The following is a 72,089-nucleotide window of genomic DNA, read 5'->3' as shown; positions in this document are numbered from 1 at the left end:
AAGCAGTGAAAATACACAATCTTATGAGTATTGTATTGTCAGGCAGTGAAAATACACAATCTTATGAGTATTGTATTGTAAAGCAGTGAAAATACACAATCTTATGAGTATTGTATTGTAAAGCAGTGAAAATACACAATCTTATGAGTATTGTATTGTAAAGCAGTGAAAATACACAATCTTATGAGTATTGTATTGTAATGCAGTGAAAATACACAATCTTATGAGTATTGTATTGTATTGTAAGGCAGTGAAAATACACAATCTTATGAATATTGTATTGTCAGGCAGTGTATATACACAATCTTATGAGTATTGTATTGTAAGGCAGTGAAAATACACAATCGTATGAGTATTGTATTGTAAGGCAGTGAAAATACACAATAGTATGAGTATTGTATTGTAAGACAGTGTATATACACAATCTTATGAGTATTGTATTGTCAGGCAGTGAAAATACACAATCTTATGAGTATTGTAATGTAAAGCAGTGAAAATACACAACCTTATGAGTATTGTATTTTAAGGCAGTGAAAATACACAATCTTATGAGGATTGTATTGTCAGGCAGTGAAAATACATAATCTTATGAGTATTGTAAAGTAAGACAATGAAAATGCAAATTCTTATGAGTATTGTATTGTAAGACAGTGAAAAAACACAATCTTATGAGTATTGTATTGTCAGGCAGTGAAAATACACAATCTTATGAGTATTGTATTGTCAGGCAGTGAAAATACACAATCTTATGAGTATTGGATTGTCAGGCAGTGAAAATACACAATCTTATGAGTATTGTATTGTTAGACAGTGAAAATACACAATCTTATGAGTATTGTATTGTCAGGGAGTGAAAATACACAATCTTGTGAGTATTGTATTGTAAGGCAGTGAAAATACACAATCTTAAGAGTATTCTATTGTAAGACAGTGAAAATACACAATCTTATGAGTATTGTATTGTCAGGGAGTGAAAATACACAATCTTATGAGTATTGTATTGTAAAGCAGTGAAAATACACAATCGTATGAGTATTGTATTGTAAAGCAGTGAAAATACACAATGTTATGAGTATTGTATTGTAATGCAGTGAAAATACACAATCTTATGAGTATTGTATTGTATTGTAAGGCAGTGAAAATACACAATCGTATGAGTATTGTATTGTAAGACAGTGTATATACACAATCTTATGTGTATTGTATTGTAAAGCAGTGAAAATACACAATCTTATGAGTATTGTATTGTAAGACAGTGAAAATACACAATCTTATGAGTATAGTATTGTAAAGCAGTGAAAATACACAATCTTATGAGTATAGTATTGCCAGGCAGTGAAAATACACAATCTTATGAGTATTGTATTGTCAGGCGGTGGATACACAGGGGATGCTTACTCCTCCTAGGCACCTGCTCCCACCTCTGGTGTGTCCAGGGGTCCGTGTTTGCCCAATTATCTATTGTGTATTGCTTGTAGGAGTTATGAGATTGATCACTGTTCGTTATCTTCGCCTTTCATTGTAAGGCAGTGGATACACACAATCTTATGAGTATTGTATTGTCAGGCAGGGATATAAACAAACTCCTGGGTATTATATTATCAGGCAGTGGATATAAACAAACTCCTGGATATTATATTGTCAGGCAGTGAATATAAACAAACTCCTAGATATTACATTGTCAGGCAGTGGATATAAACAAACTCCTGGATATTTTATTGTCAGGCAGTGGATATACACAAACTCCTAGATATTATATTTTCAGGCAGTGGATATAAACAAACTCCTAGATATTACATTGTCAGGCAGTGGATATAAACAAACTCCTGGATATTTTATTGTCAGGCAATGGATATACACAAACTCCTAGATATTATATTTTCAGGCAGGGGTATAAACAAACTCCTGGATATTATATTTTCAGGCAGGGATATAAACAAACTCCTGGATATTACATTGTCAGGCAGTGGATATAAACAAACTCCTGAATATTATATTTTCAGGCAGGGATATAAACAAACTCCTGGATATTTTATTTTCAGGCAGGGATATAAATAAACTCCTGGATGTTTTATTTTCAGGCAGGAGATATAAACAAACTCCTGGATATTTTATTTTCAGGCAGGAGATATACACAAACTCCTGGATGTTTTATTTTCAGGCAGGATATATACACAAACTCCTGGGTGTTTTACTTTCAGGCAGGGATATAAACAAACTTATGAATATTGCCACAGCTTGATATTCAGGATAGCGTATATCCCAATCGGAGTATATTCATATTTCATATATGACTTGCTCTGAATTTGTACCAAACAACTGCATTTCCTTCCCGTCGTGCCTGACTACAACGCTTAATTCTTAATCAATCTTAGTACAATTTAAGGAATAAAAAGCATTAACATTTCATTGTTTTCTTTATAGCTGCAATAATGTAACCCTCTCCTTTTTTTATTCTGACGTTTTCGGGAGAGGGTTAAATACGCAATTTCCGATATATCAGCTCTTTTGTGATGGAGGTAAGTTTAATATTTTGTTGAACGCTTGGATGGGAACAAGCTGTATACATATAGTATAGACTGCCTATGTAAATAAGGATAAAAGTCATGAAAGTGTAAATTTTGTTTATATCTACTGTTGCTAATACATTAATCTGACCATATCAAGATTAATTTGTTTGAATTAGGCCATTTAATTAAATATGAAATTATTAATTATTTCCTCTTCTACACGAATGCTTTAATCAAAGAAAGATGGTGATCAAGCTATTTCATTATCAAAAGCTCAAACTTACTAAATCTGTGCAGTTCGGGTGGTTGTATGCATGACGTCGGGTAATCATCCTTTAGGCAATATATCAACGCAGCGATAAGCATTTGTACCCAACGCGTGAATGCGCCAGCATATTTTGCGTTTCACTGTGCGTAAGAGTCCAGCAAAGGGAAATAACTATTGGGCAACTCGAAAATAGCGTTTTCCATAGGTTCTTTGTAATTGTGCTAAATATATTTTAAGAATAACCTGTAACAAGCTCCGTGTTTTTTCCTCCAATGTTGTTTACACTAAAAAGAGTACCAACTTTGCGCTTGGGTATGTCTAATAAAGGTGATTTTCATTAGATATCATATACAACATGCAGCTCCGCCATGCTTGTTATCGCTAGATCTCATCGGTGGATCTACTGAAAAACCTAAACATTGGGTGTCCGGGTAGCGTAGTGGTTTACACACTCGCTTCTCACTGCTACGACCCAAGTTCGATCCCCGTGATCGGCAGTGGGTTGTATGTAAGATGGTATGGTGGTCGACCACTTGGACACGTGGGTTTCCTACAGGTACTCCGGTTTTCTCCCACTAAAAGACCCCCTAGTAGCACAAACATCCACGCAAGTCGGTAAATAGCTAGTATATACATGTAGTTAATGTTCATTGTTGATTATGTATGTCCGACTTTAAAAATAAAGATTAATATTATGATTAATGAGAATCAGCGTGAAAAAGTAGTTATTCAAGTCACTCCAACAAAGAAAGGAAATCATATGGTGGCAGAAACTTTTTACACTAAACCTTTCCAATGCCGGAGAAATCGTTTTCTCCTCCATACTTGTCCATTGATTGAACACTACCTTATCTTGGCATAATTATGCAAATAACTTGGCAATCAAACATGGTGTACAAATTAATAGGAATCGAAAAATTGGAATATATCGAAATGGTTAAAAACGGTAGAATAGAGCCTCACAAATCGTAAGTTACAGGTTGTAAATATAAGAACTCCCATGGTTTGTGGCTGGATATAAGTATTATCCAATGAGTGTTTTCTATCCCTGAGCCTTGGGTTGTAATAAGAAAAATTACATCTTTGTCTCCTCTCAGATTAAGTAAGGTCGGGTCCGTGGAATGTATTTCATAACATAACATTTTACGTTCATCCTCAACTTTTTTGTTGAGTCATACACAAGCTAACAGATCAACTCAACACTCCCCACCCAAATATCGGTTTGAGGGTTTTTATTTTTTCTTTCTTGTTTTTGCATGGCAAGATAATTGGTGTTGAGAAGAGAAGATAACTTTCATTTTTTTCCTGCCAATTGTCCTAAAAAAATTATGATGCAATACATTTGTACTTGCATATCATGGTTGAGTTGATGCGAGGTCGTGTTTTCCGACATTTTTTCCTTAACAGATGCATGTACATCATTGAAATTTGTTCACAATATCTTACTCAAGAAGCGTAACAGTGAGTTTGTATTTCAGATGGACTGGTGCACCATGACCTACTTTAGAGCTAAAAGTACATGAAGGTAAACAATTTTTATGACCCCCTTCAAAGAAGAGGGGCATATTGCTTTGTACCTGTAGGTTGGTAGACCACATGTTGTCCGCTCAACATAATGAAAATCATTTGCTTGATCGTAATTATATTCATTAATTATGTGTAAAAGAGGACTCCTGTTGATTTTCAGGTCAAAAGGTCATGGGTCAGTCCAATCTGGACATACTGTCCTCTCAATATCTTGAGAACTCTTTACTTGACAGACATCAAACTTGGTGCACTGGTATATCCAAGAAATAAATTACCCCCTTTGATTTTGAAGTCGCGTGGTCAAAGGTCTAAAGTCAATTTGAACAGAAATATACTGTCTGCTCGATATCTTGAGAACTCTTTGCTTGACACACATCAAACTTAGTACAATTGTGCATCAAAAGAAGTAGATGACCTTACTTAATTTTAAGGTCACGTGGCGGAAGGTCAAGGGTCCAACTGAGCATAAGAATATACTATTCGTTTAATATCTCGAGAAACCCTGGCTTGACAGACATCAAACTTGGCACACTGGTACATCCTAAGGAGTTGATGTCCTTGATTTTATGAATATATTGTGTGCTCAATATCTTGAAAATCATTTGCTTGAAAGACATCAAACTTAGTACACTGGTACTTCATAAGTATTAGATGATCCGCTAATAATTTTAGGCAACGTGGTCGAAGTTCAAGGGTCAAAATGGGCATAGGAATATACTATCCGTTCAATATCTCGAGAACCCTTTGCTTGACAGACAGCAAACTTGGTATACTGGTATATCCTAAGGAGTAGATGATCCTATTGATTTTGATGTCACATAGTCAAGGGTCATTCTAAGGAGTAAATAACCCTTATTGACCTTTTTGTCACAAAGGAAAAGGTCAAGGGTCAAACTGAACATGGGAAGATACTTTCTCAATATCTTGAGAACGCTTTGCTTGACAGGCATCAAATGTGGTACTCTGGTGCATCTCTAGGAGTAGATGAACCTATTGATTTTAAGGTCACATGGTCAAGGGCCATCCTAAGGAGTAAATGACCCCTATTCATCTTGATGTCACAGGGGGAAAAGTCAAGGGTCAAACTGGACTTGGCAAAATACTTTCTCCTAATATATGAGAACCCTTTACCTGGCAGACATCAAACTTGGTACACTGGTACATTCAAGGAGTAGATGACCCCTATTATTTTTTGGGTTCACATGGTCAAAGGCCAATAGTGAAACTGGACATAGTAATATTTTTAGAAGTATTTGCTTTATTGACACCAAACTTGGTACACTGGTACATCCTAAAGAGTACTAGTAGATGACCCCTATTGGTTTTTAGGCCAAGAATCACTCTACTCTGGACATGGGAAGATATCGTCTGCTCAATATCTTGATATTTTTATTTGGGGGGGGGGGGGCGCTTTCAATTAAATGATGTATGTATAAAACCTTTTCAATTTTGCATCACGGGGGGCATATATGTTTTACAAACATTTCTTGTCTGGACTTTTTTCTCGTTACGGAAACATATATTACCCTGACATTTAGTCACAAGCTTCCTCTTGGAGGACTACAACTTCAGTTTGCATTTCAGCTGGACTGATCATTCCGTCCGTGTGTTCACCCGAGGTAATGCATGTAAGGCGTTGAAATGTGGTCACAATTTTCCCCTCAAGAATTGTAAGTGAGTTTGTATCTCAGCCGGATTGATGGACCGTGACCTACTTTACCATTAAAAGTAGGTCAAACATTTTCCCGGACTTTTTCGTCACTGACACAAATTTTGCCCTGAAAATTAATTACAAACTTCCTCTCGCAGAAATACAACTTCAGTTTGCATTTCAGCTGGATTGGTGCATCGTAAACTACCTTAGAGCTAAAATTAGGTCAAACAGTGTTGTAGATTTTCTTTTGCTATGGATACAGATATTGCCCTGAAATTTCGTCACAACCTCCCTCTCAGAGAAATAAGTAACAGGTTCACATTTCAACTTAATTGGTACTAATATAGGGCTAAAAATCAATCAAATTGTTTCCTGAACTTTTTCTCATCATGGATATAGATATTGCAATAACATTCTCTCTCTCTCTCTCTCTCTCTCTCTCTCTCTCTCTCTCTCTCTCTCTCTCTCGCCCTCGCTCTCTCTCTCTCAGAGAAATATATTATCAAATTCACTTGTCAGCTGGATTACTGCACCATGACCTACTTTAAGGCTTTTCTATTCAGAATGTGTGTGACATCGATTCAGAGTGCATAGTGTGCTTACAGGTTGGATTTCGCTGTCCGATGGGCTTATGATGTACCGTTTGCGGTACTCTTGCTCAAATTGTGATATTTGATGTGCACAGAAATGTACGACTAAGTGCGTCCTCAATAACAAACTGTGTGATGAATGCGACACATGACACAATTAAAATACCATTCAAGATTTATTTCATTTCCTTATCTAGTGATGACTGTATGTTTTAAGTGTGGTGCCTGCGCACATGCTTTGGACCGCTGTTGAATAAATACTCATATCAGCCAAATCTCCAAAATGAGTATGAGCACTGAGTAGGTGGTGGTATTTTGCCTGAAATAAAATCATTATTCCTATAAAATATTAAAGCAGCACTCTACTTTAGGTTCACTTTTCATTTCTGTGAATTACAAAAAATCCGTCACGCTATCACACAACACTCCATCACATTATCACACAACACTCCGTCACGCTATCACACAACACTTCGTCACGCTATCACACAACAATCCGTCATATTATCACACAACACTCCGTCACGCTATCACACAACACTCCGTCACTCTATCACACAACACTCCGTCACGCTATCACACAACACTCCGTCACACTATCACACAACACTCCGTCACGTTATCACACAACACTCCGTTACTCTATCACACAACACTCCGTCACGCTATCACAGAACACCTCGTCACTCTATCACAACACTCCCTCACATTATTACACAACACTCCGTCACGCTATCACACAACACTGTCACGCTATCACACAACACTCCGTCACGGTATCACACAACATTCCGTCACGCTAACACACAACACTCCGTCACTCTATCACACAACACTCCGTCACGCTATCACACAACACTCCGTCACACTATCACACAACACTCCGTCACGTTATCACACAACACTCCGTTACTCTATCACACAACACTCCGTCACGCTATCACAGAACACCTCGTCACTCTATCACAACACTCCCTCACATTATTACACAACACTCCGTCACGCTATCACACAACACTGTCACGCTATCACACAACACTCCGTCACGGTATCACACAACACTCCGTCACGCTAACACACAACACACCATCACATTATCACACAACACTCCGTCACGCTATCACACAACATTCCGTCACGCTATCACACAACACTCCGTCACGCTATCACACAACACCTCGTCACTCTATCACAACACTCCCTCACATTATTACACAACACTCCGTCACACTATCACACAACACTGTCTCGCTATCACACAACACTCCGTCACGCTATCACACAACACTCCGTCACTCTATCAAACAACAATATCACACAACAATCTGTCACTCTATCAAACAACACTCCGTCACTCTATCAAACAACACTCCGTCACTCTAACACGCAACACTCCTTCACACTATCAGACAACAGTCCGACACGTTATCACACAACATCCGTCACGCTATCACACAACACTTCGTCACTCTAACACACAACACTCCGTCACGGTATCACACAATATCACACAACAATCTGTCACGCTATCACACAACACTCCGTCACGCTATCACACAACACTCCGTCACTTTATCGCACAACACTCCGTCATATCACACAGCACTACATCACTCTAACACACAACACTCCGTCATATCACACAGCACTCCGTCACTCTATCAAACAACACTTCGTCACTCTAACACACAACACTCCGTCACGCTATCACACAACATCCGCCACGCCACCACACAACACTCCCTCACGCTATCACACAACAGTCCGACACGTTATCACACAACACTTTGTCACGTTATCACTCAACACTCCGTCACGCTATCACACAACACTCCCTCACGGTATCACACAACACTTCGTCACTCTAACACACAACACTTCGTCACGCTATCACACAACAATCCGTCACGCTATCACACAACACTTCGTCACTCTATCACACAACACTCCGTCACGCTAACAAACAACACTCCTTCACGCTATCACACAACACTTCGTCACTCTAACACACAACACTCCGTCATGTTATCACTCAACACTCCGTCACGCTATCACACAACACTCCGTCACGCTATCACGCAACACTTCGTCACGGTATCACACATTAATCCGTCACGCTATCACACAACACTCCGACACATTATCACACAACACTCCGTCACACAACACTCCGTCACGCTATCACAAGCACTCCGTCACGCTATCACACAACACTGTCACGCTATCACACAACATTCTGTCACGCTATCACAAAACACTCCGTCACGCTATCACACAACAATCTGTCACGCTATCACACAACACTCCGTCACGCTATCACAAAACACTCCGTCACGCTATCACACAAAACACATATGATATCGTGACCGCGTATTTTGTGATAGCGCGACGGAGTGTTGTGTCATTTGCGTATAATCGCGGCGGCTTGTTTTGTGATAGAATCCAGTGGGGTTTTTAGCGTTAAAGTGAGTTCTAAGAAACGCGGTAAACAAGCGCTTTTGTACATGACCCAATAGGAACACCATGCGAATAAATGTTTATTATATATCTAGATATAAATAATTCAAATTATTAAAACTGGCTACTAGAACTCACCAAATAACAGTATAGATACCTATTTTTAGATCGAATTTGATGTTACTATAATTTAACAATTGTTACCATTTCATGATAGAAGGCACACGTAATTTACAACTATAGGGCAGGGGCGAATCATTGAACGATCTATAGGTAATATAATCAATATCAGGATTTAGCCCAATGTTGGAGAAATCAAATGTTATATTCACTTCGAATCAGGTGAACATACGAGGTTCTATTTTTTTTTCTTGATCGTTGAATCTCAGCCAATCAAAAAGCTTGAAATCATTCCAAGATATGATAAAGCCTTAGCTGTATATCTTAGCTGTAAAACAAACGTACATGCTAGAGAATTGGCATCCATTTCATTGACACAAGAGGCATTCTCTCACTTTACCTCTATTTCGTAAATCCCTGTAGGGCTTTGAACAGATTCAAGCTCATGCTTGTTTAACCTCCAGAAGTAACAAGTGGTCCCCTGTTTCAAGACGACCGTATCCTGAAATGGATCATATATATATATACATATGAAGAAATCGGTCCTGTCAATAATTATAAGCGTCAAATAAAGACACATTTCCTATTAGATTGTCAACGTTTTTACTCTGTACCTGGTTTAGGTCCAGTTCGAAATTATCCGCCGCCACCATGGCCACAATAACTGTAAGCTGTGAAAAGAAGTTCGATTGTAGCGCTTTTAGTCATTACTGTCATTGGGTTATGTGTAAAGATACGATTGTACGGCTTTTGATGTTTTTATTCATTTACTTGAAAGTTTAGGATGTCACCAGCTTTAAGTGCAATAAATAACATATACAGGATTCTTACGGTCGTCAAACAATGAGGGTTCTATAGTATGGCCCCTTCGTTTTTATATGTTTTCTTCTTGTCGCCTGGATTTTGGTGACTTTTCGTTTTGTCGTCTTTTCGTTTTCTCGTTATTTCGAGGCGAAAAGTAGCCAATTAATGACAAAACGTAAAATGAAAAGACGACAAAATAAGTCGCTAATTTACTGGTTTTGTTTGTCGTCTTTTCACATGTATTTTGTCGTCTTTTCTACTTTTTGTTCTGTCGTCTGTTCCTTATTGCGGGGCGAAAAGTCGCTAATTTTCGTTTTGTCGTCTTTTCTCCTCGAAATAACGAAAAAACGGCAAATTGTTAAATGGCACAATTTATCCACCATATAAACGCCTTAGGTTTAATGCAGCGCCTGGACAGAGAAGGAACAACCACTACCTATGTGAAAAATCTTAGGTTTGATGCGACGCTGGGGTCGAGAAGCGAGCGTCGTCACCACGAGATTACAGCGCGTCGTCACCACGAGATTACATCGCGTCGTCACCACGAGATTATAGCGCGTCGTCACCACGAGATTACATCGCGTCGTCACCACGAGATTATAACGCATCGTCACCACGAGATTACAGTGCGTCGTCATCACGAGATTACAGCGCGTCGTCACCACGAGATTACAGCGAGTCGTCACCACGATATTACAGCACGTCGTCACCACGAGATTACAGAGCGTCGTCACCACGAGATCATAGAGATCAGTAGCATTTGCTGTAGAGTGTGTTATCTATTACGAACTTCTCGATAACCTTGATGATTTGGTCATTGCGTACCAGCGGTCACATGACTTAATGTGTATTCTTATCTTTGAGTTGAATACGATACGTAGAGTACATGTACTTACATATCTAAATGAATATGTATACATCCGGGGGTTTTATGAGACACGTCCTAATACCTGGTTTCTCCCTTGCTTTGTGTTCGTATAACACTTACTACAGTATCACCTCTCAATCACGTGACATGTCTAAAGACTACAGACAGTGTACAGACACGATACATGTAACTACATACTTGAAAAGTTAAAGACGGGAGAAATACAAATCTGTACATCAATTACGGGAAAAATAGAAATTCAAATTAATGTGCGAAATGAAGAAATATAGATAACAAATTTACATGTATCATTCATATACCCAATAACAAAATACAAAGCATTTAGTTTATATATCCCCCTCCCCCTCATGTTGAGAAGTTATCGCGGACAACTCAGATCAGTTTTATCTATTGATGAGTGTCGTGATCAGTTTTGATTTGTGACATATTTCTCAGAAAGGCTACAGAATTAATGGAAACTCTGAATTTCTATTTTATTGGGGGGTTGGGGGGGGCAAACGTAGACAAATTTGAAACATATGTTGCTTTAGGGAATATATAGTTATATACTAATATATCTCTCAAACTTACATATTTTGCATATCTGTAAAAGCTGCAACCTTAATTCTAAAATGGTACATGGTGATTGCGTATTTTTACTGAGGTTTTCTTAAGGCAATATCTTGAAATATTTTGTTACTAGGTTTCACTGTTTTAAGTTTATTTTGAAATTCCAAGTGATTCACCATCTACCTTGTCTTTTATGTACCCAATGACGGGATAAGTACAACTTAAATAGGATTTGTACATATTTATATACCCAATGACAGGTACAATTTATATATTACAGGAAATGTACATATCTGTTTGCCCAATGACAGGATAAGTACAACTTATCTATTACAGGAAATGTACATATCTATTTACAATTAAATATGGGTTTTATTAAATACTCACGCAAAGTAGAACTCTCATAATTGCTCTACGATTCGTTGGAATCAAAAGTAATTTTCCTCTTCTTATCAGTATGATTATATAGCGCCGTCAAAAGGTTATCCTAATATTCTGTCATCTGTTCTGCGCATGTACCGGTCATGATCACTGTCGTGACGTTTCAAGAACGAATTCACAAAAATAAAGTTAGAATTTCACAATACCAGAATTGGGTTCCAGGACGGAATTACGGAATCGGTGATATCTAGACCCTACTTTTAACTTCCGCTGGTGTTAGATGTAGTTCCCGGTCAGTATTTCTTTCCTACATGTTATAGGACAAAGAGAGTACATGGATATATCGAGATTAAAGATTATTTTTCTTTGATGTTATTCATACTGAAATGAAACTAAATGGAATCTAAAAGGAGCAAGTTGCCCTTTACCAAAATTGTAAAATCTCATGATCTCATGGTTTTGGGGGCTAAGGACCAGGTGGGGCCAAAATGGTCGGTGAATGTGTGTCAGCCATTGGAGATTTTTAACTTCTTGATAACTACCATTCCATTTCTTTTCAAATTTGGTATGAAACATTTTTGGGACAAAGGGGGGGGGGGCATAATTTGGAAAATTCGTGACTCCTGCACCCCGGGAGTGGGGCAAAAAAAAACCTGTCAAAATTGACCAGTTTTCAAAAACTTTCTATACAACCACACAGAAACTAAATGCATAGTCTTCTAGAGCAAGAAGGCCTCTACCAAAATTGTTAATTTCATGATCCCCACGGTAGAGCTTCTGACTTCTGAGCTTTATTTCTAAACCATTTAGATAACATCTTCTTTATCTAAAATGATATCTATCTAGAAGGAGCAGGTAGCCGAGGTATACCTAAATTGTATATTTCATTATATCCCAGGGGTAGGAAGCAAAATTATGATAGTAATTAAATTGACATTATCATTTGAAAGACTTTCTTTAATTTTGTTGATACTCTATAAAAATGTCCTTTTTGATATATTTCACTTTTACAAATCAAATCTGCAACATGAGTAGGGAAAATAGTCATGTTGCAGATTTATTTGTAATCAAAGTTCTGAAAGTACTGAAAGACGGGGTCAAATTATTCATTGCCCAACTTTCAGAAATGGTGTAGTTATGCTAACATGACAATTCATATGAAAACTCTCCAGACAAATACTTGAATCAGACATAGGTCTTGAATTGCAGATTTACGTCCAACTTCATATTCATGTTTTTGATACAAGAAAAGAAGTGTTCAAAATCGAAATTTTCTTGAAGTCTGTTCCTTTTTTATGGTTTTGAGGCCAAAACGAATATCTAAAGGAATGCTTGTATTGTGACCTCCTAGTCTTGAGGCCAGTTTTGTTTAATCAATATGATCCAGAACTCGATATTCTTGGTTATCATTTCGCCGAGATACTTCTTTCCTTAATACCTCAATATTCTTGGTTTGTATCTTATAGTGAGGTAACCATTTTTAACTTGTGCACTTAGCTCTTCAGCTATTCATAGCTAAATCAGGTGCTGAACTCTTGTGAAAAAGCATGAATGCTATAATAAAGTAAATGAAAAGAAATATAGATAAAGGTATGGAAAAAAGTTTAATATGTCAACAGAACAGAAAGATAGCATGACAGGTTGACATATGACAGTATATGTTTAATAGCTTATTTTTATGGACCAACATAATGAAACCAAATGTTAAAGATAAAATTGATAATGGCATACCTTGGAATTGCACAATACAACCAGTCAATAACACATGAAAGGTTAAAATCAAGTGGATATGTAAACACTCCAATTCTTTCTTTAGTAAAGGAAATTTGCTAAACTAATAAAATTGTAAACAAGAACATGTAAATTGTAAACATTGTAACAAAATTGGTAACATAGAAATTTCAAATTTTTTGACACACATTTGGGCTAGAAGTGTCCTATGCGATGAAAAATATTTACATGTTACAGTCCAACATAAATAAACAAGTCCGCAAGCCAGACAACTGTCTTCTCAAGTGAAACAATATGGCATGAAGTGCTGCAAATTCAGGCATTTTAGAATATGCATATACCAGTATCTGGACAATTAACAATTGTAAAAGCATTACTGTTTAATAGTAATAACATCGATACAGAACAGTGAACTATGATTGTGTAAAGAATATAATACTGTTGCAATGTGAGATTTTGAGTTAATAATACAGACTGATGCCTGATCAGGGTTAAATAAATTGCAATGCTGGGTTTCCATCGCTATTTTTAATATCACAGAAAAGGTTATAATGAGATGGACATGTAAACACTCCAAACTTGTATAAAACAAGATGTGTTTGTGAAACACAAAATGCCCCCAAAAATGGCCAATTCCGAAGATGACCAAAGTCACAAAGACAAATATCTTGGTATCAGTAGGAAGATCTTGTCACAAGAAACGCTCAAGTGCAATATGAAAGCTCTAATATTTACCATTTAAAAGTTATGACCAATGTCAATCTTTTTAAAAGTAGGTTAAATGTCAAGGTCAAAAGATTTAGTACAAACGGAAAGGTCTTGTCACAAGGAATACTCATATGCAATATCAAAGCTCTAGGTCTTACTGTTCAAAAGTTATTGGCAAGGTTAAAGTTTTTTAAAAAGTAGGTAAAACTCCAAGGTCAAGGTCAAACATGTTGGTACCCACAAAAAGGTCTCGTCACAAGAAATACTCATATGCAATATCAAAGCTCTAGGTCTTACTGTTCAAAAGTTATTGGCAAGGTTAAAGTTTTTTAAAAAGTAGGTCAAACTCCAAGGTCAAGGTCACAGGGTCAAAAATGTTGATATCCACGGAAAGGTTGATTGATTAATTGATTGATGTTTTCCGCCACACTCAACAATTTTTCAGTTATATGGTGGCGCCCAGTTTTTTTTATTGGTGGAAGAGAGAACCCAGATACAATGTACCTGGGAAGAGACCACCGACCTTCCGAAAGTAAACTGGGAAACTTTCTCACTTACCGGCGCGAGCGGGATTCGAACCCCACGGAAAGGTCTTGTCATAAGGAATACTCATGTGAAATATCAAAGCTCTATCACTTACTGTTCAAAAGTTATTAGCAAGGTTAAATTTTCAGACAGAATTACAGAATGACAGACAGGACAAAAACAATATGCCCCCTGATCTTCGATCTTGGGGGCATAGAAATAGTTTTTAAATAACTAGAACTGTAAATATGTAAATGTAAATTGTTTACATTTTAACAAATTATTTACATGATTTCAAATCTTTTGACACACATTAGGACTAGAAGTTTCCTATGCAATGAAAGATATATACATGTGATAGTCAATCATAGATATACAAGTCCGCAAGCCTATACATATGATAGTCAATCATAGATATACAAGTCCACAAGCCAGACATCTTTTTTTAAATAATATAATATAAAGAGCTGTAAATTATATAATTTCAAAATATTATCCATCAAAGATGCGTATGGCCGAGTTGCAGTTTGGAAAATTATGCACGCTTGCATTCACGAAATAAAAACATGCACGTATTTTATATAGTTTATAAGTATGAAGCTTTGAATAGCCGTAATAGGTATTTAGCGTGATAATGACCTTGACCTTTGGCTTTGGATTTCAAAAGCAACATGAATATTGAATGTCATCAGGATTTAAAGTCTGATAAACATGCACCAGCAAGTACATGTATAAAAGTTAGAGGCAAGCTCAAATCTACAGTAGATAGTTGGGGGGGGGGGGGGGGGGGGGGAGGGGGAGAGACTTTGACCTTTGACCTCAAAATAAATAAGAAAAACGTCAAAAAAAAAACAAAAACCAACAACAAAAAAACCCTCGCCTGTACAGTTGTCGGGGGGTGATATTGTTGGCTTGCATTAAAACTATTGTTTTGCGTGCATAGAATAAATAACACGACAAACTCCGTATACATTCACATATTCTCGGTTTCTTCCGTAAAAAAGGCCGGATGTAAACAAAGTAAGAATATTTGCTCATGGAAACAACAATCGTTTCTGTTTGAAAGATAATTCAAATTCATCTAATAAATCAATGAAAAATAAAGTTTTTTTTTCAAAACATTGATCTTATATTTTTCAAATCTGTGTACAAAATAATTAGCGCAATTTATGGACTTTTTTCTTCCACGTAGATTCAATTCATGTGTTCTCCGTACGGCTTCCGTTTTGAGGCCTCCACTGACAGTAAACTAATAGACGGGGTGACCCCGTCTAAAAATGAAATACCGGTATGTCAGAAAGGACAGTTGTTGTTTAAAAATCTATTCAAAAATAGACAATAATGAACGATAAATAGACAATAATGATAATTAATGAATACACATTTGATATATATGTAGTTAGGTATATATTTTAAAAAAAACTACATGACTACCAGAAATATTCCTAAAAACTACAGTACAAGCAGCTATCTAATCTAAATGTGTATAATGAATTAATTTTGCTGAAAAAAATTAAAAAGTTTAGAAACATGCGATGCGTCCTTTAATGGGTATACAATTCATAAAATCGTAACGAAGAACTCGCCCACAAACTCATCATAAAATAGACATCCACAATCGCCTCTGTCCAGAACAATTGACAGATGTGTAAAATAATACATATCAAATTCACATCGATTATTGGTACACGTATCACAAATATGTCAGGTATAGAAAAATAACTATACAGCGTGACATGTCTGGGAGTAACAAATATAGAGTTTATGTCATATGTCAATCAAATCATAGGCAAAGGTGGATTCCAGCGCCCTGAAAGAGGGAAAACAAAACTAGAGTCAGCACCCTGAAAGAGGAAAAACAAAACAAGAGTCCAGCACCCGGGACGGGGAAAAACAAAACTGGAGTCCAGGACCCGGGAGGAGGGAAAACAAAACTAGAGTCAGCACCTGGGAGGAGGGAAAACAAAACTAGACTCCATCACCCGGAAGGAGGGAAAACAAAACTAGAGTCAGCACCTGGGAGGAGGGAAAACAAAACTAGACTCCATCACCCGGGAGGAGGGAAAACAAAACTAGACTCCATCACCCGGAAGGAGGGAAAACAAAACTAGACTCCATCACCCGGTAGGGGGAGAAACAAAACTAGACTCCATCATTCGGGAGGGGGGGGGGGGACAAACTAGACTCCATCACCCGGGAGAGGGGAAAACAAAACTAGAGTCCATCACCCGGGGGAGGGGGGGGGGGGGCAAAACTAGACTCCAACACCCGGGAGAAGGAAAAACAAAACTAGAGTCCATCACCCGGGAGAAGGGAAAACAATTTTTTTACGATCTTATTCTCTGAGTATTTCGACTTTTTACAGGAACAGATTTCACAGAAACGAACCAAGAATGGCTGAGCGTTTACAAGCGTGCATTCAGTATCAATGAAAACCATCGGTTACAATAGTTCAGTCGTCTGCATAAATCATTTATTACATAAATTGCATTTATAAGTGAAAATATTTTCTCTTGTATTAAAATTAAGCTTGAGGAATTACTTATATATTTCACTGTGATGATTAACTTTACTTGTCTAGAAAAGAGGAAAATTCTTTCAAATGTCAGAGTTTAATAATAAACGAGACTTTTGGTCCATTGTTATTTGTAGACAAAAGTGTAAATTGTTTGTGTTTGAGAAATTATAAACGTAATATCTAAGAATGGTAGATAATGCGACTGTATTAATAGAATTAATTAATTCGTAGTTGTGAGAATCAATGTGAATTTAGGTGATGTGTTGTTTGCATATTTCGTTGGGGGTTTCTTTTATCTTTTATAAGCCATTGTGTTAAACTTCGTCAATTAGTCTTTGTTAGGGGATTATCCCATTTAGTTTCCAGTCCGAGGCAACAGAGTGCCTGGAAAGGTCTCGAGTAGATAGTCACGTGATCAGTTTGTTAATATAGGCGAAGTTAGATTTTACCAAAAGATCCAGAACTTGATTGGTTAAAATTAATGCAAGGACGCGCGGGTCTCCATATAAAACTGCGTACCCTACCTGGGCCACTTTCAACGAAGACCCGAGAAAAGCAGTCCTTGTATTTTCACAGGTAAAATTTCGTTTTTTGTATATTTGATTCTATGTTTAATTATTTTAAAAGCTTTTGACATAAAATGTATTCAGTTTCAACTTGTTTTTAAAAAGAAATAAGTTAGAATTTTTCATATTACTTTCATACTTGTTAAATTATTAGTCCCTTACCGGTTTGTCTGTCTTCTGTCTGTCAGTCAGTATGTCCCATTTAGTTTTCTAAACTTTTTTTCGTTATTTTGGCGAGGATTCATTAAAAACTTACAGTGTAGTTTCAGAATGGCAAACAACAGATCAAGTTGGACTTTCATAACGTTTGATGGACAGGTGTGAAAGAAATTAGTTCTTACATTGTTACTTTTTATATTCATGGGATATCTTACATTATAATAACAGTGGCGTAGCTTCCATTGAGGCAACCGAGGCAGCTGCCTCGGTAAAAAAAAAAACCCACCTTTTACGTTGTTAAAATGTCGATAGCTTCTGGGGGGCGCAGCCCCCCAGACCCCCTGCCTCGGTAATATTCGAACCCAAGCTACGCCTATGAATACAAACAACATGTAGTCCTTTATCTAATGTTACTTACTCAAAGGCCTGGTTATGGGTTATTAGTGTGGGGCAATTCATAAGAGGCAAAATCCTTTCAACATCTACATGTACATGTAAATACTTATTTTTTTTATTTGTTTGCAAGAAGAAAAAAAAAAAAAAACCCATTAAACTACATGTAAACAAATAAAACATTAATAAGACATGGTCTTGATTATGCAGTTTCCTTTTTCGATGTATCATAGGTGTTGTGTTGTTATGAAACAATAAATCGTTTTACAAATAGTTATTAAATTTCCGTCTGGATTCCTTGATTATTTTTTCTTCTTCATTTATATAGCCACTATATTTTCTGCTAGATTGCCACAGTTTATCTTTTGATTTTTTTTAAAAATCTTTTCACCGCTTGTAAATTACTTTAGTGCAGGATTGATCAAAATATTCATGCTTAGACGTTTACAAGGATCAACATTTTTTTCCACAACAATTACATGTACATTGTGTCACTGGACAAGACGATATACTAAAAAGTGTGAATATTTTAAAGTGAAGGTGAAGTTATGTCCCTGTTTGGTTGTAAAAAGTTCGAGACTTAGAATTAGGAAAATCAATATATTCTATCAAATTGATGATAAGGAATCGTTTGGAAAGGCGATTTTGGACTCTGCAGTAGTATTTTAAAAAAAGAAAATAAAGTCCAATGATTTTTTTTTTAAAAAAATGTCTTTTTTATCATTAGTGGACGACACTGCATATTTTCCAGTTTCAAGTTTTATCCTTTTTATCATTCATAAAAGAAGTTTTTCATAGCGAACGATTTATCATTAATGGTTATGATGGTGCATCATTAATGATATGATTTTTTAATTTTTTTGTTTTTTTGTTTTTTTGTTTTTTGCATTAGCGAGCACAAATGCAATGGTAATGCATTTATCACTAATGGTTGCCTCACAGCACCGTCAACATATTACATTTCTGTCAATACATATTTTATATATGAATGATATGAACGTTATACATATACTAAATATAATACAGCTATGATTAGGAATTTGTATGCAATCTTGCTGTCATATGGACGTCGGCATTGGTTGGTTGATAATAGAATCCTAAACTTCTAGGAATTCCGTCCTGAAATGTGACCCGTCGTGTATGGACGCAATATATAAAAAGCTTTAAAAAATTCTAAAATTCTAAAAGTAGGAGCACCATAGCTGATAATGATAAAAAGTGAGTTAACTACAACCTGGTTAACATGGGATAAAATGATAAAAGTTAAAAGAATTGTAGATACTATAACAACATGAAAGGGGAAGGGATATAAATCAATGTTCACAGCGAGGACCTACAGATGTACACGAGGGCAACATGATGAGTAGTTATAGGTAGTCCAAAAACTGTCATACAGCAGTGTCAGTCGTGAGAGGGTTTTCTATCAGAGATGTAATCTAAGCACCAACAGTGGCAAGGAGAAAGGTGTTAAAGTTATCACCGGGTCTCCAGGAGGGAAGAGGGTGTTCTACCATGACTGCCTCAAATACATTTTTGTCAACCAAACTTCATTTCCTTAAATCGTAGATGGGGTGGATGGGTCTTTTTACCATAAATGCTCATACTTCGCTAAATAATTTTCATTCATAACTTTCAAACTTACTTTTATCTCATTCACTATTACGTACTGTCATAAAAAGTAGGGGGTTGGGGTTAGATACCCAATCTACCTTTTATTTGCATAACATTTTTTTAAAAGTGCCCCTCCCGATCCTACATGCAATTATAGTTTAACCATCGGCTACTGGAGGCAGTAGCAAGTGGCAGATTTAATGGGGGTGGGTGTAAAAGCCCCCTCCCTAAAAATTCTTTAAGGTAAATTATGTTCTCTTGTTTAGAAAAAAAATAAACAATAAAAGAAGCAATCTTTTTTTTTCCTTTCAGAGAAATAAAGGACAGGATCATTTGATTTAAAGTTACTTTTATTGAGAGAACTTATATTTTATTTATTTTTTTAAATCATAAAATCTTTGAATTTTCTTAAAATTTGTGTAAAATTCATATATTTCACCTCATTGGAATTTCTATAAACTCCATGAGGTTCCGGGAGGTTTGCCCTATGGGTCATCATCAGGGGCTTTACCCTGGACCCACTGGAGGTCTTAAGACAGCCCCAGACCCCCTGCCTCATAAAGTTGTACCTCCTAACTTCAATTCCAGGGGCCCCGGCCGTTTTACAAAGCAACTTACGACATTTCGCAAGTCTTACATGTAAATTGCACTACACAGTTATTACTTTGAATGAATGAAGTAAAACTTTTCTGAGGCTTACTTTTCAACATTTAAAAAAATTACTTTGCATTTGGAGTGAATGATCTTACAATAAACTGCAAAATTCCAGTATGTAAAGTTGGTCGTACAAGCGCGCCCCTGGATCCGCCCCTGTGTCTTGCACTCAGCCCACCATAACTACCTGAGGGTCAATAGAGAGGAAAAAGGGAGGTGAATTTTATCTTAGAAGGGCTCAAAATTCCGATTTTACTTCAGAAATGCCATACTTGTACAGTGTACCTAGTGAAACAAACCCTGAATATCCGGGATTTAAAGGGACTACCAAACATTCTTTAATATTTAGTTTCCATACGGAACTTCCTGTGAGAAAATCTAAACTTTTTTCGATTATTATTATTATTGCTTCAATTTTTAAGATCTCTTTATTCCGAAGTCTTGTCTAATATAAACTTGAGATATAGACTGATTATCTAAAAGAATAAACCCCGTTTAACTTCCGCTGATATGCGCTTTGTTTTTGTTTTTACAGATTCCGTCGTGACGTCATAATATAAACACCAACAATGCAGGACATTCAAGAACTGAAATAGATTTGTGTTGACAGTTTGGTCAGTATTTCACGAAAATGTCGCGAGATACTGAAGTATACTCGGAAAGCTATTCCCGTGAGACGGAGGAGATGTTTCGTGAATTGTTGAATCCAATTGAGCCGTTGATCATGAAAATGCAGTCGTTGTTGGTTTGGGAGAGACCAAATAAGAGCGCTGTGATGTTTTTGGCCATACATGTGATATTTTGGTAGGTTTTTTTCCAACTCATTAAAAAATGAAATAATATAGTGAACTCTGTTTTTGAGGAATTGTAGATGTTGAAATGGTGCAGCAGATCCATCAGGGGTGCGGACTGGGGGTGGGGACAAACATTTTACTAGCTACAAGTTACAGCTGGAATGATTTTTGCTACAGACCCTGAAGCATACTACTACACCTCCAAAGCATTTTGCTTCGTTCCATACAAACCGTTCACTGTTCTGGGCACACTGCATTCACCTTTCTGTGCAGACCGTTGAGCGTTCTGTGCAGACCTTGCAGTGTTTTGTGCAAGAATCAATCTGTACATAATCAAGCCACACCCATAGAAATGTACAGACCATTCAAACCACGCCCATAGAAACTTAAGACCATGCAAAATGTACAAGTCATTTCGGTATGGGATCTAGGACAGGTGGACATTGTTGAGAATTTGAGCATGCAGTTATCTCAAAATTTCTATATGACGGGTTTTCAACAGTAAAAAATCTGCATATAATCAAAGCAAAAGCATTATTCAATTGAGACAATGAGTTAATTTAAGAGACAATGAATTAATGTAAAGAGCATACCTGTGATATGTACAGACTGCACACAAAATTACACATTTTTTCAACCCCATTCAAGGGCCTCCGTGGCCGAGTGGTTAGAGCACCGTACTCAAAATCACACTGCCTCTCACCTCTGTCGGCGCGGGTTCGAATCCCACTCGCGCCGGTAAGTGAGAAAGTTTCCCAGTTTACTTTCAGAAGGTTGGTGGTCTCTTCCCAGGTACATTGTACATTCATAACCAATTACACTGATTCATAATATGTACTGTATCTGGTATATGCGGGGGAAAATATGCTCTTAGTGTACTAATAAATAACAGTGTCATTACATAGTTTCGTGGCACATTTAAGATATTTACCTAAATTACTCAGTTCTTTGATGTTATTTACACTCAGAAGCTTTTTTTCTTAATTCATTAAAAATAAGGCATCTTAGAATGAAGTGGAATTCGTCTTCAATATCATTTAAATTACAGTATTTACCAAGCAGAAATTATTACACGTTTGGGTAACGGTGTATACATACGCCACCACCACTTTCACAGATCGAGAGCGAAAAACAATAAGATATGTTTTACAGGATGCAACTTCACTTCGAGAGATCGAGAACTTCAAGAGATCGAACGCTCGAGAGATTGATAGGAAATTTGCTTAGTTATGTAGAAAGAAAAATCGGGACCATGATTTCACTTTGAGAGATAGAAGTTTGAACCATCGAGAGTCACCTGTATGTAGTTCAAATTAAAAAACCAGCTGTTTTTATATGCCCATCATAGACAAGTTGTATTGTGGTATGGTGTAGTGCATGTCTGTCAGCACTTTGTGGGCTGAATAGAAACAGCTTGAGTATACTTATAAGACAATTGTTTTTCAAGGTCTACCTTACATGGTAGGCACAAAACAAGATGGAACAGTAATAAGGGAGATTGTGGTAATTAGGACACTCACTTCACGGACAGGAGACCCTGGAGTGCTGTGTCAAACCTTACATTTAACATAGTGTCTGTTCCTTCACCAAGCACCCAGTATTAAAAGTGAAAGTCACAGATTGGTCTTTTAAATTGACATGTAAGCATGCAATCGGAACACCTCATTCTTTACTCCTTTACTTCGTGGAGTAAAGGGCGAGGGGTTCCGATTGATAAGTATGGTAATAGGTCTACAAGGACATGATCCACAATATCTAACTTTTGTACTGAAATTCAACATATTTTGCTATTAGATACCAATAGACAGCTCAGTTATTGATAAATCTTTCAAGACAAATAAACAAAATCCATCAGTGACCAGTGTCTATCTTTTCCAGGTTTATAGGGAGGAATGGCTGTCAGTTTTATTTTTGTATTAGTACAATAATGGCCATCATGTTTTTCATATACACTTGGAGAAAATGGATATGGCCTGAAATTAGAGGTAAGAGTATATTTTATCTTTTTATCACTGATAGTGAAGAGTAGATTTATCGTTAACTCTTCATGCAGATATTTAGGTTGTAAGTTATATTTATTTAAGTTTCTGTGCATCAAGATCGGAGTTAAGAGTATAGTGTTATCTATGTATTGAAATTAGGGGTAAGAGATTATATTTTCATGCCTTTGTATTCAGAGAATAGGTTTTGGTTTCTAGTTTTTGGTCTATCGGTCTGTCTGTTAGCCTGTTTGTCCTCAAATACCTTAACTTTGGCCATGACTTTTGAATGGATGGCAATAGAGCCTTCATGTTTCACATGTGTATTTCTTGTGACAAGACCTTTCTTTTGAAGGCAAAGGTTTTGACCCTTGTGAGCTTGGCCTTGATGTGTGTCCTACTTTTAAAATTTTTAACCTTGGCCATAACTTTTAAATGCTTAGTCAAAGGGCTTTTGTATGTTACACGTGTATTCCTTGTGACAAGACTCTTCTGTAGATGCCAGAATTACTTTGCTGCCATAGGGAGCGTTACATGTTTCAAAAAACACACCTTGCTCTTTTATGTACCAACATTAGAGTTTTTACCCATCCTCAGTCTAAATGCATTTATGAGATGAATTGATCATTTAGTATCCATTTCTCATTTTTTTTTAAGTTTATGATGCACTTGCAGAACTGTTAGTAATTTTTTTTTATCAGTATTATAACATGTTAATGTTGACCAAGTAAAGCCATATTTTATGTAAATTCACATGCTTATATCACTATTCAGAACTTTTGATTATTTCTAAAGAAATATTGTATAAATTGGCAGATTGATAAAAAGGATAGGACACCCATTGGGGCAAGTTTTCTAAAAGCTTTATCTCAATCCTGAGTGTATTGAGCTCACAGTCAGAGGAGCCTAAAGCTATTTCAGTTTTGAATTCTGCCACTGTTGAAACTCAGTTTTTTAAACCTGTCTATGATTTTTGTTTTTTCAGTTCCCCCACCAATACCAGAGGATCCAGACAGGTAAGCTTGTTATATTGTGGACTTTCTCATCACATTGTTGTAAATGATATGGACTTTCTCATCACATTGTTGTAAATGATGGGGACTTCCTCATCACATTGCTGTAAATGATATGGACTTCCTCATCACATTGTTGTAAATGATATGGGCTTTCTCATCACATTGCTGTAAATGATATGGACTTTCTCATCACATTGTTGTAAATGATAGGGACTTTCTCATCACATTGTTGTAAATGATAGAGACTTTCTCATCACATTGCTGTAAATGATATGGACTTTCTCATCACATTGTTGTAAATGATATGGACTTTCTCATCACATTGTTGTAAATGATAGAGACTTTCTCATCACATTGCTGTAAATGATATGGACTTTCTCATCACATTGTTGTAAATGATAGGGACTTTCTCATCACATTGCTGTAAATGATAGGGACTTCCTCATCACATTGTTGTAAATGATATGGGCTTTCTCATCACATTGCTGTAAATGATATGGACTTTCTCTTCACATTGTTGTAAATGATAGGGACTTTCTCATCACATTGTTGTAAATGATAGGGACTTTCTCATCACATTGCTGTAAATGATATGGAATTTCTCATCACATTACTGTAAATGACATGGTCTTTCTCATCACATTACTGTAAATTATATGGACTTTCTCATAACATTGCTGTAAATGATATGGACTCTCTCATCCACAAGGGATAAATAAGTGTGAATTTATTACATGTTTGATATAAGCATGGTTTGCTGTGCTGTAAACCAGCTCTTACTATTTGCTGCTACTTTTATTAGTATTTGAGAATTGCCAATTGTAAAAGCATAAAATTTGCTTCAAATCATATTGAATGAGTCTACAAACAATACCAAAATGACCGACTCGTGGTTACAAATATTTGTGGGAATGTTGACGACTATTGCAAATCTTTCTTGCATACAAATGAAAGACAGTTTTACCTTTTAAATGCAATTCTTATCAGACATATTTATCTTCAATGGAACAGCAATGTGTAGCTTTGAAATTTGTGTAGATGCCATAGGAAAGAAGTATAGAATATTTAATTTATTTGATTTGAAATTATTATGGAAAACTTAGCTTAAATGTAACTGAGTTACACTTTTCAATTTTTATTTAGAGGAACCGTGTACATCTTTTATATAATCTGACTAAAAGATAAGAAGCAAATAAATGCATAATATGATAGTGTAAAATATGACTGTAGTATGACCTCTCTCCTTTATTTGATTGGTTGAAGCATGACCCCTTTTGTTAATTTGATTGGTTGTAGTATGACTCCTTTCCTTGATTTGATTGGTTGAAGTATGACCCCCCTCCTTGATTTGATTGGTTGTGGTATGACCCCTCAGCTTGATTTGATTGGTTGTAGTATGACCCCTCTCCTCAATTTGATTCTGTGTAGTATGACTCCTCTCCTTGATTTAATTGGTTGAAGTATGATCCTCTCCTTAATTTGATTAGTTGTAGTCTGACCTCTCTCCTTGATTGGTTGAAGTATGACCCCTCTCCTTGATTTGATTGGTTGAAGTATGACCCCTCTCCTTAATTTGATTGGTTGTAGTATAACTCTTCTCCTTGATCTGATGTAGTATAACCCTGCACTTGTTTTGATTTGTTTTGGTACGACCCTGTCCTATGAATTGATAATGTGAGTGTTTTTATTGTTTGCAGTTGGACCCCTGTGCATGTTCGTCTATTGAGTGTACCAGAAATCTGCCAGCACATAGCACAGATCTGGATTTTCATGTCAAACAACATCAGCTGCTGGCTTGCTTTCAGGAAAGATCACCATTTCTTGGTTTGTATATTTCTTATCTTTTAACAGGAGACTTGAGCTCAGCTTTTTTTTTTTTTTTATCAATATTTGTCCATCTTCTGTCACTATTGTTGTAGATGTTAACTTGTCACATTTTCTACTTCTTCTGAATCCATGACTTCTACTCTAATGTTAGTGGATTCACATTTAGTACAAATGAAGTGAAATGGAAATAGTGAAAATAGGGTCGAGTATTTAAAATATCTTCTCAAGAACAACCTGACTAGGAAAGCTAAAACTTTGTGACCTCTGGAGCCTGTATAAGGTTTTTATTATACATGTACATTTTTTCAGGGACCACAATTTGTCAATCTATTAGATAAGCATCCTCATGTAGAGCAGAATCAAAGTTGTTCAAATCACGGCCCCTTTTGGGCCAGGTCAATACCACTATAGGGAATCAAAGCTTTATATAGGAATACATATGAAGTATGTTTTTGAGAGAGTAATTTTCAAGAATTAGTGAAAGTGGTATGCAAGCATCATATTGCAATGTAATTATAAATGTTTAAAGCTTTCCTAGAAGAATTTAAAGTTTTAGACAATATTTTCTCTCTCTTTCAAGTTGCAGGTGGCATCAGTGTCATTGTGATCTTCACTATTTCATCTTCTTCTCTTGAGCCATTGGTCTAATTTCAACCAAATTTGGCACTGATTATCCTTGGGGGAAGAAGATTCAAGTCTGTTGAAATGAAGGGTCTTCTCCCCTTTCAAGGGGAGAGATAAGAAAATGCAAAAAAAACTTCGAGAGGCCTAAAGTTTGAGAATGAATTTGTATAATTATATAGTGAAAAAAATCGAAAGATCTAAGTTCAAGCCACTGAGATCAGCTGTAGTAAAAAGTCTATAAAAATCTTCTCGTGACCTGCTAGGCTATGATTAGTTATGTTGATAGTCAAGCATCCTCAGGTAATGCAGGCTCCGGTTCAAGTTTATTTAAATCTTGGCCCTGGAGAGAAGGATGGGGACAGTCGGTGTGATTTAGAATACTAGAAGGATCATCTGGGATTAAAGTGTTGGGTTTTGATTGATTTGAACATATTTCATTGTATCACCTGATGAATAGAAAAACAGAAATCACTAATACTGAATTTAGAATCTGTTATGTTTACAGTTTACCTGCCTGAATGGCTCATTCTTGCTGCTGTTTGCTGCATTTGGACGGTTAATTTCCGGTTTGATGTTAACGTATATAATTGGTAAGTAAATGGAAAAATTGGAAGACATGACTTACCCACCTGGGCATGCAATCAATCAATCTAGTAAATATGTAAATGAAAATAGCTACATTCCAGGTTGTTCAAAATGTAGGTCCCAGAAGGGTTGTGAAGTTTTCCACTTCAGTGCCCAGTATGTATGAATTCTTTTTGTCTCATGTGAGCTTTATGTGTCATATATGATGTTTGAACTTTGACCTCTGTTTCAGTGATGTCACTGATGCTGTGGCCTTGTGTCCTGTACAACAACTTGTTTCAGAAAATCTACCTGAGCCTGGAGCCTGTGTTAATGAGACTGGATTACAGTCTGAAGATCAGGCCCTGGATCTGGAGGAGTAAGTAAAATATTGTTAACAAATGTATGAATTTCTTTTTCTTAACTCAGTGTTATTTCCCAATAGGCTGTGTATGTATAGTGAAACTGAGCTGCATATCTTATTGCTATTAAATTCATTAACATAATTAGGATTTTTAGCTCACCTGAGCAATGTGATTTTCTGATCAAATTAAACTTTGTTGTTGGCATGAACTTTTCACATGATTAACCTCTTCTCAGAAACTGCTGGGTCAATTTCAGACAAACTTGACACAAGTATACTTGGATGAAAAGAAATCAAGCTTGTTCAAATGTGGGATCACTCCTGCTTCAAAGGGGGAGATAATTTACAATTTTGAAAAGATAATTAGGAAATAGTGAAGATTACGGATTTTTGTGTCCTGCCTCCAGGGTCATAAAACTTAAACAAACTCATCTCAGACTCGCTGTTATAGAAGAAACATTATAATAAAAAAATTATCTCATCTCAGATTTGCTGTTATTAAAGGAACATTATAGTGAAAAAATGAGCTCATCTCAGACTCGCTGTTGTAGAAGGAACATTATATTAAAAAAAAAAGAGCTCATCTCGAACTCGCTGTTGTAGAAGGAACATTATAGTAAAAAAAAAAAGAGCTCATCTTGTACTCGCTGTTGTAGAAGGAACATTATAGTAAAAAAAAAAACAGCTCATCTTGGACTCGCTGTTGTAGAAGGAACATTATAGTAAAAAAAAAAGAGTTCATCTCGGACTCGCTGTTGTAGAAGGAACATTATATTAAAAAAAAAAGAGCTCATCTCGAACTCGCTGTTGTAGAAGGAACATTATAGTAAAAAAAAAAAGAGCTCATCTTGTACTCGCTGTTGTAGAAGGAACATTATAGTAAAAAAAAAAACAGCTCATCTTGGACTCGCTGTTGTAGAAGGAACATTATAGTAAAAAAAAAAGAGTTCATCTCGGACTCGCTGTTGTAGAAGGAACATTATAGTAAAAAAAAAAAAAAAGAGCTCATCTCAGACTCAGTTATAGACAGGAAGCTCACTTTTGATACCAGAATCAGTTATTGCAGGAGCATTGTAGTGAAAAAGTAAGCTCATCTCAGTTTTATGCATAATAATCAATTACAAAATTTGAAGCCCATTCTGTTCTCTGCGTTTGAAAGGTGCACTCATTACACCATCAATAAGCAACACTTTCAATGTACATTGTACATAATATTTTTTGTGTGATACTTAACCTAGTCAGGTGCAATCATGGCTCATGGTATAGTATGATGTTTGTACGAAAGTGATTAAGATGAAAATTGTTGCCATGGGTATCTTATTTAACTTTGGATTGATTACGAAATTCCATTTTGTAGACCGAGAAGCTCAGAAATCAGCAAACTTTGGCAGCATTGGTACAACAACGCAGGATTCGGACAGTGAGTCTGAGGAACTCATGCCAACACGGGACCCCAAGGTCACAGCAGCACTGGCTCGAGCTATCACAGACTCGGAGGATGAGGGCATGGTGATGTCCGACACCCCCACGTCCAGACTTTCAAAAGAATCTTCAAACAACCTGATTGATGAGCAGGAAGATTTTTGTAAGGAAAAAGATTTTTAAGATCTGTTCCTAATTATATATGTACATGTACCAGTAACTTGAACCCTAATATCCCAGGGGTTATGTTTAGGATTTTGGTCTCCCTACTGAAAAGGGGTAAGGGTGCAATTTTAGCATATTTAAGATTTGGCATAGTCAGCATATTCAAGATTTAGCATAGTCAGCATATTTAAGATTGGCATAGTCAATGTATTTAAGATTTGGCATAGTCAGCATATTCAAGATTTAGCATAGTCAGCATATTTAACATTTGGCATAGTCAACATATTTTTAATATGGCATAGTCAGTGTATTTAAGATTTGGCATAGTCAATGTATTTAAGATTTGGCATAGTCAGCATATTCAAGATTTAGCATAGTCAGCATATTTAACATTTGGCATAGTCAACATATTTTTAATATGGCATAGTCAGTGTATTTAAGATTTGGCATAGTCAATGTATTTAAGATTTGGCATAGTCAGCATATTTAAGATTTGGCATAGTCAGCATATTTAACATTTGGCATAGTCAACATATTTTTAATATGGCATAGTCAGTGTATTTAAGATTTGGCATAGTCAATGTATTTAAGATTTGGCATAGTCAGCATATTCAAGATTTAGCATAAGCAGCATATTTAAGATTTGGCATAGTCAGCATATTTAACATTTGACATAGGCAACATATTTTTAATATGGCATAGTCAGTGTATTTAAGATTTGGCATAGTCAGCATAATTTAAGTTTTGGCATAGTCAGTGTATATAAGATTTGATGTAGTCAGTGTATTCAAGATTTAGTGTAGTCAGCATATTTGAGATATGGCATAGTCAGCATATTTAAGATTTGGCATAATCAGCATACATGTATTTGAGATTTGGTATAGTCAGTGTATTTAAGATTTGGCATAGTCAGCATATTTGAGATATGGCATAGTAAGCGTATTTAAGATTTGACAAAGTCAGCATATTTAAGATTTGGCATAATCAACATATATAAGATTTGGCATAGTCAGCATATTTAAGATTTGGCATAGTCAGAGCTCAGGCATTATTTGGCATAAACTTGATTTAGTGCTTCTTTTCATGTTTTAATGCAACTATATATTAGTGCTCTTGCGTTACCGCTAAAATTGGAATCCCACTAAAGTAAATGCTGAGAAAAAGCCTCCTTCATCACTTTAGAGTCAATTGTTTCCCCAATGTCTCCATTGTTCTTCGATTCTTTTTTTTCTTTTTTAAAGTGGCCTTTTATCCAAGTAATTACTGTTTCATGGCCTTATTTTGGCTCAAGATGATGGTGGAAATGTCAAAAAGTGGCTTTTGAAAGTTAAAAGATGCAGAGAATTGGAAGTGATTCATGTCACTGTATTCCAAAAATCATTAACCCAAGAAGCTAATTGTTTCTGTTGTGAAATGAAATGCATGATTACATTCAGAGTTACTTCATTAGTGAAGTTCTTACCCACCCAATGAGCTCTGTTGTTCTTTTGACAACTTTTGTGACATATGAGATGTGTATGATTTTGTGTTTTCCTTGCAGCTGATAATTCTGACATTGAAGCCGAGTTTGCTAGAGGTTTGGGTAAGATGCCCTCCCTCGATGACCACTTGACAGATGATGAAATACCTGAGCCTACTTTACCACAAGAGAGAAATGACGAGATGAAGTTCGTATCGTCCCATTTTGGTGATTCAACAGATGATGAATTAGAAGATACAAAACTAGGTAGACACATGAAATTCCCTGATGTACTAGACCTTTCATTGGTTGAACCTTCAGCAGGAATTCGTGAAACAGCCAATCAAATTGTGTCTTCTGTGATGGGAAATGCTTTATCAGGAATCACAAATCTAGCTCAAAAGGCAATTGCAACTGAAACTAAAGGCCATGATGCAGATGTGGCTGATGGAAAAGAGGCTATGGGTCAAAGGTCATCGGTACATCAGTGTTCTACAGATTTAAGTGACATTGATATTGCAGAGGAGTTTGACTTTCTGGACGAATATGAAGATGAGCAGAGTTAATGGTAGATATCTGTGAGAGTGATACTGTAGCCCAAGGAATACTGGTGAATGATTTCAATTTCAGAGGGCCAACTTTTATGGATCTGATCACCAATTTTAGTTGATGGCTATCTCATGGATATGGTTCTTGCATATTTAGAAAATTATATTCAAAGTTTTATGTTTCAGTAAGGTATTGATTTCATGGAAAGAGGTATATGTAAAAAATAAAAAAAAAAAATGTAAAAATTGAGCCCTCCATGAAATATAACATTTGCACAGCTTTCACTTTCACTTTCTGCTAGTACTAGTCTTCTTTGTTACACACTGTTAAATATTACTTTGTTGATGATGTCACTTAAAAATACACTTCAAATGGTGCCCATGTCTTAAACAGTTTAATTATTGATAGAAATTTATTTTTTATTCCTGGGATATACCAATACCATTGATTGATTTGTTTAAGGGCTATGCTCTATGAGCAGGGTCCAAAATTCCCCCTTCACCTCCCTTCACACAGTGTATTACAATTATACATACGTGTTTCAAATTTATGTTTAAATGTACATGTGTATTTATTACATATACATACACAAGAATCCATATTGAACGGTACCTGTTTTGTAGTATAGCCCCTGCAGAGCACTGGATTGGAGAAGGGGGTGGGGTTCCCTTTACTGCATACAAGTGTGGAAATTATCCACGATATTTCGACTCGTTTCATCCAATATCAGCTGAGGTCGCTGACTTGATATGGGGAGTGACATGGAGTATGATATTAAGAGTCACCAGAGGGTTTTGGGAGGAGGGGGAGGGGGCATAGGGTGTGATATTAGGAGTGATGTAAGGTGTAATGAGTGCCCCGGAAAGGGGAGTTTGTGATATTCTCTTTCATCTGCTCACAAGTAGAAAATAATAGGTGTTGTGTGATTTACGATAGGTATGAATTAGATATATAATAAAATGTACTGTTTTATATTTCAAAAATATGAAAAAGGGAATATGTATTCTCTTGTAGCAAACTTTATTTTACTATTGAAATTTTACTATAAAGGAATTTTGATGTGTACAAAGATTGAAATCTTTTCTAAAAGTTCTCAGCCATTTGGTGTTTTTTATAAGCAAATTGAACTTTTTTAGTTGTAGTGGTGAAAGAAATTAAATCTGAATCATTAAAAATCAAACTTGTTTTACTGTAAATTGCTGTTTCCTCACCTTTTTAGCAGGCTGAGGTGAACTTTTCTTATCAAAATTTGTCTGTCGTCTATTGTCAATGTTAATTTTCACATTTTCATGTTTTCCAGAACCACTGGGTCAATTTAAATCAAACTTGGTACAAACCATCCTTGGGTAAAAGGGATTCATGTTTAAATGAAGGGCCATGCCCTTATTAAAGGGGAGATAATCAAGAAAAGACAAAAATGCCATGGGTCATTCAAAAATCTTCCCAAGAACCACTTGACCAGAAAAGATGAAATTTTTGAATTGTAAGCTTCCTGACATGGAGACGGTTCATGTTCTTGGGGTTAGGATGGGGCCACAATAGAGGATCAAAGTTCTTCTGAATAAGAGTAGGCCCATGATTATTCATCTTAACATGCAAGCATCCCCAGGCAGTTCAGATTTAAATATGTTCATATTGTGGTCTATGGGGGTAGGGTGGGGCCACAATAGGGGATTAAAGTTTTATATGGGAACATATAGGAAAAATCTTTTAAAATCTTCCTCTCAATAATAGCAGGGCCAAAATTATTTAATGTGCAAGCATTCCCACGTAGGGTAGATTCAAGTATATTCAATTGTGTGCACTTGGGGTAGGCTGGGGCCACAATAGGGGATGAAAGTTTTATATGGGAATTAACATACAGGCCCTGGAAATTAATTAAATTAATTTTTTTTGATGGGAAGCAGGGTCACACTAAATTATATCAAAATGCAAGCATTCCTAAGTTTTGTCAATCAAGTTTTTTTTTTATCCCCTTTGAATCAATTCGTGGGATATATTGTTTTTGTCTGTCTGTCTGTCAGAAACTTTAAACTTGCTATAACTTTTGAATGGTAAGTGATACCGGCTCTTATATTTCATATGTAGGACCAACATGAATTAGGTGAGCAATGTGGTGCCTATTTTTACTTTTGTTTTTATACTTTTTGAAAATGGTTTACTTGCTTTTAATCAATTTTGATTTGCTTTTTTCCCCCCAATTATTCGTGTATTGAACCCATGAAACATGCCCCCAAGAATCTTTAATCATAATTGTTAAGGGGCAACAGATATTTTGAAGTTCCAATGCCAAAATCTAAGTTATTTCCCCTTGATTATCCATTCAGCCTATACTCTCCTTCACAAGATAATGACTATGTATTATATTTTGGTCAATTCCTTATCTGTTTTAAATTCCCAACAATTTGAATGTTTTTGTAAATAATTATGAGTACATTATTGTGATGGAATATTAGTCATTTGTAGCTGTAAATCATTTTCCAGGAATTACCGTGATTACAGTAAAGGATTGGAGATTTAAACTAAAATACTAAATACATAGTCATGTCTAACTGGAAGGCCTCTTTCATGATCCCTGGGGTAAAGTTACTGTTTAGGGCAGGAGTATAGGACCAAATTTGAAAAACATTTAACTTCTTCTTTAATGATGTTGATACTAAATTGAAACTAAATGGATATTCCTTTACCAAAATTGTATATTATCCCATAGGTAGAGACAAAAATTATCATAGTGATTATTGTCTTTATAATTATCTCTACTTTTGTTTAATGTTAATATGTGTATTACATGTCTTTTATTTATATAAAGTCTTTCATAAGTATGGACATTTTCATGGGCATTTGTGTTTTAAGAACACACCTAATTATCTTATACTGCTGCTGATCATTAGAATTTTATAGCTTAAATATTTAGAGTTCAAAAATTATTATTAATTTTATTAGTGTTACATTTACTTTAATTTATTAATTAGGTTATTGATAAATATTCAGAGCATAAAGATTATTATAAATTTCATTGCCCTTGGGACTATTGATACATGTACTTTTAATTAATACTCGGGTGACCAGTAAGGTTCGTGGGCCTCTTGTTTTTCTGAAACCAGATTTTGAATCTCATTTAAATTAATTGTGGTGTGATCGATTTAATTTAGATTTTATTTGGTCATCTGAGTGACCTATTGCAATCTGTTTTTCTTTGTTGTTCATCCTGTATCAGTCTGTTCAACTTCTTGATTTTCAGTTTAGTACATACATGTACCTCTAAAGTAAGGGTACCCATGGTCACTGACACCCGGGGACTGAGCCAAAATGTCATAAAATGATGCAATCTTTAAAGCTTCTTCACTACTCTGAAACATCTCTGAAATAAATTACATAAATACATATTTCATGACAAACCTGAGTCTGAATTTTGAAATCATGGCCCCTGGGTAAGATAATCTGGTGCTAGAGTGCAACTTTATAGCTTAATTATAATATTCTGGTGAAAATGCATTGTTTCATAGAAAATCTTTTATACTAGACCCCACTTAACTGTGTCAAGGTAGAAATTAAAAAAACCTGACTGCTACCGTGCTACGTACGGACTCAATAGTCCGAAATTTATGACACTTAACCTACAGCTAGTGACATCTATATGAATGAAAAATTCCCAAACGGGACGAAAAACAGCAAACAAACAGATAAAACTAAAATTGTGAAATTCGTGGACCTCAGGTTCTGGTGCGAAGTTGGGGTTCTCATTGCTATTTCTTTTGAAATCTTTATGCTTCTGACATTAATCATACTAATTAACACATAGTAATGATATGGTAATATTGTGACATTCATGGTCTCTGATTCTGGCATCTAATGTAGGCTGGGGTTCTTAATTACTGGTATTACATTTAAAATCTTATTTTGGACCAAACTAATTGCACAATGATGATGAGGAAGGAAGCTTTAAATTAAAATAATTTATCCAGTCTGCTTTCCTGGCCACTGCTAGTTAAAATAATCTGTGTCTTGTCCCTCATTAAACAGGGTCCATAGGACATTATCACTTTAATGATAGAACATTCTATCTAGGCCACTACCCAAGGTGAGTAGTTATAAAGGTATAAATTGAATCAGATTGCCCAATCCATACTGTAACATTCATGGCCCCTGGGGGTACTGGTGTTAGAGCTTTCTAGTCTCTAAGGTTTAGTGTAAGTGCATTTATATCTCCTGAACATCAAACAATTAAACCGATTGGGGAGTAAAAGTGAGCACTGGGATGCCTCAATCAAAATGAAACTCGTGCATCACTGTCGCTGCTGAGTGCTTCAGAGTTCAGGCCACCAGGACTTTGTTGCATCTATAACAAATCAAAAAAAGTTTGAAATAATAATCCATATAGTACAACTTTCTAATACAGCAACTTCAGAATTTACTCTACTACTTGACACAAAAATTTCTTGAGACCAATTTAGAGTTTAATTAATTATGAATTACCAAACCAAGGTCAAAATCAGTGTTTCAAAAAAATATATTATAAATATTCTGTGAGCCATACTATAGTGGAAGGATAATAAAAATCCCTGCGAGGCACAAATCTAGGGCTTATAATGAGACAGTATTGGTCATACTGTCCGTCATCTTCGGGTTTTCATGTTCTCATTTCACCAACAACATGCAACACTTGCCTTTTGTGTGATGCTGAGTTGACCCCCTGGCTTCATGTTGTATTCTCTGTTGTCCATAATATAAGTTCTCTTCTCTGCACATGCTTATATTTGTGAATATTAAGTGGTTATTTATTGTTTTTATGTAGAGGAAGATGTAACCCCCTATTTACAGTAGTTTCCTGCCCTATTTGATGTGTGCATTTTAGGCAACACAACCCAATTGAGTGTTTTTGGTTTGTCTTTTGTATGATGAAAAATATGCAACTTTGATTATTATAAGGGAGTGAAGATTTGAGATTTGCTACCTACACGATTAAGTTAAACACTCTAATATGCATATCAAATATATCATATGAACTTGATCATGTGTAATACATAGTGAAATCTTCCTAATTCTGTGTGCTCTGGGAGATTTTGTGTTGGACTTGCATGTACACTGTGTAAAGAACATTTAAGAAAGATAACTGGGAATAAAAATGCTAGGGTCTGAATTCACAGAAAAACAGATTACACAGGTGTCAGATTAAACAGGTGTGACTGTATCAGAATTCACAGTAAATGTCGGATTAGACAGGTTTAACTTTATCAGAGAATTCACAGTAAAACAGATTTCAGATGTCGGATTAGACAGGTTTAACTGTATGTCACAAAGTACTTGTATGTGATAAGTTCATTCCTGTGAAACTAGAATGCATTCTGATCTGAATAACAATGCCTCCAACTGAAACAGCTGTGCAAAATAATGTGTCTGGTGTTACAATGGCCTTTTCCCAGTCACACAGTTTAATTTGTATAATTTATCTGTATTTACAGTATAATTTTTTGCAACGGGAATGAACTCATTTATTGTCAGGCTACATACTAGGAAATAGATTTATTATAAAGGTCTATTAGGGTGTGTATAGGAGTGGATCCCGGGTTGTATATATAAATATAGATATACACCTGTCTTTAGGTATATATTAAAATACTACCCAGCCATACATGTTATTCCTATACATCCCTGATCAGATCTAGATCCTCAATTTATTTATTTATTTGTACTCTGACATTTTGATTGATATATTTTGTCTTATATTGTGAAATATATAATGAGCAAATATTTTTCCCCATAATTGTGATTCATTATTGTGTATTAAACTCGGAGTATACAACAGTTATGTGTCTGTGTGCATTATTGTAATTAAGTAATGACTAGTAGTAACATGAATGCCCCAGTCTAAGGGCCATAACTCTGCAAAGGGTTATCCGACCAGACCCTAAAATGTACTTGGCCTGCACATTTTCATGTTATACCTATATCCCAAATTTCAATCAAAATGTCCATGTATTACAGACAAAATGAACAAAACCTGGCCTCAAGACCATGAACTGAGAATTTAATAGACTTTTAAAAATCCAGATTTTGAGCCTAACTAACTTTTGAAATAATCTTGATAAACATAAAATTTCCTGGATATGTTTTTATAAACAAGCAGTTTTTTTTAAAAACATTTGTGCTAGTCTGCTAGATAAATTAGTAAATCGCATTAAGATTATTATCTTTTTATGGTCTTGATCGAGGCCTGAATTGTCTGGAATATTTCAAAGTCCAAGTGGATCAACTCCTTCAAAAATGAAAGAAAAAGTGAGCAAGCTCGCATACCCCACATTCCAACAACGAATGACAATGTGACACACAATGAATGTCAATGCCATGCATAAAATACAACAAATTGTTACGTGTCTGTGGTACACTGCAATATTTTCACGCATACAAATACATACTGTACGTGTACTACTCTGAAGTGTGTAGTCAGCTTATTCTCCCAAAAGGTTTCGGCAAATTGGTCCAATCAGAAAGTAGTAGGCAGAGCCAAGACATCACTGTTGTCATGTGAATACATGAACTGTGATGCTCCAAACACCAACACGCTTCACATGCTGGCATAAAGAGTTGCAGTTTATGCCCTCATACATTTTTAAAAATGAAATTTATATGTAGATAGAACCAAATCCCTCCACGGCAAGTGACCAGCATGCTAGACATTAAATGGTTCTGGTCATGAGTTCAACAACATTGGACAGATAGGATGTTTCCTAATTCTCTCCCTGAAAACATTGTCAACAAGCTAAAAATTAATAATGTGCATGCTATTTGCTGTGTAAATACATTCAGAGCTCGAGATTTAGTGTAATTTTACAGCTATTCTTTAGCCACCCTATATACAGTAAACCTTTTTGTTTATAATCCTGATGAAGGGACATTGCATTGTCCTGAAAATTTGACAATCTCATTGTTCACATCGTTGGTCATTTTAGTGCTCTTTGTAAGTGTGTGACAGAGAGAAGGAAATTTTGGACTAGACCTGGAATCCAACCCGAGACCCCTGCATTATACTAGTCAGGTGCCCTAACCACTGAGCTATCCATTCAGGCCACAATCCTTATAGGCCTATATACCACATTATTATTGGTCACTGGACAGGTCTTGAAAATCTTCTGTGACAATTATAAGGATTCCCATTGGGCAAAATACATGTACACTGAACACATCTTGTTTATTTTGATTTTTTATTCTAATCATTAGCATTGTAACAGACAACTGCATCAGTTAAACAAACAATGCCAACACTGTCAATAGCAACATTTTTACAACAGTTCATTTTCCCTGCAGCTAAAAAAATTCCTCTAACAATACACATCGTTAACAAATTCCACTAACATCAATACACCAACTCCAATGTAAAAGTATTCATTCAAAAAGGTCGTGGTCTTCAAAGATTATTTCTTCATGATAATTCTTATATTTAAGCAAAGTTGTAAAATAAATTTGGTAGTAAATTTCACATAAAAAGTGTGTATAGTGGGAGCAGAAAAATAAGAATCTTGGGAGAAAGCTGTTAAACATTCCCGTTATACAATAACATTTTAACCTGTATCAGTAAATAAAATTGTATAGCTCTTATCAAATCTGTCTGCTACAATCTCCTCTGTAAGTACATCTACAGCATAAAAAGCAACATCCAATTTGGCCAGTGAAATTTTTCTACCTTTTGACATCTCTCTACATATGGATAAAAATTGTGTAAAAATAGAGAACCCACAAATTACTTTACCTTCATTTGTGATATATAACACTAAATCGGGCCTCTATGTAGTGAAAATACTTAAAAGTTACTAAAATATTGCATCACAAACAAATTCTTGCTATCGCTCGATATCTATGTTTCAATACCAGCTACAAAAGTATATTTTGTTAAGAATTTTTTTGATACAATGATAATTTACTTAAAACATTTCTTTTACACTGTATCTTGAAATATTAGCATTTCCTTCTATCACCTCATTGTTTTTTTTTATACAGGAATCCACAGGCTTTTACCTTCAGCTAGGTACACATATACTCAAGACAAGTACACCTATACCCTCATGACAAGTACACATATACTCTCATGACAAGTACATATATACTCATGACAAGTACACATACATGTATATCCTCATGACAAGAAACTATAATTCTAGATGTAGCCGATACAGCTGGGTTGAATTACAACAAAACCAGATTTTAAAAAATACACAAATTCACAATTCTATGGTGTCATAACACATGTAAAAACACCTTAACCTAAAATCTCATTTTCGTGGTATAGCATCAACTTACATAGAGAACATTTTGGATTTTTTAATTGCCCTTTAGAATGCTACTTGTATAAATTTAAACAGAGACATAATCCCCCACTATTTCCTTCATCACTACTAGCCATCTTGGATCTATACCAAACCACCTCTAAAGGTAAAATTGCAGACTTGGATTAAAAACATCAGTGTATTGATGAAATGGCTGATATTCATGATCGGATCTTTGTTTCGATCTAATCTAACATGACATGAGCAATTGATGTGTGATCTAAAATATCTTGTTTTAAAAAATTATTTCTTTAACATTGACTTCATTAATTTCTATTCTATCCTTTTAATGTGAAATTTAAAATACAATAGAGGATAAAGTTGAACTTTGAGATCCCATAATCAGGTCCATCCATCAGGGTCCGAGTTTCACAATAGACCTGCCTTCATTCATTATTTTAACTGCACCAACTTGTATGCCAGGTGTCTGCTGTAGTCAAAGTTTAAGTAAATAATATATAGAGCCCAGCCAAGACTCCCCATACCCTGGGACCATTAACTTCATATATAGAGCCCAGCCAAGACTCCCCATACCCTCGGACCATTAACTTCATATATAGAGCCCAGCCAAAGCCCGACTCCCCATACCCTCGGACCATTAACTTCATATATAGAGCCCAGCCAAAGCCCGACTCCTCATACCCTCGGACCATTAACTTCATATATAGAGCCCAGCCAAAGCCCGACTCCTCATACCCTCGGACCATTAACTTCATATATAGAGCCCAGCCAAAGCCCGACTCCTCATACCCTCGGACCATTAACTTCATATATAGAGCCCAGCCAAAGCCCGACTCCTCATACCCTCGGACCATTAACTTCATATATAGAGCCCAGCCAAAGCCCGACTCCCCATACCCTGGGACTATTAACTTCAACAATATTTTAAGCGACATCCCAGTTTGGCTGCATGAATGTTATAGAATTTTGTCCCATATGAGTAGAATTTTTAGCAAGGATTTGATTTTGGCATTATTAGCAAAGGTGTTGAGATCACTCAAATTTAATATCGCTAACAATCTATTCTGTATCGTGGGTAATAGTTATCTTTCTTGGAATTATAACGTCGCTAAATTATATATATATTTACACCTATTTTTATGGAAAAATCACTAAATTTATGTCTTGCTAAGAATTCCACTTACATGGTATAAAGCCTCAAGGATATCAAATTAACAAATGGGTTGCACTGGTCCGTTGTTTTCAGAGAAGCTAAACTGTTCAAAGGTTGGCCCACATGCACGACAACTAATGGCCACCTAAATGACATTAAGGGAAATTCAATTCATTTAATGTACCGACACAGAAGATGAGGAACAAATGGACAAAAATCTTAAAAAACTGCAAATACCAGTTTGAAAATTGAAAAAAACCAAAACAAAATGAAAATAGCTTTGTGCTATATACAAAGAAATTAATTGTAACTCAACAATGCTTGACAACAACTCTAATAAAGAATACTCATCATGATTCTAAGCAACATGTCCGTGAACTTTGAGCTCACCATCTTGTTGATACATCAATGATTATCAAATAAACAAAGTTAAACTTGAAGTCTCTCTTCCATATGAAAACAACAAACAGAAATATGCAAAAATTACCTCTACGGTAATATACTAGCCAATGAAAAGGGGGGGGGGGGGGGGGACACAAATTGATCATGTATGAGATTCACAAATGTGCATAGTTGATACAAGTTTAAAGATCGAATTATGTACATTGTAAAAGCGATGCAATAAACATTACTGCAAATAAATCCGAAATTAGACAGCAAAGTTTAATATGCCTCAGAGTGATACTGTAAAAAACAGCTGCGCTCATTCATTTTTTAACTTCATTAATGTAATTTTCTTTACAAATGAACAAAATATCAAATATAACGTTATGCACCATTCATCAAACATTTGCAAACTTTCATACTAAACAATTATTCAATAGTACAGACGTGTAATCAAAATTGTACATGTAAAAAAAAAATGCATGTATTCATAAATGTTTTCAATACATCACTGGAATGAAATGAACAAGAGGCCCACAGGCTTTAACGATCTCCTGAAAGCCACACAGTAAGAAATTAGATGTGTGGCTCTCATGATCTCCTAAGAGCCATACAGTAGGAAATCAGATTTGTGGCTGGTACAGCAAGTGGGCTCAATGATCAGAAAAGTCACAGTATCTGATTTCCTCAGATTTTCACAGACATATAGTTCAAATTTTCCACTTGGTAACCTCACCAAGCATTGAAATGATCTCATGCAAATTCTACCTCAAAACCTTTTCACAGAAATGTAAAACCTGACCATCTTTTTGACACTGATTTTCAGCTCTTGGTGACCCCATCAAACCCCCACTGCAAAGATTCTCCATTTCACAACTATACAGTCACAACCATTTATCATTTTCATCAATAGTTGATTTCAGTATAATATCACTATTTCCAAAGAATGATATTAGATTTCAAAATATTTGATAAATACTGAAATGTACCGGTAGGTTTCATGAACTTTGGAATGAAATTTTAATTAGTTTCCTATCTCCCTCTCTAAACAGATTACCCCAATTTCATTTATGCATCAGCAAACAAATTTTAAAATAAATAATTCTTATTGAATGTGCGGAAAATTGGTGTATCAATATAATTTACAAGCCCGAAAATTTAACTTTCTTTTATTTAACATACAAAATATATCTAATAATATCCATTTTCTTCTATAATACAATTTAAGGATCCACTGAATGCATACTTCCACTGTAGAATTTGATCTGCTATGGTCATAAGTTTGACAACATTTTTATCAACAAATTTCTTTCAATAAAACTTTGTTAATTAACTCTTGCTGCATTCTGTTCATTAGTAGATTGAAATATTCTGATGCATGACTAATTTTTGTTCCCACCATTTAGAATTTCATTCTAGATTTATCTCATTACATGATGATAATTCAGATGGCGACCTTTTTCAAACTTTGAATCACTAAATTTAACGCCATCACTCTGGCCTACGGGGATTAGGGACCGTGAGCACACATCTTTTACTCTCTTACCCTAAAAGATGCTACATGTATACACTGAAATGGATGTTAATTAGTTCCATAGTTTCAGACGAGAGCTTATAAAAACTAAAAATGTAGGCGGACCAATAGGAACACATCGCAACAGCTCACGTGAGCGACTCAGATGATTGAAAAATCTCGATGTTTTCAATGCTCCCCTGAAATCATATCACTGCATTCACTTTAAAGTGAGAAATTCTATGACTGATTCTCTTGGCCCTGGTCAGCTCATTATTTGATCATTATGGCACAGGCCTCCAATTCTTCTGGTCTGAGACAGTCTCTCCTCACTAATGTCATCATTTGCCGTAATACTGTGTAATATACTCCGAGATTCCTTCTACAGAGACAAGACTCCCACAGTCTTCAAATAAAAACAAATAAATCGTTTCGTCACTTTCACATAATGGTGGACTTTTAAAATCATGGATCCCTGTTGTCAGATTTCCTATGGCACCTGTGTCAGTGTTGTGTTGGTGCTGTCGAGCTCCGTTAAGCTGGGCTCTGTCGGGATGGCTATGTGGTCCTTGCGTTTTGTGGCTGGTGACATTTTTTGTTGCATGGTTTGAATATAAGTCTGCAATAAAGAGAAATACAGTGTAATCTTATCTTAGATCTTGGAGAAGATTTTCAAATAATTTTCTTACATATACAAACTTTAACCCCTTTCATTAATGGAAGCTTTTTGCGCAGTATGACTAAAATTGGCCTGGTGGTTTATGAGAAGTTGAAATTGTGAAACAAATGAACAATCTTCCATCAGACAATCATAGCATCAATATATAATCTCAATCTTTAAAATTTTCTTTTTTTACTCCTAAACTGGATAACCGTGGACCATCAATTTAATTAATGAGCCATTGGGGAGGACTGAACGGATTATACAGAGGGAGCTGATCTGAACTAGATCTTCACCTGAGACAGACCACGGACTGAATGTATTATACAGAGGGAGCTGATTTGAACTAGATCTTCACCTGACACAGTACAGGGACTGAATGGATTATACAGAGGGAGCTGATTTGAACTAGATCTTCCCCTGAGACAGACCACGGACTGGATGGATTATATTATATAGAGGGAGCTGATCTGAACTAGATCTTCACCTGAGGCAGACCACGGACTGAATGGATTATATAGAGGGAGCTGATCTGAACTAGACCCTCACCTGAGACAGAACATCACCGGTGGCCCTCCTAGCTTGGTACAAGTGTCTGTATCTCGTGTGTTGACTGTCCGCTCTTACTTTCTTCCTGGCCTGGTGTAAGTTTACTTTCTTGACCTTTTTATTATTAACAGCTACAAGAAAGGACAAAACATATCCTGAACATTGTACACACCAATAAATAGTATTAACATATTGTATACACCAATAAATAGTATTAACATATTGTATACACCAATAAATAGTATTAACATTTCCTGAACATTGTATACACCAATAAATAGTATTAACATTTCCACTCTTCCATAATTCTCTGGTGTAGCATGCAGTCAGATACTATAGACACTGCATGCAGTTTTGGCCCCAAACTGTTGAATTTTAATTCTTTTCTTTTATGGTATGGGAGATATACTTCTCTAGCAATAGATACAACTTTACCCCCCCCCCCTCCCCCCTCCAAATCGCAGATCTGACTAATCATGTCCCTGAAGTTGTTAAGATGAAAATTTTTAAAGATGTTTCCCTCTAAATTCTTATGACAAACTTTGATCCCCTATTGTAGCCCCATTCTACCCCCAGGGATCATGATTCAAATAACATCATGAATCTGCACCAGTCTATCTGGATTAATAGATGCTATTCAGTTTTCTGGAATAATTATCCAGGCAATTCTGCTTTAAACGGATTAACTAGGCTCCACGGTGCTCCTTTACAACAGTTACAGCCAAAGCTAATACAATGTACTTCTACACACATGAAGGTGTTGGAGTGATGTCCTAAATCTTAATGGCTTACCGTCATTGTGGTCATATCCCTGTCCAGTTATTCTCCACTGGGTCACACTCCCAACCAGAAAACAAAATGGCCAGCAGGCAAGCAGTACCCAGGAATACCAGCACACCAGTCCAGGGGATTGTCCCGTTATCTGTCCCCACACAAATGTCACCATGGCAAACTGCTCTATAAAGTAATCTAAACAGGACACCATCAGAGCTCCCCCAAATACACTGGTCCCCAAAATCATACCCCCCTTTTGGAATTTAAGAGTCACTATTGCACAAACGAAACCCAATCCACAAATCACTCCAATCCGAATCCAGTGGATCTCAATGAAGTATAAAAAGTTCACGGCTATCAGGCTTACGATACCTATTGCAGCTCCGAACTGAAAGCCTGTGAAGAAGAGTCCGACATACTGCACTAACATTGTCAGGAGTCCTATCAGGACGCCACCGCCCAAGGCCACACCTATGTCTCCCTCCATGGGGAGTACGGTCAACCGCGACAGAATGAGGTACACAAGGACGGAGGTGAATATGAACCCCGTCAGAAACATCACTGCCTTAAAGAAGCGGTACCCTGTAAAAATAAAAAAACAAAAATTATCTTATGTTCTCAAGTCAGAGACAGAACTACCACAAGGAGCAAGAAACACATTCATGGTGATCGCAATTTGATGCGGGAACCAGAACGATACACTGTGTTCATTGCAGAAAATATTCTACCATCTTTAGAAAGACGTGCAGAATCAAAATGACATTGAAAATTTCAAAGATACGAAATTTTTTTTAACAATCGCATGAATCACCTTGGCCCTGTTGTTGTTCAGATATTGTGATTTTTAAAAGAGTTTTTGCAAACTTCATTCCCATGAGAAATATAGACCTCATATTCTGCAATAGGGTCACAATATAAATATGATACAATGTCATCATTGCCGGTGAAGGGATGCAAAATTTAGGCCTATGCTTGACACTTACAGTCTTTGAGCAGGGAGGGATCCTGTGCTGTGACACAGGGCCTTGGATTTTGCCTCTTATAACAAGCAAATATTGAAATTAGAGGTACTGAGGCCCTATTCTAATCTGGATCCCATAAGTATAACGACAAAAGTCTCGAGATTTATCCCTATCCTGGGAAAACAAAATCAAAAACTTCTAATTTCCAATGATTATATTCAAATTAATTAAGATAATATTTCGGGTAAAAAATAAAGTAAATCTAATATATTTATGCCATAAATTTGAAATGAATGAAATTCGATCATCTTTTTATCAATCAATGGAAAATGTGCATCCGATTTATTCGATTATCGATTAATTTTCTTCCCCCAATTGGCCATCACTAAGCCACCCCCCTACCCCCCACCCCCACACTTCGGCCCTGACATTCTCACACTGAATGCTTTCTTACCAAGTATTCAATGCACATGTTTTCATTACTTTTGTCTTTACCATCAAATATTTTCCTACAGCTTGGGTTTATTGCATAACATGAGAACTTACCAAAAAATGTATACACTATCCCAAAAATAAAGCACATGGAGCAGATCACTGCCAATGCAATGTCATACTCCACGCTGATCTCGTCGCACGTTCGAAGGCGAGTGATTGACTGATCACTAGGGGAGGTGGCATTGATTCCCTCATTGGAGGGCGATAATGTCTCGTAGGGCAGACCAGGCGTGGCGGGGGGCATAGCTGCAGGTGCATTAAAAGAATCTGCATCCATGTTGGCTGATCATAGAAATATCTTCCAATCCTGGTCACTTTTTCACAACTGAAATGAGAAATTTTATTTTAGAAACATTCAATGTTTTGATTACTTATATTAACAAGACATAAGCTAATACAACAAAATACACCTGTCCGATACAAGTATGTTCTGTACTGCAGTAGTAATCAAAGAACAGGCTACAAACGTACTGCAAATGGTACAACATATGCCCGTTGGACAGTAAAATTTAACCTGTAAGCATATTATGCACTCTGATTTGATATCACACACATTGTTAAGTGCACCAAATTAATCCATCTGACATGTGAATTGATTATGTATTTCCAGTGAAAGCGAAATGTCGTCGGACTGATGGACATGTCAGGTAATTTGACTCTCAGTCTGGTAAACTTCGTTATATTTCCGGTCCGAATGTCCGGTGACTTTCTGGCAATGGTTTCGGAAACTACGTTTCGACTGCCAGTTTCGTTTATAAAAAAAGACATACGAAAACGGCAACATGTTGCAATTAAAATGGAACAGTAATGCAGTCCCTGGTAACCCTTTAAAATGAAAATCCAATGACAAGGAGACTCAAAGTTTTTCATGTTTTAATATAAAAATAATACTACTTTTTTTCAATCTGGTAAAATGTGATGGTAATGTTCCTGTGTTTACTAGACCGAATGTCCTGTAAAACATTTCAACATTTCGCAATCACTGTATTTCAGTGCAAAATCTGTATCTATGTTGTATTTCTCTGAGCGGGAGGATGTGACAAAATTTCCGGGCGATACCTGTATCCATAATGAAAAAAAGTCTGGAAAACTGTTTGGCCTACTTCTACCCCTAAAGAAGGTCATGGTGCACCAATCCAGCTAAAATACTAACTGAACTTGTATTCCTCCGAGAGGAACCTTGTGACTAAATTTCAGGGCAATATCTGTATCCACGATATAAAAAAAATTGTAGTCAGGAAAACTGTTTGACCTACTTTAAGCCTTAAAGTAGGTCAAGGTCCACTAATCCAGCTGAAATGCAAACTCACTCTTATGTTTCTTGATGAAGAAACTGTCACAGTGACAAAATTTCAATGCTGGTACATGCATCAGTTACAGAAAAAAGTCTGGAAAACTTTATCTTGGACTGACACACGGACAGATGGACGGACATATCCAGCTGAAATTGTTTCTTGTATTGAGCTTGTAACTGAGCTTGTATTCCTCCGAGTGGAAACCTGTAACTAGATTTAAATTCCAAGCATTTCCAATACTGTAAACACACAGACAGAGCCCAGAAAGTCCCAACATTTCCATCACTGTAAACACACAGACAGAGCCCAGAGCAGACAGACAGAGCCCAGAAAGTCCCAACATTTCCAGCACTGTAAACACAGACAGAGCCCAGAGAGTCCCAACATTTCCATCACTGTAAACACACAGACCGACAGAGCCCAGAGAGTCCTAACATTTCCAGCACTGCATGTAAACACACAGAGCCCAGAAAATCCCAACATTTCCAAAACTGTAAACACACACACAGAGCCCAGAGAGTCCCAACATTTTCAACACTGTAAACACACAAACAGACAGAGCCCAGAAAGTCCCAACATTTCCAAAACTGTAAACACACACACAGACAGAGCCCAGAGAGTCCTAACACTTCCAACACTGTAAACACACAAACAGACAGAGCCCAGAAAGTCCCAACATTTCCAATACTGTAAACACAGACAGACAGGCAGAGCCCAGAGTCCCAACATTTCCAAAACCATTGAACAGACATACTGTATACACAAGGACAGGAAGATGATGGACATTTAAGTGACCCTTACCTGCTCTGCATATGACATATCACAGGCTAAACTGAACACATGGCACACAAGAAAATTACTGGCAAGTGTATCTGTATCCTAAAGACAGTGAACATGTGTGATTATGTAAGAACTGCAGAATTTCTGGTGTGCATCCAATTCCCATGATAATCAGAAGCCAAATCATTGCAATAAAAGTCACACCGAGAATTACACCTATTACTGTTGACACTAGGCATCATCTGGTCGTGTTACACTATGCAACTAACAAATGCCAACTCCGACAAAAATTTTTTAAATCATGATAAATTCCAAAATTGACAAATTAATGGAAATAAGAATGGTTTATGGTGTAATTTAACCTTTCAAACCTTTGATATCTCGACAAATTGTAATGGTTGTCATTTCCTCATGAATGTGCTGCAGTTGTAAGCAATGGGTGCAGGGAACACATTCATTTTATAAATGGCTGGGAAATCAACAGAAATGAGAAATGTAAATATAACAAATAAACTTCAATTTTGAATATACATAGGGGTATGAACTGCAATGCTTCATGCTGGCAAACTGTACATGCTCCCGCACTTCATGAAGTATGCTAGCGTGAAACATCACAATAATTTTCAAAAGATGAAATAACTCAGTTGACCACTTCTTCAAACATCAAATAGCCAGGACTGAAACTACTGCTCCAAGATTACAACTCTAATTATGACAATTAAATATATATACCTTTCTCTTACACATCATAACAGTCCCTTTCTACAGTAGCAATGTGTCATATATATAATTGTGCAAAAATTCAAAACTTTCCCCAAAATTGTTTTTCACTTTTAATGATCAAAATCTACAGTATGTGTTTAAAAAAGTTTCACGAAAAATTAAATTCCTATATATTATGACAGAAGCTCATTAAAGAGAGTTTACTATTTGTTGTGCAAAGATTGCGGTACTTGTACATGATGTATTGTTACTGCATGCATGTTTACAAAGTTTTGAAAATGTACTAAATATTGTACATATAATGCATGTTAATTTGCCCCATACAGTCGTTCAAGACCATGCACTACATTTGACTGAATCTACATTTCAAATTTTCGGTCTTCTTTCGAAAACCTTTGAGTGGTAATTCTAAAACATCTGTTTATAATTAAGTTAAACATGTACAACGCAACAATGAACAAAAACAAAGAAGAAAAGACTCTTTAAAAAAATTAGGAGCAACTTCAATCAAATGATATAAATTATTCAATACCTGTTGTTTTAGGAGAGGGCGTTCTAAGTTTTATGAACTTGTGTCCAATCCTTTTTGTTTTTAATATCTTGACAATAAAATATGTTCAATTCAACATGTTCCACCTGTTGTGAACACCTTCCTTGAATGACTTAAAAAGCAGACCAGCCATATCATAAAGAGAAAACTCATTTCTACAGGTTGATGACAACAAATACAGCTATAGTCACTCATCATACAGCTGACCAGCAAAACAGATTTTTTATAACTTTAGGATAAGCTTACCTAATGGGAAATAATGTAATGAACTGAATATTGGCCAATTAATAGACAATCAACAGAGCAATTAACAGTACCGCATGAGGAGTGTGTGTCATAAAAAGACAATGTGCTTTAATTCCTGCAGTACAGACAATCATGAACATGTCAAGTAGCATACAAAATAAATATAATTTCTATCCATTCAACGTCACACTTACAATCCTGAAGAATTGAGGAAACTATAGTCAAGAATACTCGATCGGCTTTGTGATATTTTAATTAAACTACTGGCTATTTGTGTAGATTTTCTATATTTATATCTATATATATTATTTTTCAAAGATTTTTTTTTTCAAATACACAAGCTTTGATGAGAAATTTAGAATTTAAAAAAAAAAAAACTACTTCTGAATCATCAAATGCAATACTGTTTACTGCCACAAAAATGATCTACGAGGGAATGGGGCAAAAAACGAGGAAATATCAGGGCAGTATTATACATTGGTAAGCCATACTAAATCCACTGCTATCTGCACCAGTCATCTTACCCTTTAAACTTCTCTAAAAATACCCAGTGGAAACAAAACATTGCTCAGTCTAAACCCACACTTCACATAACAAACACAAAATCTATATAATTAACTCCTCTATGGACGGCCTGATACAGCACTTGACAGTATAATTCTAAAAGTCCCATTCAAGAATGGATTAATACACCCCATTATAAAGATCTGCTGTAATTCAACTGATCAGGTACATTCAAAACAAACAAAGGAGCGCTCTTAAAGTGCTTATATATATATTTACACACCTCTATTTTTTAACTTTAAAGTTTTCAAATCATGACATATAAATGACAAACAGATTAATGAAAATTTACTGGTTCATACAGTATAAAGCATAACTTTGGATGACGGGAATGTGTTAATTAATTCACTCCAGATGAGCTTGTATAAATGTAGCTGAAACATTCTGTCTGATCTCTTAGACACCCAGGAAACAACAGACATACCTGCATTACTGTTAGAAAATCCTAGGAAAAGATCAAATTTACTCCCGTTTCTTTGTTACCACAGCCTGGAAAACAATTAGTAGAAATGTCCTTTTTGTAATACACAGAACTGATCCATTACATTCAATCACAGATTATCAAGACTTTCCAATGCTGTAATCTTTGTTTACCTCCGATCCAATGTGTTTTAAAAACGAAAGTCGTAAGTTTCCACACCCAATGATTGTTAAGTAGTAGGTGTTAATTTGCGACTCAGGTGTAAATAATCCTATTATATCGGCTGTCAGTGTGGGATTGTTAATCATGAATATCCATTAGGGCATGACATTCCCTACCTCTCTAGTCTCATTGAACCAATATGTTACGTAATATTGTCATTATGACTCCATGAATGAAAGAGGACATCAGCACTCCTGAATAAACCTATGTAGGTGATAAATGCCTGTTAAAACATTTCCCAGTTTTTATAGCCGAGTCATAAATAAAATGATTTCTGCTACCTGCAAGTTGGAGAGATCTGAAAGGGCTATCAAGGATCCTATTCAGTGTATCCACAGATGTATAGACACAACATGACCTATTTATAATTCCTTCACAGCTGATGTCAACTGATCATCAAGTTCAGTTACCTTTGTGCTGATTACTGATATTAGGCATACTATAGGGTAAAGGTCAAAATAGGTGATCTCACTAGACAATGGTTATAACACCAATGGTTATAACATACAGACAATGGTTATATCACACAGACAATGGTTATAACATACAATGGTTATAACATACAGACAATGGTTATAACATACAGACAATGGTTATAACACACAGACAATGGTTATATCACACAGATAATGGTTATAACATACAATGGTTATAACATACAGACAATGGTTATAACATACAGACAATGGTTATAACACACAGATAATGGTTATAACATACAATGGTTATAACATACAGACAATGGTTATAACAGACAGACAATGGTTATAACACACAGATAATGGTTATAACATACAGACAATGGTTATAACACACAGACAATGGTTATAACATACAGAAAATGGTTATAACACACAGACAATGGTTATATCACACAGACAATGGTTATAACACACAGACAATGGTTATAACATACAGGCAATGGTTATAACACACAGACAATGGTTATAACACACAGACAATGGTTATAACATACAGACAATGGTTATAACACACAGACAATGGTTATAACACACAGACAATGGTAACATACAGACAATGGTTATAACACACAGACAATGGTTATAACATACAGACAATGGTTATATCACACACACAATGGTTATATCACACAGACAATGGTTATAACACACAGACAATGGTTATAACATACAGACAATGGTTATAACACACAGACAATGGTTATAACACACAGACAATGGTAACATACAGACAATGGTTATAACACACAGACAATGGTTATAACACACAATGGTTATAATACTACTCCTGTATACCCTCTTGACCTTAAATATCAAAAGTAAATGTTGAAGGTATTCAAATGTAATCAGTGCACCAAAGTCAGGGCAACACTTCAAACTTGATAAACTCAAAATACCCAGGAGGTTCCAGTGCAGGACAGACACCCAAAACATTTGAATCATCGATCAAGTCAGGGCAACACTTCAAACTTAATAAACTCAAAATTATACCCAAGAGCTTTAAGTGCAGGACAGACACCCAAAACATTCATGCGCAGAACATATCAATTAATACTCAAAAGGTTTTCCCTTAATTCAATAAAACTGTACATTAAAAATTAATCTGTAAGATAATTTATATATCTAATTTATATATCTATATTGCTATACAGGAGATAAATGTAACTTTCAATGAATGATGTGAACAATAATTTTTTTAAAAATATTAAGTCTCCTTCAATAATGCAAGTTGATCCACATGAAAGGCGAAGATAACAAACAGTGATCAATCTCATAACTCCTATAAGCAATACAAAATAGAGAGCTGCATGGGTAAACTGTGATGGGCCCCTGGCTATATCCGTTTATATTTATCATTTAAAATAATTGTTGTCAACGTTACAAGTCATTGTGTATATGGATTTCCTATTGAGACAGACTGTGATACTTATTTTTTTAATTGGTCTGGGATTCAAATTCACTTTGTTTTAACTGTAAATGTGTAACATCTGTGTCCTGACTTTATATCTAAGAAAGTTTGCCAGAGTGAAAAGTTATTCTTTATAACATAAAATTTGCCAATATACTGTGTTTTCTACAGAAACCCTTGTGAGTCAGAATGTTAAAGAAAATATGACTCACCTGCCTGATCCCAAGATAAGAGCTTTGTTATTAATATGATTTTTACTAGATTTTTATACTGGAGTACCATCTTGGCATTATCAGAGAGTCAGGGGAAAATGGGATCTTAACTCATCTTTATCAGAGCTAGCCAAACACAATATCAGAGATATTCTGTGCGGAGCAGTTTACATATATATTGAGTAGATTGTATCTTCTTGGGTGTCTGCATGAGCACACTGATGAAATGATAAAGAGCAAATTAGGATCACACTATATATCTCCACAATCAGCTGTTTCTACACATGACTATACTGCAAATAAAAACATGAATTTGACTTCAATCAATACTCTTTAAATAAATCTTGATATTTCAACATCTATTTCGAACGGGTTTTTTTTTTTTTTACACTGTACAATACCATTATCAAATCATACCAATTCAATTGATTATTCAAGTCAATCTATTGCTCAATTTATACATTTTATGGCAATTTTACAAATGAACACACACAATACAGAGCATAACTGGATCAATGAACTGATCCATTAGTATATATGTACTAAAAACTTTGTCTACATTGACATTTAATCAATAAGTAGAGAAAGTTTGCCTTATGTTGCTGTTATTCCAATGTGGCTCTTATTAAAACATAATATATAACAGTCAATTTGACCACTCATTGAACAATATGCATAGAGATGTTATTTCCTTCAGAAACCAAATAAATCAACACCTCTTTAAAATGTAGAAATGTCCTACTGTGCAAACAGGTGTAGCAGTGATTGACGAGTAATTGTAAACCACACTGGGATATACAGGTTAAGATAGATAAAGGAAGTTTTCCTTGTAGTAGAATTCACCATCAGCATAAATTTTACAAGATTTACCTGGGAATTCTCTTTTTAAGAAAATATTTCCTTGCAATTGTGTGCTTATCTGACAATATATCATACAAGAACAAAACTACTGGACTCTTGGACTTTAATAACGATTAAAACAAGATGTGTTTGTCAAACACTCGTTGTGCCGGGATATGCTCTCATATATGGCAATAAAGTTGATAACCATTCAAAAGTTTGTACAAGCTGGTTAAAGTTTTTAGATGTAGCCTCAGTAGGTATAAATCTAAAAAACTTCAAGGTAAAGGTCACTGTCAAATCATTTTGGTACTCAAACAAAGGTCTTGTCACAAGGAATACACATGTGAAATAGGAAAGCCTTATCACCATCTATTCGAAAGTAATGGCCAAGGTTTTTTCAGAAAATTAGACAGACAGGCAGGTACATGTAGATCAGAAACTATATGCCCCCTAATATCTGATTAGGAGGGCATATAAGGAAAACCTTGAAATTTGTACATTATATCATCTTCACAGACAGAAGACCAAGAAAAAATCAAAGAAAAAAAATGAGGCGTATGACAAAATTCTTATTTTAGAAGAGTTAATGTGAGATGACTGAATCTTTCATATTAAGAGAACTGAATGGCTTAGGTTTTAGTGAAGATCAATCATCCCCTCTAAAGTTGTCCCTCCATTACAGATCGAATCATACAAGTTCCCACCTTAGTAAATCACACAAGTTCCCACCTTTGTAAATCATACAAGTTCCCACCTTTGTAAATCATACAAGTTCCCACCTTTGTAAATCATACAAGTTCCCACCTTTGTAAATCATACAATTTAAGTTCCCACCTTTTTAACAATGACCTTGCAAATTGACCAAGAGTCTGTGTTCAGATCATGTCAAACAAACAGTCTACAGTATAGGCATTCTTCATGTCCGCCAGCTGTCTTTCTATTAAAAAGCTACTGAAGTGAATATTTCTTATTTTTACAAATTTATTATTTACCCATCTTAAGCTGATTTAAATGAACCCAATCAAGGTCATGGATGCAGTCTGGTTATTAGACACACCACAGTCTGGTTATTAGACACACCACAGTCTGGTTATTAGACACCAGTCTGGTTATTAGACACACCACAGTCTGGTTATTAGACACACCACAGTCTGGTTATTAGACACCAGTCTGGTTATTAGACACCACAGTCTGGTTATTAGACAAACCAGTCTGATAATTAGACACCAGTCTGGTTATTAGACACCAGTCTGGTTATTAGACACACCACAGTCTGGTTATTAGACACACCACAGTCTGGTTATTAGACATCACAGTCTGGTTATTAGACACCACAGTCTGGTTATTAGACATCACAGTCTGGTTATTAGACACCACAGTCTGGTTATTAGACACCACAGTCTAATTATTAGACACCAGTCTGGTTATTAGACACACCACAGTCTGGTTATTAGACACACCACAGTCTAATTATTAGACACCAGTCTGTTATTAGACACCAGTCTGGTTATCTGATTCCACAGTCTGGTTAAGATAATACAAACTACTTAAATTAACATAAGACACACAGTCTGGTTGAGACACACCATGGTCTGGTTCAGACAGTACACACGAGTCTGGTTAAGATAAATGTCTGGTGATAGACATGCTGTCTGAACATAATCAACCTCTGTATCTAATTTAATATGAACAAACATTCCCCACTAGCAAGTTTAATTTTCCCTCGCACTAAACTGTCACTTTTTCATTGATTTGATTGGACCACGTGATTGCTGTCCATATCACTATGTCCGGCTGGTAGATCTTATAGTCGACAATATGGCAGAATCATAACCAAATCAAACATGCTGCTATCAATCATTTATCTTGTAAATCGTACAGATCCCTGTCGAGGAACCCGTCTACTGTAACAGAAAGTTAAAAGTTTTAAATTGGAGTAGCGGCCCTTTGTATGACGTCACCTTTGTTAGAATTTTGTGCATTTGTTGACTTATCACATAATGGTCCTCGAGAAAATAAATCACTTATCAGGTTTGTAACCGACTATCCACGGATATATATTGGATTGATTAATTCCACAGACGTATGGGCTTCACCTCGCTGTTTATGAGATTGATCAACTCAATATATATCCGTAAACCAGTCAGTTACAAACCTAATAAGTAATAATAGCTGTTTAATAGCTCGGGACCAGAATACTCAGGACATATATACTGTTTGCTCTTTAGCAACCTTTGTGTAATGCACATACCATCTCTTCTTTAAAATATCATGGCCAAATTAACAAATAATAATGTTGGAATTTGTTTTAATATGACCTTTACAATAACTAAAGGCCTTAATGGCTCAAGGTCACGATTTAGTGTCACAGTCTGTTCATGAACAACATCTGAGCCCGTGGAATTATAAGCTAACACCCAGCAGAATCATGGGATGTTAGTCTGCTTCACACGCGGATAATCAAAAAATAAACTGATTACACGAGAACCTATAGTCTCTATACTATCAGTTCTAAAGAGCCTGACACTGGGCTGACCCCGACTGGACTCGGATTTCGCTGGTCCAATTTCTGGGTCTGTTTAAGGGATAGGTGATATCTGCTAAGTATTGCATGCATGCGTACTTACAAAGCGCTGAAGAAGATCCTATTCCTTACAGTCTCCTCATTCCCGCCGAATGCTACAGGATACTGTTTGTGGCAGGTAATCCAGCTGGTTAAAAGACACCTGTAAAGATATCCATTCCCATACCATTAACTAGAATTTTCTCCTGAAACATAAGACGGAATCTGTGGTCAGGGATAAATTAATGTATTGATTATAACCAGAAAGGCAGACCAAGTGTATAATGATGACCTTGAGTATTTACAGACTGTCCTACAGCCATACAGAGCCCACAACTGACCGACACACTGGATCTGATTTATGATATTTACCAGTGTTTATAAATTAGTGCAGGTTCATCAATATAATCACACTGATATGTAAATTGCATAACAATTTTCAGTGGCTACATTGTCTAAATGTTTCTATTCATGTGTGTATGTGTCCATTCTATTTCTTATATCAAACAAAATATAGACAAAGCATGTCAACATGTCAAAATGAAGCAGCACTTTATAAAGTGGATTCCGAATACATGTGCATCACATGTACATGTATTATATCTCTTATCTAATTAGTACTTAATGTACATGTACTAAACTCAAATCTCTGAATTTTTGTTCAAATTCATTTACTGGTAATTTCCTTATATAATAGGCTATCAAATTTACTCTTTAAACATTTCTTTCATGTGAACAAAAAATAAAAACTGTGCATGGTTAATTTCCTGTATGCTTACAGATAATTGCAAATTTCAGCTTACTAATTTATCAGTATAATTATGAAGTGTATGTGCCCTACATGTAAGTCAGCAGATTATGAAAACAAAACAATCCTAATGGTGCACTGGATCCAAGCACAGCTGGCATTCAGTGTTCATGAGGAGAGAACAAATTGGAGCAGAAAAACGGGACAGCTAGAGGATATTATATGTCAGTGCACTCTGTAAAAACAACCTCCCTAAAAAAAACACTGCCTTAATTTAATCTAGTGTCCCAAAAGTCTTTATCTTCACCTTACCTTTGTGCTGGCCCAAAAAATGAAGTTTGTGAGTTGGTATATAAAATTTCTGATAATATGATATATTTGATAACATTTGTTCAAACCAACATGTGATCTTGAGCTTAAATAGGCCTAAAGGAGGTATATACTACATCGTCAGAATGGCCGAGTTCCTTTTAAAACATGAATGAAAAAATATATATCAGTAAGATTTGTCTGTTCCTTAATGTTCCTTTAATTGCCTATAGCTGGGTAGCTGCTCAGTCAGTTAACATGTTGACTGCTGATCTAAATAGATTGTATATAGGTTCAAGTCCAGCAGGGTTTTTTAATTTCTTCTTCAGATTACTTTCTACTAAAATTGCATTTTTTGACTAAATAAAGTAAATTTGAAAGCTTTCAATTTCAAAATATCATTGTACGTATCCTCCACTTTTCATCTATATTCAATTTCACTGGTGTAGTATTCCTCCTTAATTGTCAATCAACAAGTAAGAACAGCCTTAGATATTATAATAATCCAACATGTGATCTTCAAGCTTTAACCTTTAGTGACCTCTATAAATGCCTTCCTCTGACCATGCACTGTCCACTGTTGTGCTGACGATGAAATCCTCAAGTTATATCACGTACCAATAAATCTACAATCCTATAGTCATTTTTTTATTCTGCCATACTGACCTGTCTATCTGACCATAGCTCAATTGCATGTACTAAATAATGATGAAGTATGCATATGTCTTGCACACCTGCCAAATTAAATTCAAAAGAAAATAATTGTGATATGTTTCATATGGTTAGGGCCCATGCACTATAACCAGAAGAGGTCCCCTGATTTGATTCCTGGTCGTAGCACATGCATCAAACCTAAAGACTTTTGATGTGGACTTACAAGGAACAGTGTTTGTAGAGCGACTGGGTTCCCCCAGCATCAGAAGTGAAAGTCACAGGTCTTTCTAATACGATCCTACAAAAGTCCTTGCAGTCACAGTATGTATTGTCATAGTCAATAAAATCCTACAAAAGTCCTTATCACAGTATGTGTATTGACACGTACAGTACACATAGGCCAAAGTTTGTGGCACTTCATGAGTAAAGCTGGTGATTTCTCGTTTAAGAGAAAAAAATAATCAAGAAAACATTTCATACTTCAATTTTCCCCCGTTTAAATTACACGTATTCTAAATTCATTCTCAAGAGCAAATTAGTTAATAAAAAAGATTTGATTCAGGAAATTTTTGGAGTTGGGCAAAAAGTACAGACAAACAAAATTTTAATTTGGACCAGGGGTCCCAACTTAACAAGTGTTTAGGTATCTACATACACGTATAAATACAGAAGAAGAAAAATCAATTGCATTCCAGAACTTCCTTGTAATATTTCTCTCAGTAGTGAGAGATATAAGAAACAGATGCCGTAATTCTGGTGTGCATTGTGAAGCAGTGGGATCTTCAAGAATTGGCTGCTGCCAGCTTTAGGACCCCGGGGGAAATATCTTTCTAACAGAACAATGAGTATGCAGCTTGTGTGCTTTTACATATATATATCTATTAGAGTCAGATGATGTAAGGTTATGCAATACAATGACATATGCCTCTAGAGAAAAAATGTGTTGGAATTTACGATGACACGTTACCATATTCAAAGTTGATGCTTCCATAACACTGTACTACTACTACTCTCTCTCTCTCTCCTCTCTCTCTCAGAATCTCTCTCTCTCTCTTAGAATCTCTCTCTCTTAGAATCTCTCTCCTCTCAGAATCTCTCTCTCTCTCTCTCAGAATATCTCTCCTCTCTCTCTCCTCTCAGAATCTCTCTCTCTCTCTCTCAGAATCTCTCTCTCTCTCTCTCTCAGAATCTCTCTCTCTCTTAGAATCTCTCTCCTCTCTCTCTCTCTCTCTCTCTCTCTCTCTCTCTCAGAATCTCTCTCCTCTCAGAATCTCTCTCTCTCTCTCTCTCTTAGAATCTTTCTCTCTCTCTCTCCTCTCAGAATCTCTCTTTCTCTCTCCTCTCAGAATCTCTGATCAATCTCTCTCCTCTCTCCCCCCCCCTCTATCTCTCTCCTCTCAGAATCTCTCTCCCCCCCCCTCTCTCTCTCTCTCTGTGTGTTGGTCTACAGGTCAGACTTATTGAATAGCCTAAGCCATTCCTCTATAATAAATTGAGCAACTTTCTAACAACCGTTTACATTTTTCAACTGTGATGTCTTACTGTATGGAAACCCATGTCTCAGATTAAAACTGAGCTCGATCGCGATCTACAATATATGTCAAAATATACTGTCTCAGATTAAAACTGAGCTCCATCTACAATATGTAAAAATATACTCCCTGTGTAGACCTCTTATTAAAAGTATTGTCCCATTGCCTTAAACATTTCGTGAACATTCAAGAAACCTCCAATACTGTACTGTTACAATTCCTACTCCAATTAGTTTCATGTTATTTCTTCAAATTAAGGCAATTTAAAGAAGTGATGAGTACATGTAAATGTATATATATAATTACATATACTTACAAATGTGCTGTCTAAAATATTTCCAAATTTAGAATTGCAAATCCATGCTGGGTTTTCTGCTAAGTAATTTTACAAACACAATGCATGCAGACTCAGACAACCCCATTCACAGACTGAAGTTACTCTACAGCCTGGGGGGTGACTCAGCTTTGATAAGATCCTCAAGTAATGATATCAGCAAGTTTATCTAGCAAAAATCAAAAATATCCGAATACTATTATCATAGGAACTTTATTACTAGATATTCCACTTATAATGTGCATTCAATGATTATCATTTTAAAGTTTGCATACATTTAATATATATTTCACAATGCAAGAGCACAATGTCATATTCTATAAACCTATAATTTGCATTAAAGACACACTGCCAATCTAACCTGCAATTGCTTTGAGGAAATTGAGCATCGATCGGATTACATATTAAAGACTGTTCCTATTTGTTGATTGACAATTAAGCAGCTAAGATATGAATTCTAGGAAATGAAATGTCATAATTACATCACCAGACAAGAGGCCCACAAGCTTTGAGCTTTAATATCGGTCACCTGAGTTAAAAGTATCACTTGCCCCAGGGCTACGAAGTCTGTAATAGTTTCCTGTTCTGCATTAGGCTAAATTATAATATTCAGCAACAGTATAAAACAAGAATACATGTAGATATGTTCTTAAAACACAAATGCCCCCCCCCCCCCCCCTTAATGCTCATATTGAACACGTCTGAATGACTATTTTGCAGGACCCGCCCTAAAGTCCACAATCCCTGGGATGCAAAATTCACAACTTTGATACACTCCTTTCTTTATATATCAATCTGATTAAAATCAGCTCCTCGATCTGCTCCTCTCTTTTTTTATGTCGCTACCACAAGGCTCATGTAGCGACATAGATAATAAGAGCCCGATCTGAAGGAGCTGATTTTAATCAGATTGCTTTATATATTTATCAAAATCAATGAAGACTATTTTGGCCCCAACGCCTACCCCTGGGATCATGAAATTTACAAGTTTAAAGAAGACGCTATTTAACTGTTACACTTAAACACTATATAATATATTAATATGTCAAGTTTGGTCCAGCCCTGGAGTCAGAACCTCAACCCCGCAGATCATAAAATTTATAAATTTGGTTGAAGCCTAATTCTCAGCTCTTTACACACAACTTTCTTACAGGTGTGCAGTTGTAGAGGAGGAATTTTTTCAACATTTGTCAATTTATGGCGGTTATATTGCTCCATCATTGAAGAGAATTGGATGGGTACACTGTATGTACATGTACTTCAAATCTAAAAAAAAAAATGGCCATGTTGAATTGTACTTCCCTTCAACTTCCTAGGAACTTGAAGAAAAAAACAATTACCGGGTAACTGTATCCAACTAATTTCTCACCACAACAAAATGTAAAATTTATACAATGTACAAACACTATATCGATGAAATTACATACAAACAAAACTGTCAAAGTAAAAGCATCACAATCTGCGAAAATTGCCCCCCCCCCCCCCCCCCCCCCCACATCCCCCACAAATTTAAATGATTCCACAATGCTTCAAACTTTATAATCTCCATATCTGGCCCCATCCTGACCCAAGGGGTCATAGATTGAACAAATATTAATCTGCTCATTTTAAACTACATGAAGATGCATGCATATCTATTTGATAAACTATACTCTTGTTCTTATTAAGATAAATTTAGAATATTTTCCCATCGATTCCCATGTAAAATTCTAATCCCTATTGCACATATTTGTGTATCCACCCTCAGGTGCAGGGGACATTTGCATGGCAGCAAATCCGAATCAATACTGCATAAGAATCTTGCATATTAACTGAACCAAACAAATTGTGTTTTATTTTTAGAAGATTTTAAGAAACCTCTACTAAGGTCCTGCCCTGGGATGGGAGTAAAGATGCGGAAAAAAACCCAACAACTAATGAATCTATACCTTACAGGAGACATTCATGAGGATCGATGCATATCGATTGGACAAAATGTGCATATCACATGATAATGGACACATGCATGCCTGGCAGTTATTCACCGTCCAGCGATATATATATGTATCATAGCTTAGATGAGTTTTTAAAGCTAACTCAAAGCTGAACTTTTGTGTGACTGATTACTATAGTTGTAATTAAGATGACCCAAATGTTAACCAAACTTTGAGACTTTTAATGCCTTTTAAAAATTCTGTAAAAGATTACTGCAATTAATACATTACAACCTGCAAAAATCATAAAAATATTCACAGATTTACGATCTTACCTGTGTGACAGACAGAACTATTTTGTAAATTTGTGGGGGTCATTAAAGACAAAGTCCTCTATAATGATCTAAAACAGAACAACATGTCACCGGACATCAATCAAACTCCAAGTGAAGGCTTGTCAATCCTGACCTATCAACTCCATCAAACAACAAACAACCCAATAACCCAACACAGTTTCAAAATACAACTGGTGTACTTTCAAGAGAAAAAAAATACTAATGGATCATTTTGATGAAAGGTGTGAGAACCAATTTTCGAGAGCTAACCTGAGGCACAGCCAGTTTACATATATACCACCTGTTGCTGAGTTCCTATCTACATGAAGTGTAAACATTACAACCAGTGTATACATACAACTTTTTATGTTGATTCATCTCAGCTATTTAGACCTGGTAGATCTAAGTGCATTGATGGTATATAATAAGTAATATATGCATGATTCTTTAGTACTTATGAAATTGCATTGATGGTATAATATGTAATATATGATTCTTTATAGTGCCTATGTAATGCATTGATGGTATGATAAGGCCAACTTTTTTTTAAATATCTGTACCCGTTCATTGTTTTTTTTTTTATTTCTTCAGCCGACCGTTCCTTGTTGTACGAGAAAAATATAAAACATTAATTTAGTTCCTGTGCCCGCTACCCACTGATCACTCTTTTGGAGTGATCTGCAATGAGTGATGGGGACAGGAACCAGACTAATAGGGGTATTCATAAAAAAATTGGCTGATTGCACAGGCATAATCTAATCAGAGACTTTGATACATATGACAATATTTAACTTGAAACCGTTGTGCCAAGATGTCAGCCCCCTACTCCTACAAGTAAGAGCCTTGGTTAACGTCCCTATGCTCCTTATATACCTCGGACGCGGTGCCAAGTCAAAAGTATCTCGCCCTGAACCTCTAGCATGCTGGAGTAGTCAGCCCCCATGACATGAGGCATTTTGATTGTGATTCATGATCATTACTGTTCAACATAATGATAAAACTTCAAAGTCATAGATCTAAAAAGTGAATCTCACTTTCTCTGCACTTTCTCTGTCAATGTTGATGTCATTAAAAAGTACCCGCCTGCATTGTACTAGATATGCATAAAATACAAAATTTTCTCAGGAGTATACAGTGAATACTTATAATAATGGTGTATGTTGCTAGCTGGAATCACCCTAACAGTAGAAAATATTGTCACTGACGATCGAAAAATTTTCACTAGAGGTTGTAAGTCGCCAAAATATGACAATAACATATTAATCGGTTGCATGCTTAATTGTCAATACATGTAATACATACATATACACTTTTCCAGAAATTACAGTCTATAAATCTAACTAAGTTTATTTACTATATGTTACTTTCACAGGGAAGTCACTCCAACAATAATAAACAAGCATGCATTCAATAGTGTCGATCAGGTGCAAAATCATCCAAGCCTGGGGACCACCAGATCCGAGGTTTGAAGTTTTTGAATTTGTTAGAAGAGGGAAAAGTTCCTTTAGTAACTTTTATTCAATATCAATGACATTCATCTTCAAATTTTGCAGAAAATTGTGGCAAGATTAAAAAACAATGTGGTATTACTCAATATACTAAAAAAAAAATTTATGATGATTAAAACGATCCATATTCATTGGAATGGAAAAGTTATTAAACCAAAATAAATATCAAGTAATAAAATTCATTGTTATGGTTATTTTATATATATACTAAGTTTTGTCGTTAGTATGCAATCTAATAAAAATCAGATCTTCCATTACACCGGAGGATAATCTGAGAGCATTGCATTTGAGGTCATCTTATTGACCCCAGTCTCATGAATAAATCAATAAATATTCAACCAATAACTTGCCAAAAAAGCAAGAACCAATCACGAATCAGTTTACTGAAGCATATTTGGATTGTAAGTTCACAATAAACGAATTTCAAATATCCACGTTAAAGGAAGAGCAAAAAAAGATCTTATATCTTATACATCCATTATTATTTACATATATTTTCTGTGGCGTACTAACATCGCTCAATAGATGCTCATGAATGCCACCATCTTCTTCGATTATTCTGTGCTTCTAGGTAATTATTGACATGCATATGATAAATTCCAAGTATGTTGATTGTTCCGATATGAAGGCAAAACTTTCATGTTTAGTTGAAAGCCGTCATTTGTCAAGTGTGAAAGGTGAAATTACACGACCTAAAATGCAATGCTGGCAGATCCTTCTCCAGTGTAACGGTTTGAGAAGATCTGATTTTAATTAGATTGGTTAGTATGGTCCCTATCTGACAGTTATTTGGATAAGCATCAGCTGTCATGTCGCTCGTGTGTCTGAAATGTATACTGGGTCAAGTAGGCCTTGACATCTATTGCAAACACACACAAAAACGCAGTAATTTGTAGACCACGTATATCTGAAAGTGGTCGAAAAAATAAATTGATATCAAAACTTATGAGAGTTTGATGATTGAATGAAGGGAAAATTGCTATTGTCAGATCAGCAGGGTAAGTAAAATAAGACACAAATCATCAAAAGTCCTCGATTAAGAATTGTGATTTTTATTTGATTTTACTTATTACTACTGCAGCATCATGCACAGGGACTAGTGTGGAAAAACCAAGACAAGATTTTCCCTAGAAATACACGGTGTAATTTTCCTAGGAGAGTGTCTTTTGTCTACGCAAGTCCCTGTGCATCGTGTGACAGGTCTCTGTCATGTCCATGTCCGCGTCCGTGCAGGTGTGGCTACTGCAGTAGGCCTACTGCACTGACTCGACTAGGCTCAAGTAGATTCAAAATTTCCTGGCTCAATTAGTAACTCAATATTATGTAAATTTCTAAATATCAAAAGACTTTGCTACAAGAAAGATAAACTATATAAGTTAACATACCTGTCACCCGATCCTGTTTTATTCTATACGCTATTTTATTTATTTTCTTTTTCAGCGTCTCAAATTTCAAAAATATTAATGCGTTCTTTGAAACGTCGGATCTTAGAGACATATTACATCGTACATTAGACTACTTACAACTAGGTATACTACATGTACAAGTTTACACTGTATGTTGGTTGTCTGTGTCTAAAATAGCTCTTACCTGTGACACTTCTAAAGATTACTAAATTATGGGGACCAACTGAAACAAGTCCTAGGGACAAAATAAATCATGGAAGAGTCCAAGAAGAAATCACGATAAATGTAAAGTTCTAGCTTACATTCCAAGAAAATTATTCATCTCAGTATGCGAATTATTTATTTTCAAACAATATTCTGCCCCCCCCCCCCCCCCGAAAATAATAATAACAAAAATCATTATCTATGGCAATCGCACATTCCCGGACCTTTCCGTCGCACTAGGAAAAATCAAAGTACTGAAAGTAAGCTATTGTCATAATTTTGGAGTTTCGTTAATTCTGTTTATTTGTTTTATCTTCAGACTTGTATGCATGCTCAGCATTTATTGCTCTATACTGTTATCACAATGGGTAACGGGATATGTCTGTCAGCGTCCTACACTAGTGGTCGCCGATGTTCTCATGGGAATATAAGGGTTCATTGTTTACATTCCTGATTAAGGTTAGCCATTATCGGTGCTTTATAATTTTGGCTGGGAACCTTGAAGTTTGAGTCAGTTCTGTATTGGAGTTTAATACAGATGGATGTCAGTTCTGCACCGTAAGCAGATGGACTGATGTGTATATTGAACTTCAACTACATTGTATTTGAAGTTGTTCAACATAAATGTTGTGTGTAAATATGTGTATATTTGTAAATAAACTGTAAATATATAACATCTGCCTTATTCTTGGACATTAGCACGTTACAATGTATCATATATTGTATTACGTCTTTCGTCAGTATGAACACTTTTGGGGGAATTTGTGTGTGGTTGTCTTGAAAGAACACATCTTGTTTTATACTGCTGCTGAATATTATTATTTAACCTAGATATATAGAACAGGAAAATTATCATAGATTTGGTAGCCTTTGGGGCTAGTGATACTTTTGATTAATCTTTATTTGAAAATTGATACCGGTGTTATATAATAGCCTTTCCCCTAGCCACCCCCCCCCCCCCTCCGGAAAAATGGCTATATAGTAGCCCCCCCCCCCCCCCCCCCGGAAAAATGGATATATAGTAGATCTTCCCCCAAGGAAATGTGGCTATATAGTAGGATTTTCCCCTTTTATAGCCAGATTACACCCCTCCCCCCCCCCCCCCCCAGGAAAACCTACTATATAGTAGATTCCCTCCCTCTTTTCATTCCGGTCACGTTTTACGGCGGACCATTTTCATACATATTTTTTCCATTCTGAAATTAATCCTTTACTGGCTATTCATTTCTTTTATATCCTAAATGGAGAGTTAATTTCCGAATTCCCTTGATTGGGATTTTTGGAAATATTTATCATTCAACAAACATTTCATTCAGTCGAATGTTATGTAAAACAATCATATATTTAGAATGTAAAATCAAAATATTTCGTGCTTGTAAAACAGCACCTATTTAGACAACTCAGAATTTGTTAGTTAAACAAATAAGTATTTATCGTTCGAGAAATCAAATTGTCTCTTTTCATTTGATTAACACAAAAGCTTTTCATATAGATAGTGGAGTAAAACTAAATTCTACAACTCTGTTGATTGCCTACCCCTGATTCCAAATTGCCGCTACTAAGGAATCAAGTCGCTTTCTCGCTAGACATGATTCTTAACACCTCATTGGGAGAAATTGGGATTTTTCAATTGAATTAGAGGTTCTTGAGAGGAACACCCCCCCCCCCCTAACTGTTCTCGGGTCATTAGTGGATTAATAGATGTGAACATGTTATCGATATATAATCGTAACTATTCCAGGCGGTGCAACTCCCAGCTGTACTGTCAGTACTTTGATTTATACATATTCGTTTACATTTTGTTGTACATCTCATGTTAATTTCCCTAAAGGTGTTGTATGAAAGATCGATAAAATTAAATTAATCAAAAATATGATTAAACCAATTGGAACTTATGTCTTGATTCAAACATTTTTGAAAATAAGTTTAAAAGAAGTGTATAGACAAAATTTGCCAAAATAATTCGAGTTTAAACCAAACAATAAGCGATTTATGATTTTTAGGGGTATCCCCGAATTTCAGAAAAACTGCCTCCGTGAAACAAAATAAATTTAGCATGAATATGTTCTTCGAGTTTTCCGCTAAAAAAAACTGTTGCTTTGAAATTTTGTTTCACTGGGGCATTTTTTAAAAGTAAAATTCAAAAAATCGAAACGACTTCACTGATATTATTTTCATTTTCACCTGTACGTTAATTTTCCTTAGAAATGTATGAGCTACAGCGTGGTTCAGTGGGGTCGTCGAATTTCATAGGTAAACACGAGTCTTTTTTCTTTTAACGACAGGGTTCGAATCCCACACGAACCAGGGCCGTAAATTAACCTTCAATTTGGAGGAGGCAGGAAATTAGGCGGGGGTCTGGGGGCCACCCAGGCCCCCAGACGCTGAGCACATTTTGTGCACACTGAACACGTTTCGTGCAAAATCCTTGATTCTAGGGCCTTCTAAGATGTTACTTGACTAACTCATTCTAAAAGAAAGATTTGGAATGCTTTTTAAGGGAGGTATCATGTTCTTAGTTATTGGAAACAACATAAATTCTAATGAACTTTAAATTTTAATTTTTTTTTGGCTCAAAAGTTGGAGGAGGCAGCTGCCTCCTCCGCCTCCATGTAATTTACGGCCCTGCGAACACAATTTGTTTTCCTTCATATTACGTTTTCCATCTAGATTTTTTTCTTAATTGAAACACACCTCTAGTTTTCATAAATGTTTCAGGTCAAATATCTGTTTATTACAATGTGCCGAGTTTGAAATCAGCTTAACGTGAACACATCTATTGGTAAAACGAAATTATTTACAAAGCACCAAGTCCAAACATATAAAACTAGATTATCTTAGTCAATGATACAAACGATTACATGGGAAAATGTTAATTGTTAACGTACGTGACAAAGAATTGAAATCTGGGCATAACCAGACAAAATCTTATATTAATTGGTTGGTTGTTGTTTTTGTTTGTTTGTTTTTTGTTTTTTGGTTGTTGTTTTTTTGTTTGTTTGTTTGTTGTTTTTTTTTTTTTTTTTTTTTTTTTAGCAGCGATACCTGAAGTAAGTATTTTTGAAATAATAATGATAAGCCTTTTCACACATCTATATATGCCGACGATGCAAGGTATCAATATCTTATATATTAAAAACCTTTTACCATTATGTCATTGATCAAATCACTACTACACACATGCGCGGATCTAGAGGGGGGGGGGGTCTGGACCCCCCCCCCCCCCCCCCCTGGAATTTGCAACGATAAAAAAAATTACAATATAACGATTTATAAGAAAAATGAGTTATATCACGGGTTCGATTTTGTGAAAAGATTCGCCCCCCCCCCCCCTCTCGAAAAAATTAATTCTGGATCCGCGCCTGACACATCGTATATTTCATGTGATACTCTGCCCAGTTCTAATTCCAATATTCTTTCAATCCAACGTAATTCATAAAGATAACGAATTCTAATGTGAAAAAAAAATTAACTTTAATTTTTCATCTTCAATGTATTTCTGACATTTAGTGTACGATACTGTCATTCTAAGTGTGACGGTTTTACTGACAGGACACAATGCTTATGGGGTACCAACCGTATCGTTTCATGGATAGTTTGGTTTTACGGGTCCACCCATAAGTAAATCCTTCCTCGCTATCTCCCATTATTTGCTTTATGACTTGCCCTTTCTTAACAGTAAGTTCTTTGCTACTTCGAGCTTTGTAACTGGTTGTGACGATTACTTTTACGTTGCGCATCTTTCCAATATCTTCGTTCACCACTAAGTAATCTCCTTCCGCTTTTCTGCTGGGATGGTTGTTTTCTATCGTCTTGCATGTTTTGGCCTCATCCACACAGAATTCCTTGACCTTGAACGGATTTGGTAGACGACAGAATGTCTCGTTTGGTAGTTCTAAAGTTTCTATGTCATCTTCCGAATATTCTGTCACCAACAGGCAGTGGCGGATCTAAATACGTACTTGTTTTAAAAAGTCATACTACCGGGACGTAATCGATTAAAATACTAAATTCTCAATAGGAAGTTCTTATTCTAACAAGAAAAAAGGGAGACTGACTTCTTAAAATTTGTTAGAATATGTGAGGGATCACAGGTACTGAATTAGTGCTATTTAAAAAATTACAAAAAGTCGATATAGAATTCGGTCAGATTGAAAACATTTTTTATATTTTTGGGGTTTTTTTTTCCGCGACTAAAAATAATAAGTGCTTCAATCCATGGCCATTTCCTTTTAATATGTCCGGTAATGCCAACCACGATGACACCTCCCTCATGATAATCAACCATGCCACTTGCTATTAACGACTGAAAAATAATTAGTTAATTCTAGTTTTGTGAATTAATCTTAATTAATGTATCCTCACAACAACAGCATTCCAGGAGAGGGGCTGAAATCAATGATGTTGCAATTTTATTAAATGATTATAATTATGTGAATGCTGAAATATTTCATCATTGTGTTACAACTAGGATTATGTACAATATTATAAAAATTGTTCTAATTTTCTCTTTTGGAACATACAATTGCTACAAGGGGATGATCATATGAATTTCATTTTTTTTAATTAGATAGGTTCGGAGGTGGGGGTATACATGCCCGATTCGATAGTTAAATTTATCGATTTATTTTTAAATTTTCATTATATATTGAAATGCGTTTTGTGTTCAAAGGCAGTGCTGTTTAAACATAGTTTTACAAACTTGAAAAGTTTGGGCATTTTTATCATACAATTAGTATCTTGAAAAGATTGAGAGTAGAAAAAAGGAAAGTAGAGGCTGAGAGCATACAGTTCAGAACATTTCGTGCATCATGTGCAAAAGTTAAGCAAGTCACAATGAAGGCAGCAGAAATAAAATGTATATAGATCTAGATCTATAGCATAAAAATATTTCAATCACATTCATGTATACATGTTTTAATGATTTTTAATATAAAACCCTTGGAGAAAATTCATGTAATGAATATTTGGCAAATAGATATTGCTTAAATTGAACCTGCATGACCATTACAAAATATGTACATACATGAAGCTTCGCTCGTTCAAACGGTAGCAGCGTCAACATATTATCATTTTAGTAATATTACAACATTTGAATAATTCTTTTTTTTTCGCGGGTCTAAAATTTAGCGATTTGCTGGCTCAAAGGTATGCTAATAATTTTAGCGGAATAATTTTGGCGGACAAGGAAGATTTATCTCTATTGCAAATACTGAAGTCACAATTGGATGCATATTTGGCGAGTGAAATTTTGGCGGAAAGCTATCTAACCGCTAAAATAAGCCAAATTTACAATCTAATTAAAATCAGATCCTAGGATACGCTCACAATCGCTAAAATTACGCAAAGTATACGGCACGGATCTTAGAAGTCTGATTTTAATTAGATTGGCCAAATTTATCACCCCGCGGAAAAAAGCCGCTTATTTTATTTTATAAAGTGGCTTATTTTAGCGGTTAGATAGCAAATCGCTAAATTTTAGACCCGTGGATATATATATAAACACGGTGACCAAAATTTCGTTCATCGTGAATGATTATTATATTTATTTATTTTTTTTACTATAGTAAGTACATTTTGATAAGAGAGAGAGGAAAAAAAGAATAAAAGCATTTTCAATAAGAAATAAGTAGATACGAATAGATAAATGGATAAGTAAATAGTTGGACTAGATAAGTTGGATGTTTTGCTATATAGGAGACATGCTTTCCGCAGCTGGTGGCTGTGACCTTGCAACCACTACCGTTTGAAGATTGCTTGGAGGAAGCTTAAGGAGCTGAGCGAAATCTCACCACCTGTCGTACAAGACCCGTGGTCACGCGCATAGGCACTTGTGTGCGGGGTGCTATGCTCCATGCCAGTAAGACTTGGGCACTGACCAAGCCAAATCTACACCGCCTACAGCGCAATGACAGGGTCATGATCAGACAGATCTTTTTGTATTTTACAGGAGTTGTGAGATTGATCACTGTTCGTTATCTTCACCTTGCATCTTAACATCAAGCCTGAAGATATAGCCACTGTAGAGTCAAATGAGTTGCTGGGATGGCTTGATTTTGAGGACCTAAACCCCATTCTAAGGGAGAGAAGACTCCGCTGGTATGGCCACGTAGACAAACACAGCAGTGCATGTAAGTGCGCACTCAACCTACAAGTTTCTGGAAGGTGTGGAGTTGGTCGGCCAAAGATATCTTGGAGAGAGATCTCAGAGAGTGGAATCTCACTACTGCCGACCCTTACGATCGAGAAAAATGGAGCTACCATGCTTGCAGCTAGCCAGCTATCTGGAAGGGACCCACTAGTGTGGACAATGCCACAGGACCTGCACGTACATGTAAATAAAAAAGGAACCGATGATGATGACGTCTTTGCTCTGCCAAAAGAGTACTGTCTCATTGTACGACATTCAGTCAAAACAATCAATCTAATCAAAATCAGATCCTAAGATACGCTTACAATCGCAAAGAGTACGGCGCGGATCTAAGAAGTCTGATTTTTATGAGATTGTAAAAACAATTCAGTGAAACTTTTCGGGAGATAACGCCGACTCCATACTTCAGAGTAGTTCACAGTATGGGTTATTCTTGTTATACTTTATACATAATAAAATCAATAAATAACAACAAACTAAGGTGATTTGTTTATCTTTATGCATGTGTTTTATGTGTAATGTAAAATCTTATAATT

General features: G+C 35.8%; 3 protein-coding genes across 12 annotated transcripts; 1 reads left to right on the top strand and 2 right to left on the bottom strand.

Moving 5' to 3' along the window:
• Window positions 1–6,712: 6,712 nt before the first annotated feature.
• Window positions 6,713–11,921, bottom strand: LOC125665755 (uncharacterized). Its single transcript, XM_048898577.2, has 4 exons — window positions 11,756–11,921; window positions 9,741–9,797; window positions 9,527–9,628; window positions 6,713–6,868 (listed from the first exon to the last, which is right to left on the bottom strand). The coding sequence occupies exons 1-4, from the start codon at window positions 11,771–11,773 to the stop codon at window positions 6,743–6,745; spliced, it is 303 nt and encodes a 100-aa protein (XP_048754534.1). The 5' UTR covers window positions 11,774–11,921; the 3' UTR covers window positions 6,713–6,742.
• An 8,856-nt stretch (window positions 11,922–20,777) lies between these two features.
• Window positions 20,778–37,182, top strand: LOC125665754 (reticulophagy regulator 3-like). Of its 2 annotated transcripts, XM_048898576.2 has the most exons (9): window positions 20,778–20,982; window positions 21,150–21,418; window positions 23,287–23,393; window positions 24,373–24,403; window positions 26,101–26,227; window positions 27,360–27,444; window positions 27,672–27,797; window positions 29,140–29,367; window positions 30,910–37,182. In XM_048898576.2, exons 2-9 carry the CDS (start codon window positions 21,246–21,248, stop codon window positions 31,392–31,394), a joined length of 1,362 nt encoding a protein of 453 aa, XP_048754533.1. In that variant the 5' UTR covers window positions 20,778–20,982; window positions 21,150–21,245; the 3' UTR covers window positions 31,395–37,182. The 2 variants fall into 2 exon arrangements, with proteins under 2 accessions (XP_048754533.1, XP_048754532.1); XM_048898575.2 differs by lacking the exon at window positions 20,778–20,982 and having other exon boundaries at window positions 21,059–21,418.
• Window positions 37,183–38,562: 1,380 nt separating this feature from the next.
• LOC125665753 (transmembrane protein 198-like) lies at window positions 38,563–65,270 on the bottom strand. 9 transcript variants are annotated; one of them, XM_048898566.2, is made up of 8 exons: window positions 65,178–65,245; window positions 60,019–60,205; window positions 56,524–56,622; window positions 50,733–50,797; window positions 46,202–46,475; window positions 44,712–45,275; window positions 43,920–44,050; window positions 38,563–43,328 (listed from the first exon to the last, which is right to left on the bottom strand). In XM_048898566.2, exons 5-8 carry the CDS (start codon window positions 46,425–46,427, stop codon window positions 43,200–43,202), a joined length of 1,050 nt encoding a protein of 349 aa, XP_048754523.2. In that variant the 5' UTR covers window positions 46,428–46,475; window positions 50,733–50,797; window positions 56,524–56,622; window positions 60,019–60,205; window positions 65,178–65,245; the 3' UTR covers window positions 38,563–43,199. The 9 variants fall into 9 exon arrangements, with proteins under 9 accessions (XP_048754523.2, XP_048754524.2, XP_056007072.1 ...); XM_048898567.2 differs by lacking the exon at window positions 60,019–60,205 and having other exon boundaries at window positions 65,178–65,270; XM_056151097.1 differs by lacking the exon at window positions 60,019–60,205 and having other exon boundaries at window positions 56,524–56,665; window positions 65,178–65,250.
• Window positions 65,271–72,089: the final 6,819 nt, after the last annotated feature.

Source organism: Ostrea edulis, chromosome 10, assembly GCF_947568905.1.
Source record: "Ostrea edulis chromosome 10, xbOstEdul1.1, whole genome shotgun sequence".
Lineage (NCBI taxonomy): Eukaryota > Metazoa > Mollusca > Bivalvia > Ostreida > Ostreidae > Ostrea > Ostrea edulis.
This window is presented reverse-complemented; position numbering and strand designations above follow the sequence as displayed.

Excerpts from the sequence above, each read along its gene's own strand:
- LOC125665755 (XM_048898577.2), bottom strand. Across the intron at positions 9,629-9,740 it reads TCGAACTGGACCTAAACCAG|GATACGGTCGTCTTGAAACA; the intron begins GTACAGAGTAAA and ends GATCCATTTCAG. Across the intron at positions 6,869-9,526 it reads CAGGGATTTACGAAATAGAG|GCAAAATACCACCACCTACT; the intron begins GTAAAGTGAGAG and ends ATTTTATTTCAG.
- LOC125665754 (XM_048898576.2), top strand. The coding sequence starts at position 21,246 with ATGTCGCGAGATACTGAAGTATACTCGGAAAGCTATTCCCGTGAGACG. Across the intron at positions 21,419-23,286 it reads GCCATACATGTGATATTTTG|GTTTATAGGGAGGAATGGCT; the intron begins GTAGGTTTTTTT and ends TATCTTTTCCAG. Across the intron at positions 27,798-29,139 it reads CAGGCCCTGGATCTGGAGGA|ACCGAGAAGCTCAGAAATCA; the intron begins GTAAGTAAAATA and ends TCCATTTTGTAG.
- LOC125665753 (XM_048898567.2), bottom strand. The coding sequence starts at position 46,427 with ATGGATGCAGATTCTTTTAATGCACCTGCAGCTATGCCCCCCGCCACG. Across the intron at positions 45,276-46,201 it reads GATAGTGTATACATTTTTTG|GGTACCGCTTCTTTAAGGCA; the intron begins GTAAGTTCTCAT and ends TTATTTTTACAG. Across the intron at positions 44,051-44,711 it reads GGGATATGACCACAATGACG|CTGTTAATAATAAAAAGGTC; the intron begins GTAAGCCATTAA and ends CCTTTCTTGTAG.